At 35.4% G+C, this 69,709-nt stretch overlaps 1 protein-coding gene across 1 annotated transcript; it reads right to left on the bottom strand.

The window, feature by feature from the left end:
- Window positions 1-12,941: 12,941 nt before the first annotated feature.
- Window positions 12,942-40,827, bottom strand: LOC105490888 (cysteine rich secretory protein 1). Its single transcript, XM_011756857.2, has 7 exons — window positions 40,762-40,827; window positions 35,401-35,529; window positions 31,815-31,905; window positions 23,917-24,065; window positions 18,313-18,410; window positions 15,807-15,895; window positions 12,942-13,069 (listed from the first exon to the last, which is right to left on the bottom strand). The coding sequence occupies exons 1-7, from the start codon at window positions 40,825-40,827 to the stop codon at window positions 12,942-12,944; spliced, it is 750 nt and encodes a 249-aa protein (XP_011755159.2).
- Between the last annotated feature and the right edge of the window lie 28,882 nt (window positions 40,828-69,709).

Genomic DNA, 69,709 nt, shown 5'->3' with positions numbered 1-69,709 from the left:
TGATATTAATACATACATTTTATGAAGCAACGGTCTTCATTTTGAAACTACCCATGAACTACCAAGTTTGTATCGTAAAAAATTTCTGTGAAATTTTAGGATTGTTCTTAAAGGTAAAAAAGTGGCAGTGCAATTCTATTTACTCATTATTCAATGCAGAACAGCTTTTTTTTAAATTAAGAGATTCTTATTCTATCACATCGTGGAAAGATAAGTAATGCATACATTTTAACACACCTTCTTTATTATTCTATTGGTTTCTATATCTATTTAGCTACTCTTTAACATATTACTGTTACATAAATATTAAGATAATTTAATTTTGTTTAATTTTTGTTTCTCCAATATGGACATTTGTTGTTTCCTAAGTGACTGCAAAGTGCGTTAGATAATCATGGGGACAAAGTAAAATGGCTAAACCACTCAAATCACAAGGACATATTTTCTGTAGGTACTATGCATACTGAATACCTCCTCATCTCTGTTATTAGTTATTATTTCAGGTAATCACAGAATAGGACAAACCCATGATGTGAGGTCCTACATGGAAATTTTAATTTTATTAAATTGAATTAAATAAGAATCATTACAAAGTAAACAAGGCAAATCATCTTTATCTCAAACTAATCCTAGAAGAGGACTGATATGTTGCTGAAATTCAATTGTGTTTCATATTCCCTTAGAATTCAAATTGTAGCTGAATCACCTTGCATAACAAAAAATTATGTTCTAAGATTTTTTATTTTTCATAAAGTGCTTCAAAAATGATCCTTCAATAGAATTTTAAAATAGCAATTAGGAGATAGAGATTTCAAATCCACAATAACAAAGTTAATTTTCTAACAATACTTCATTACTAAGATTTTCTTAATTTTAGTCTTAGGGAGATTTTTAAAAAATCATTAAATAAAGTAATGAATTTGTTAATAAAAACTGGAATACAACTTCTACATGCCTGCATAATTATCTTCTAATACACACATGCAGGAGTCTCATTTTCCTTTATGAATTTTGGTCACTGCAGAATTTACACCTTCCAAAAGGAAATAGAAGAATGTGACTAAAACAAATTGAGTTTTCATAAAACACACCTTTTTTTAATTAATGACAGTCATGCTATATCCTCTGCAGGTCTGCATAATGTAAAATAGATTTTCTCATTAAATAACTGCACATGATTGAACGATTTTTAATGTCTTTAAAATGTACGCTTTGTAATACATCATGTGATATCTTCCACTGCCATACAGGATACAGGCAGGGGAGGAGAGACTCGTAGTGTGTATAGGGTCTAGCTCCAGCAAAGAAAAGGAAATATAATGTGTGTTTTTAGTTCCAGCATTAAGTAGGGAAACTGAGGAGAGTTACTTAGAGCTAAGGAATATAGAACTGATGAGAATTAAATAGAGATTAGATGAACTATGTAAGCGGACACAGATCATTGATTCTCATAACCTTAATAGAAATATCCCTTAAGAATATACATATTCCAGAAAATGGCCAGACATCACTAATTCCCTTATAAGGTGGAAATTTAAGTAAGACATATTAGTTTTCTGAACTTCCTCTACCCCTAGAGACAACAGAAATTAGACCTGAATTTTAATATAGCCTTTTTCTCAATTATAAAAATTGATGTACCCAAGGATGGTTAATTCTTTTGTTTTCTTGAGGGGCACAAAGAAATAGCCTCATTAGGAGATGTCCAAAGTTCATGGGGAAAAGATAGGTTGCTGTACAGGATTTTTGTTGAACTATCTATCTTGGACTCATCCCTGTTGAGATCAAGCCAGTGATTGAGATTAGGATGGATATAACTGGGGTAGCAGTGGGGAGGGGAATGAACTTTGATGAAAGAAGTGCTGGCCATGTCTGGAATTTAGGTCTAAGAAGTTCAAAAAATACGTCAAACAAAAGGAAACATCAAAAAAATAAAAGGAGGCAAAAGAAACTTGTATCTTGATCATGAGACAGGTATCGTGGAAATAGATTTAGAGCATCTGCTTCTCTCACTTTGGCCATTGTAATTTTAGAACACTGCTGGAGGCAGGCTGAAGTGGGAAGCCAAAAACCTAGAACGACAAATACATTTAAGTCTGGCAGCCTCTATCCCTTGACAATTAAAACAGATGTAGCAGAGAAGGAAGAAATTATGAGTACAGCAGCAGAGAGGTTACCCTGTGAGAAGGAATTGTCCATTTGTGGAAACAGAGGATAGGGAGGAAGAGACCATTAACTGCAACACAAAACATCTCACGTCTTGTGACTTTCTTCAACTCAACCTAACACAGAAAAAAAATAAATAAAGTGAGAAGTCTTTTCTGATGTCTTCAGATATACCAACAAAGCCAACAAATATATCGATTCAAAAATATTTAATCTTATGAGAGGAAGATAACAGTGGAATATCATATACTAAAAGAAACTAAACTACTTAAAAAAATCAATACAAATTGTAAAAAGCACAAAAGTTGCAAAGAAATAAACATAATGGAAATCTAAATGGTGATCAAGCTATTATAAAATATAACTGCTTAGAGATATTGGAAATGAAATAAAAAATAGTTAAAATAAAAACTCAAAAGGATAGGTTGCATAGTTCATCAGTTATATAAATAGGTAAAGAAAGAATGAGTGAGCTGAAGCAAGGGGGTGCAGTGCTTTCAGAATGTATTGAAAAGGGCCAAAGAGAATGATAACAAAGTCAAGATATGTAAAAACTTAAAGAAATTGTCAAGATCCACCAGTGATAGTCATAAAAGGAGAGAAAGTATAAATAAATGTGACAAAATATTTGAGAAAATAATTATGTATCATGAAAAATAACATAAGATCTCACAAAAAAAGAGGATTATGCCAAGAATGGTGGCACACTCCTGTAGTCCTAGCTACTCAGGAGGCTGAGGCAGGAGAAATACTGGAGCCCAGGAGTTCAAGGCTCTAGTGCACTATGATCGTGTCTGTAAGTAGTCACTGCGCTCCGGCCTGGGTAACATAGCAAGACCCTCACCTCTGAAAAATAGAGAAGGGGAGAGAGAGAGGATCATGTGTTATGCAAAACAGCTAAGATTTAAGACACGTACGTAGAAATAGCACAATGAATTTAAACAACACAGCAAGAAGGAGGGATAGCATTTCAAGAGATATACCTAATGTAAACGACAAGTTAACGGGTGCAGCACACTAACATGGCACATGTATACATATGTAACAAACCTGTACGTTGCGCACATGTACCCTAGAACTTAAAGTATAATAATAAAAAAAGAAAATAAACAAATAAATAAAAGAAAAAAAAGAAAATTGTTTAAAGTTTTCAGAAAGGAAAAATAAATCACATATAAGAGATGTCTAGTTTTCAAAATACTCCTGGGTATTTTAAACAACTTTGTCAAGTAATTACAGCCATATTTTATATTTTGAACAACTGCAGTCATGACAGGCATATTATAACGGCTTCTTTATACATAATATATTTTACTTTTCATATTAGTTTAACAGTTCTTTTTATCAGGTTTAATAATTTCACTTCCATTCTTAATGTATTCTGAAATATCAAGAGATTAGTCATATTTAAATTTATTAGCCACTATGAGTGAAGAACACGTTAAAACTCTATTAAACGTATTTTTTTTTTTAATCTGGAAAAATAACTGACACACATGTTCATGGGTGAGATGATTTGGCAATGAAAGAAGAAAATTTTTCTCAAACAATCTATAAATTCATACAAAGACAATCATAATCCATAGGATTTTTAGAGGGTGGACAGATGAACATATCGTAAGTTTTAAATGGGAAAATAAGAACTTTTTTAATAGGGACATTTAAGAAAGATAATAATAGAGCCCCTCGCCCTATCAGATATTAAGACAAATATGAAGCTTAAACATTGAAATCACAGAGAAAAAGGCATAGAATGATTTAAATAGATCAATAGGATAAAAGAGAAAATTTAGGAATAGACCCTGTACATTCAGACACTAGGTTCCATAGATGATTGGATAGAGAAAATGTGGTGCATAAATACAATGGAGAACTATTCAGTCATAAAAAAGAATGAGATTCAGTCATTTGCAAAAACGTGAATGGAACTAGAGATTATTATGTTAAGTGATTTAACCCAGGCACAGAAAGACAAACATCACATTTTCTCACATTTGTGGGATCTAAAAATCATAATCGAACCCATGGACATAGAGAATAGAAGGATGGTTATCAGAAGCTGCATAGGGTAGTGAGGCGTTGCGGGGGAGGTGGGGGTGGTTAATGGGTACAAAAATATTTGGAAAGAATGAATAAGTCCTACTATTTGATAGCACAATAGAGTGACTATAGTCAATAATAACTGTACATTTTAAAATAATTTAAAAGACTGTAATTGGATTGTTTGTTACTCAAAGGATAAATGCTTGAGGAGATGGATACCCCATTCTCTATGATGTGATTATTTCACATTGCATGCCTGTATCAAAACATCTTGTGTACCCCATAAATATAGACACCTACTATGTATACACAAAACATAAAAATCAAATAAATAAATAAATGAAAATAGAAAATAGTTTATATGGTAAGTAATATTTGATAAATTGGCTTACTGACAGGGGAAAAATAGAAAAATAGATCCTCAGCTAACCTAAATTATTTTTTAAAATATTATAATACATGAAATACATTAGGAGAGAATTCAGGAACAAATAAAACTGCAGGTCCAGGAATTTCTGCAAGTACATACTCATGTAAAGGGGTTTATGGAAGAAAAGTAAAGACATTTTTCACAAATGGATGAAAACTACTAAAGGAGGTGAAAACCTGAGAGATGAATATTAATATATAGTTAACAGCAAATGGATAACTTATGACCATATTTTTTAAAAAGTCAAATTATTTGTTCAAAACAATATGGTTTGTGCATTAAACAGATGTTATTAGATATTGCTTGTTGAAAATATTACCATGGTTCAGATTATACTGGAGAAATCCTTTGTTGTTTCTTTGTGGCATCCTTTCATCTTGTAAGTTATCTTTTCCAATAGACTGTGTCCATATTTATATTAGTGGTACCATCAATAATTGCACTACCTTCAGTGTTTTAGAATTTTCTGAAGGCAATTGAAAAGCAGGAGATTGACTTGCCAATGATCACATACTGTAGGAGCTTCTTCTTCATATATTTGCAATTTTTATACAGTATCTATGCTGAGCTGTAACATTCCATATAAGTAGTTTGCAAATGCGCTTGACAGAAAAACAATTTTTTAAAGAAAATGACAAAGATTCATAATAAATAGAAATAGATAATACTAATAAAAGGATCCCTCAGACATTCAGCTCTTTATCGTTCAGTTGAGAGCAACTTCTTGCCAGAAATTTTTCTGTCGAGAGAGTTTACACGTACCGTATGCCATAATGATTTGTCACTTTACAAATACGTTTCATGGCCCTGAACCACAGTGGAGAAGTTCTTACTCAGATTTTAAAGCCCCACCAATTAGAAGAATTGCTTACTCTATATATTGCAGGTCAGGAAACCTCTGTTTTCTTGCATCTGTAGATAATTGACCCCCTACACAGCGACCTTAGGAAAAATCTTCATTCATGCAAAAAAATGCAAGTTCACTTAGTGATAGGGTATTGGCCAAGTTAGAGGAGCCACGTTCTCTCAGATCCTCCTTCTTAAAACTGAGAAACTTGAGCATACACAACAAACAAGTACAGGAAGACTCTAGAAGTGAAACTAAGAAAGCAAACTGCATAAGGACCTTGGACTTGAGTATCATCATAAAAATGACTTCTCTGAGTTTCCTTTTTGCTTCCCATGTATACTAGACAGAGCACTGCAGAAGTCTCAACCCCAGAACTAGTAACAGGATCAGGCAAAAATTAAAACAAACAAACTAAAACAGAATAAGGAAAGCCTGCTCAACTCAGCCAAGGGATTAAGAAGGGTGAAATAATAAAGAAGGAAAAAGAAATTGGCAATAACTGTCTGACTCCAGACAGAAAATGTAAAAACTGTCCACAAAATGCTTGGAATGGCTTCAGTAGAACTCAGCACAGAGGCCATAACACCTTACAAACTTCTGAAAAATTAGAGCTAATGAAAAAATTTAATAGGCAGAGAGGAACAATATATACCTATGGATGAATAACAATTTTAGTGACAGTAGATTTCTCATTTGAAACCACAAAGTTCAGAAGAGAGTGGCACACTTTACAAGTACTTGAAAAATAATGATTAACCCTGAATCCTATATCCAGTGAAGGTATACTTCAGGAATAAAGGGAACATAAAGGCATTCTCACATAAAGAAGGGTCAGATAATTGATTTGTAAGCCTACCCTTAAAGAATGGCTAAAGGATGTTTTCTAAAGAAAAATAAAAAGAAATGATAAGAGAAGTTTTAAAAATTCAGCAAAGAAAGAACGTCAGAATGGATAAAAATAAGGGTTAAATGCAAGAGACTTGTCTCTTCATGATTTTCTTAAAATATTTGTTGGTTGAAGCAAAAATTGTTACACCACACATGGAGATGTTTAGTATATGTAAAGTTAGCACTTAGCATAAATATATTATTAAAGTGGGAGGGAAAAGTACCTAAATAAAAGTGAGGTTTCTACCCTTCACTCTAAGTGACAAAATATCAATACAAGTAGACTGTGATAATTTAAGTAGATATATATATATATATTTATATGTAGAGCAACCACTAGAAGAAGCTATACAAAGTGGTATACTCAAAAACAGTATAAATTTAAGATGGAAATATTAAAAATGTTCAAATAACTCACAGGAAGGCAAGCAAAGAGAAACAGAGGAATAACAAACAGAGAAACAAATAAAAATAAATAATACAAGGCCAACTTAAGCCCACATATACTAATAATTTTTAAAAGCACAAAGAAAGAAAATGGTGGAGAGAGTATCAAGAGGGATCATGACATAGTTCAGTAAACAATTGAATTCAAAGCTTGACCAAAATGAGAATTCTGCTATGACAACATCATTTAATACATTATATTTAGATATGTACGTGGATACAGTTTCAGTGATAGTCATCACAAGACCATCGGGCAAGGGAAATTTCAATGGTATTTGAGTCTTCCTGGATACCTCTGGGAGGCATGATGATGTGGTGGGAATGGTATTAGACTCAGTCCAAAGGAATGGTTAAAATGAGATAAGAACCCCATCGAAGCTCTCACATAGTTTCAGACACAAAGAGAGGTATCAGGGCTCCATACCAGGTCTGTTTGATATGTCTTTTACTAAATAATATTCTCAAGTTTTTGTAATATGATTCATTTATCTGCCTAAAGAAGCTCCAATATTCACAAAATTTTACCAACAAATGTGAAGTTTTTCGTACACTAGAGATATCTACATAAATAATTCCTCGAAAGTGTTATAGGGTGTTGTACAGATTAAGTAAAAGACCGGACATGGTATTTATGGTCCTTTTGTGCCCAAATGTTCCCTTCCAAAAGGGTTGCTAAATGCAGTGTATATTGCTGTGAATGCCATAAATACCACCTCATGGTCTTGTTTTGGAAGTACTTTTCTGGAAGGATTTGCATTTAAGTGGTAGTGAATTCTGAACTTTACATTCCGTGAAGCCGGATAAAAACATTTCTATTCCATTTTTACATGAGGCCATTGGTTTCACAATATGAAATTTTCTATATTGCTTCATGATTTTTCTTCCCATAAAAACATGCAGTAACTACATGCTAATATACGTATAAGGAACATACCACATCCCTACTATGATACAATGGTTTGCCGTATATAATCCCAGAGCTATTCTGGTATCACCATTCCTTTAGCAGTGAGGGAATAGCAGTGCCCTTCCTTGTTAAGGAAAACATAGTGTTTACCATGATGTCCCAACTATTTAGGCTTTGAGCACATTTCGAAAGTCCACTATTACCTTGCATGGCAATTATCAGTCTGGACACTTTGAAAGATTTTATTTTTGTCTCCATACACATCTATACAGAATATAGTATATATTGTAGTATTCTTATAATGAAGAGTCAAGAACGTGCTATCTTTGTTTGAGGCATCATTTAGGCTTTCTTTTCAAGTTACCCAGTAATCTAAATCTATTTTTTGCCACCCTGCCGTCCACTGCTACCTGACAACCTAATCAGATTTTTATTCGGAATGTTGACCTTTTCTACCTTTGCTTCACAGATCATCTTGACTTTCATTCATACACGTAAACACACACACACACACACACACACACACACACACACACACCCAGAGAGAGAGAGAGAGAGAGAGAGACAGAGAGAGAGAGATTCAGAGAGAGAGAGAAACACATACCTGTTTTGGGCTCCTGAGTCTCCGCCCCCGACAGTGACCTTGAAATATATCCTGAGTTTTCATACTATGAGTAAGTGTGCTACTCTGTCCATAGACCCTGTTGATAAGCTATGGGCATGAGGGTGATGTTGAAGACCATTCTGAAAAATTACACCGTTGTTTGCCACACGTTTCCTTGGAGATAGCCTATGAAGCTATTTAAGTCACTTAGCCAATATTCTTCTTATAAGTAAGCATGGTTTCTACTCCCTCTTCCAAGTGATGTGACACATGGTGGATACCCAGGGAACTTTCTTTTGTATCAACTTTCAGGAGAAAACAGCGGATTTTTGGGAAAATAAAACACACTGAAACTAAAAACAAATACCAGGTATTGGGCTTTGCTTGTAGCTACACTATTGGCCATATTTCTTTAGTGTTCAAATTTACTAATGTTTATGTCCTCATTTGAAACAGGCAAAGATTTGTGCTTCTTGATCACTGAATATGTTAATATTTTACAACACTAAGGACTCATTGTTTAATATTTTGTTTTCACTTTCATTCCTCTACTTACTTAAAACGTGTGTCTAAAAAAGTCATCTGCATTTTTTCAAATTGTGTAATTTAATAAAATGCAATCAAAGGATTAGATATTTCAAATAACTCACAGCGGTATAAAGTGTTTCCAGTCATGATGTTAGAAATGTAAAAAATCAAAATGTTTGAGTGAAAGGAGGAATGAGAGCAACAGAGAAGTGGATGGGGGAGGGAAATACTAGATCATGTCATATGTATGTAGATTCTATAATTTTGACTTTTAGAAAACTGCATCTCTCATCACAAGAATATAAAAACTTTAATTGTTTTTCTAACCACGTGCCTAGTATTTCGTATCATGGATCATTCCTAATTTACTTAGCTTTTTATTTCTGCACCTAGGTGTATTTTTATAGCATTTGGTTTTCCTTAATAATAAATAATGCTTAAGTAAAAATCTTTTTATAGAGACATATTTTTGCATGTGAGCATTTCAGTATAATACATTCCTTCACGAGAAACTGACAAAAAAAAAAGCATGTTTTTTTTAATTCACTTGGTATCTTTAAATAGGGGTCTTTCTACAAACTTAGTTCCTACTAATAATGTATAGAAATGGTTGCCTCTTCCACTTCTCTGATGGGTAGATTTTAGCATATAATTAATTTATTCTTAGCTGGACAGAAAGATAATCCTACCTATATTTGAAATACATTTTTATATTATGAAAGAGATAACTTTTCTGTTTAATGGTATGTGTATTTCTGTATCTATTTAGTGGTTTTTCTCTCCTCTTTTTTTCTAATGTAACATTTTTCATTATTACTGATCTATAGATTCATTTTTTATATTTATGTAAACATACATAAGCCACACAAATCAACTATGTATTGACCTTTTAAACTAAAAGATTTAAAAATTAATCTTAACCTTTCACTTGCTCATTTTTTAAAAAGTTTTCCAGTGAAATTACTGTCTTCAAATAAACACTTTCAAGATTTCATGTCATGATTTTGTTCAAATTTCCTGCCCTAGTATTTTAATACTGTTTTCCAAATGTTATCTTTCTCATATGTAAATATCTTTATCAAAACATACATCTTTTAATTTAATTTTAATTTTGGTGATCTCTATCGAATAATTATTTTCTGAATGAATTTAGGATAAACTCTATAAAAGCTCCTCTTGCTATTTCCATTATGATTGTACGGTATTACTAAATAATGCAGTGAAATCAGATATTTCTGCTAAATTGAATGTTTTGTTTAATTAAAGGTAGTTTTATACTATAGATTTCTTGAAAATCCCTTTGTTGTATTAATAAATTACTCCATACTTGTTATGTTATTTGGGTTGGGGAAGAGATTGTTCATTTATTACCATAACACGTGTTCACTGCTGAGTTCACAAAAGGAAGAGTCCAGAGAGTGCCATCAACTATGTCTGAAGGGCAGAGCTCAGGGACTGGAGTTTGAAGAGAATGAATACTAATGCCGGCTAATAGTCATCGAGCACACTTTAAGCACCAGATACCTTTCTAAGGATTTTACATATGAACTCATTCAATCCTTAAAACAAACTTATGAAGTAGGTTCTGTCTCTTACTATAACTTATGGATGAGGACAAAGAAAAATAATCTTTTTCAAAGTCACAGAGCAAGCACATGTTGTGCCCTGAATTCAAACCAGCTGGGTGACATCTCTGCTCATGCTCTTAATCTTTGTATTATACACCTAGACCTTTTTTTTTTTTTTTTTTTTTTTTTTTTTTACTGCTGTGAAAGTACAGACTGCCACTGGATATTGTTTCTGCTTCAAAATTATTTGTTATATTTATTCTATATTCAGTAACGTTTGGAAAGAGGTATAAGACTTTCTGTTTTTTAGAAAGCTGTTGCATAGTAAATAAGAATTCTTTCCACTGTCATCTAAAAATAGCTTTTTAAAATGATTTTCCAAACAATATGTGTGATTCTGAAAGCTTCTGAGATAATAGAAGAATGGTGTACATGAGGTCATCCCCCACCCCCAATCTTCTTCATTACGGGGTACTTTTCACATAGTCAATGTGCTCTGAGATATTTTGGGGGGAAATACTTTTCATATTTAACAAATATAATTTATTGCGAAATAAGCCAGCATATTATTTAAACTTGGGTAATGTAGACAAAGTCAAAGTTTTGTTACTTGCATATTTGATTTTCCTAAGACATAGACTTACCCTTCCTCCTCCTTCCCCAACCCTTGAGAAATATTTGAATATGCTTACTCTTATGCAAAATGGGAATATATGTAGTTGGAATGCAAATTTTGAGAAGTATCATGTTAACTTCTAGAGAGAGCATATTGTAGTGTAAGAACACGGTAACACTGCCTATAGTAGACTGCAGGATTAGTTGGTTATCTAGCATGCAAAATTCAGAACTCAGGGCTCTAATTTGATCACTCTAAAATCTAATGCTACCTTGGTGAGGTAAGAGAAATCATAATACCTGATAATGAAAAAATAAGTAAAGATTTTCTACAGCACATGCATTTAATTTTCTTAGGTAAATTATTATTACTTTGATTTTTGTAATGTATTAAGTATTTCAGCTATAAAGTACCATCCTACTTACAGTGTCACAGGATAAGTTACTGTTCTCCTGATGCTAATATGTCCATGATTATGCTAATGACAATTACTCAAAAGATAGATACAATCAGGTGGGTAGATCTAACGAATGTAGTTTAAATAAAAAGTGAGAAAGGGTCTGAAGGATTTACATGGGAGAAATGCCCATGGATCTAGATGGAAAGACATGGGTCATGTCAAGAGGGCATCATTCTCAAATTGTCCTCTTTTCTTGGAGCCACACAGAATTTTTGTATCTGTGACAAGAACCTCTGTATGATGCAGAATGGGTTTAAGGCATGGTTTTTTTACTTTTGGAAAGTGGGTGATGTCTTTTTATTCTCCAAACACTTTATTAAAATGAGTAAAGAAATATACAAGTAGGTAGAGCTACTTTTTATTAAAATGAGTAAAGAAATATACAAGTAGGTAGAGCTACTTTTTATTAAAATGAGCAAAGAAATATACAAGTAGGGTGTAACTTTGGTATAATGTTAAAATTTGACCAAATATTTCTAGCCTTCCCTTTCTCACGTCAAGCCCTTCAATATTCCCTAATGCTTCAGTGCATTTTACGTTTGTTGGCCTTAACTGTGCTGTTCCATTGTGTTGAAATAATCATAACCTTTGCAATCCTGTTTACTCAGAAGATGTGTCATTCCACCCTTAAGGCTTTCCTGAATCTCCAAACAAAAGCTATTTATGCTCATCTGGCAATAATAATATGTGACCCGTATGTCTTTTGGGACTTATTTATTTCTCATATTATGCTATTTTTATATTTCTTTTATACTGCCTTTGAAATGAAATGAAACTGTATTCTTTCTGTATATATAAACATGCATCTTGCATGCAATCAGTACTGAATACATATTTTGTTAAATTAATGGCGCACGAAGCTTTTTTTATTGTTTCTTGCTTCACAAATGTATATATAAATGTGACAATAAAACAATGAGACATTTAAACTACTTCCAATTAAGTGATATTTACCTTGCAAGATGAGACTGAACTCTGTTTGCTTTGTGGATTCCTTTAATTATTGATTTAAAGTAGAAGTAAAATTTTAAAAGTGAAGAATTATTACTGGATGTTAGTTGTGCAGGGAAGATAATCAGAGTGGCTGAAAATATGGGGAAAGCAGGGGTGGGAGTTCAACCACGTAAGACCTACTTTAGCCCAGGTTACTGTTGAGGGACTCAGTTATACCGTAAGTTGAATTATGCCAACTTAAGAACTATAAATTGCATGATTTAAATTTAAGGCAGGTGTTTGGCTTGGCCTTTTACTCCAGTAATAAGAAAATTGAAAACAGTGTTACTTCAGGATGTATCAGGACAGGAGTTAAGATCTCTAGCATGATTAAAATCAAATAAAATTTAGCAGAAGCTACTGAACTATAGCAAAAGACATGATCCAACAGACATCTCCTCCTCATCGTCACAGCACAGAACTGATGAAAATAACAAAGACCTATTTTATCTCAGTGTCACACAGACAAGTGGCTTTACAGAACATGCGAGGTGTCGAGTGGTTGCATCCAAGAAAACGGACTTCTAAGCTACAGTCGGTGTATTCATCATAGTAGATACAGGGGTTAGCTGAAAGAAAATAGTATGGTTTTACAACACAAACTTTTAAAAATCACATTTGCTGAGGAAAGAGACCATCTTATTAAAGACACAAAGAAATTTTTATTAACAATAGCTAACTCAATTTGATTAGCATAAGCTAACTTATGCTAATCCGAATGCAAAACAGGTGATAAGATCATGTTTGAAAGAAAGAGGTAAAATTTTTGTCTTTGTATAAAACAGGTTTTTTATCACAATTTTTTAAATCCAATATAAACAGATTGGAGAGGAATTATTTTTTAAATTACATTGTCATTTTGAAAGTATTAACTATGCCATTTCAATATAAAATAGTCACACTATTTTGTCTAATTATCTACTGCTGCATTGTTTATTGGTTAAAGGTTTGCTTTGGATTATTAAAAGTGATGTATAGCCAATGGAAAATGGAATTAAAAACCACATATAGGATGGCACCCACCCACCCAGAGGTTATCTCGATTAACATTCTAGTGATTTTTCTCACCTTGCTCTATCCCATGGATGTGCACGCACCTATATTCTGGTACATACAGAGGCAGAAATGCACACAAAATTCTCCAATCACAATGAAGATACCCAACATTTTAAATTTGTGGCAATAGCATCAAAAAGTTTACTAAAATAGTTTTTAACCTGAATTCTCTATCACAAATAACAAATGGATCTATTTGTCTCTCTATAAAGGCAAGAATAACAAGAATTTAATTCCCTCTCTCTTTTAAGATTTTCTGACCTTATCATGCAGTCCTGAATTTGAATCTTGATAATTTGGTGGTCAATTTAAATTTTTCCATTATATTTCTTCTCTTTCAAAGTTCGATCATTGCATGAAATTTGTAACAATCTTATAAATTTTAAATTTACATTTATGTCTTACTGTTTATTATTTTAGTCAATATCTTTCTACGCTGTATACATTTTCCCTTCCTAAATTATTAAACTGATTCACCTTTCAGGAACTTGGAGAATAACTACAGTAGATTTATCAAGGTGCAACAAGGAAATGAAATGTGGATGTTATATTACTCCTGAGCAATTGTATATTTGATAGTGTATCTCTGCTTCTTTTCCCTATAATCAGCAATTTGCCAAAGTCATTACTCCTTTTTGAAAAAAATCAATTACCTATCATTATCCTACTTTATTCTCTTATGTAGTATTCTGGTGAAATATGATTATCAATGGATTTTTTTCCTTTAGAGGTAACATTTTTTTCTTTGAATCTGTAAAATTATCAATGGACTTTTTTCCTTTAGAGGTAACATATTTTTTCTTTGAATCTATAAAGTGTTGTAATCCATTGTTTTCTTTTATCTGTTGTTATTAATTTATATACTTTCCTAATATTATAAGTAAGAATTATTATTTTTATACATTTCATTCGAATTGCATTAAATGATTTACATCTGCATATCTAGGTCTTACATTTTTAGCACTGTTTGTGCCCAATATATTCAATTCTTAAGTTCATATATTTCTTTAATAGCTCTCACTTCCTCAAACACTTACAGGTAAAGAAAGGGCTTATGATATACATCGTCTATGTAATAGAATCAATCTTCTTGAGTAACATTTCTCTTTCCTACTCTTCTTTAACTTCTATTAAATTATTATACCACTACAGACATTGTTTTTCTCACCTAGATTCTAAAAATCTACTAAATTGCCATCCTTTCTCCCCCTAAGGCATAGAAAATTGGTTGATTTTTATTTTTATTTTTATTTTTTTTTGATGAGGAGGAAACTCTCTCCAACTACATTTTTTTTTCCAGAAACGGGGTATAAAAAGTGAAGTGGATACAGAGAAAGAGAGAGGGAGACAGACAGAGAAGTAAATAAATTAAGAGCAAAAGAGAAGAGAAATGAGAGAAAGGTAAAAGGAGGAAGAAGAATCCATTTTCTTTCTTACAGTAAAAGCAAATAGAGTAACCTGATTAGGTGAAGAAAAATAAGTGACCTTTCAAGTTGGAGGTCACAGGATATTTTTCTTAGGTTTATTTTTTCCTCCACAGACTTATTACTAATATAATTTATCTTAATCAATATTATTCCTAGGAATTAAGAAATTATGGTTGCAGGTAGGCTTTAAAAAGTGAAATTTGGCTATCTAAGTAAATAAACAGAAATGGCACCCATTTGGCTACAACTTCACCTTAGGTAAGATTTTTCAAGAAATTGAAAAAAAAAGAGGCTGTAAGGAATGTAAGAAATAATATGAGCATCAGCTAACTTTTTAGGTGGTTCACAGGAACAAAAGAAGAATAAGGATCACTCAGTAAAAATTTCATGCTATAATAGGTGGTCAGGCAACCTGAGTAGTCATGGAGTGGCAAGCAATTGGAGAACATCGGTAAACTGAAAGCAACGAGCCTAAATTATGGGCTGCAATAAGAGGGCCCAAGAACTTTTTAGAGAGCAGAGAAAAATCTACACTTACCTCAATATTTTATCTAGGTTGACCTTAAGTATTTTAATCTATAGGGTGGGAACTCGAGTTGTCAGACCTAGACTTTGTAATTTCCTTTGCCATAGGTTAAATCAACAGTCTTCAGTCACTCTGGCAATTGGGGAGGGGTAAGCAGAAATAATTTGTGTATTTTCTTTGGTATGAATGAGATGAAAGCTGTACAAAAGTGCAATGTTTTTCAATGCTTAATTTAAAGGATGTATCATTCCCAGACCAATGGGTTAACTGTAAACAAACATAATGTAGAAAACTTACTGCAAAGTTTGTCTTCACAGTTATTTGGGCAGGCTTCACATGGGACACCCTTCTTATAAGGTTCATGCTTTGTTTCAGGATCATTTCCCCTTGAATAAAAAAAAGTGATTTCATAAAACTCATCTTTGAAAAATGCATATAAAATCTTACTCACAGTGTACAGCCAACTTTAAAAACAAATTGTGCAAATATTCTTGTAAAGAAGAGTGATAATTTTTAAAATGGGTATAAGATTTCCAGTCTTATAACTATAATTTTTTTTTTTTTGCACATAGAACCAATAAATGTGAGTGACATGAAAATATTTTTCAGGCAATGTGCACATCTCGTTGGACAGTCAAGTCCTAACAGTACTTGGGAACTTTGGGTACCCTCGAGTACAAACAAGAGCACTCATAAGCAAGAGGGCTTTAGAGCCAGTTACAACAGAACACTATTCTTCATTAATACCTATGAGGACTCGGTAAACCATCATTTAAAAGGGCATGATTCTTACCAATGTTAAGAAGAAAGTCTCAAGTGAGGCAAGTTAGAGAGGTTCTAACTCCATCTTGCACTATGTTATAAGAAATTTTTTACATGTTAATGTCTTTTGTTGAAACAGATGGTATATATAAAAGATGAAAGTACATCAGCATGGATAAAACTAAAGTGTTGGGGTGTGGGAAAGAAAGTAGATAAGAAGTTCTAGTTCTGGACTAACTTGAAACTTTTGAAAAGACAGGCAGGGCTCAATGACTTATCTCTGTAATCCCAGCACTTTGGGAGGGCAAGGTGGAAGGATTACTTGAGCCCAAAAGTTTGAGATAAGCCGGGGCAAAAAAAAAAAAAAAAAAAAAAAAAAAAAAAAAAAAAAAAAAAAGCAGCTTCATATCTACCACCAAAAAAAAAAAAAAAATTAGTCAGGCCTGGTGGCGCATGCCAGTAGTTTCAGGTACTTGGAAGACTGAGGTGGGAGGATAGCTGGAGCCCAGAAGGTCAATACTGCACTGAGCTATGTTGACACCTCTGTACTCCAACCTGGGTGACAGAACAAGGCTCTGTCTCAAAAGGAAAAACAAAAAAGAAAAGACAATTCTTACCTGTGTATGTCTAAAAACATACATAGTGTCTAAAAACATAGATAATATCTGCTTCTAAAGTAATACAACTTAAAAAAGTAAATGTTCTGGTTTTAAAAAACCTTTTTTAATCTGGTATTCGTTTATCTGAGCTGCTAAAATTTCACTTTGAAAAGAAGATTATTACTAAATTCAGTAAGAGATTTAGTCAGAGACTTGGACTAATCTTCAACCAAGAAAATTCCCCTATCATAGCTCTCCATGTTTTATACTTTTCTTTTTCGGAGCAGTTGAAGTTCACTGCAGACCACCAACCCTTGAAAATACGTATTGCAAACCATGTGTTGTAGGAGCAAAGAGATTTTATTGTCTTCAGCACAATTTATATATAACTCAGATAGAGTTATTATATGATGATATTACACTCTGAATCAATAGTGATAGTGGAGGCATCACTGCAAATGTGAAGTACGGCAGTGTATTTTCAAATCAGTCATGTTCAGTGATTCATATTGAACATCTAGTATTGTGCTACATACATGGGAGACAGTGGTTGAGCACAATGCATTGAGCTAACATTATGGAGGAAAGACTTATGTGTTAATCTAAGAAATACATGTAGCTGAAGGAAATGCATAATGGCGACACTGACTTTTATCAGCAGAAGTGATATTGAACTGGCATTTGTAGTCAAATATCAGGCAGTTCTATTCAACTCTGAACAATCTTCTCTTTTCTGATAACCATCACTGGAGCCACACAGATGGGCCCTGCAGTCATCTTTGTCTTACTTGATCTTGTGTCATAATCACAGTTGATAGGAGAAGAAGGTGCAGCAGACCCTTACTGAAACAATCGGATTAAGTTTTCTAGGAATTGCGACTAGTATCTGTGATAGAATCTATAACATGTGAATTTCATTTTTAAAGAGAAGACATACATCAACTTTTTGACTAGATAGCTAAGTACAGAGAAAGATACTTGGCTCTTTCCATTTGTTTCCTTGTTAAGACACCACTGCATGCCTGTCCTTTTGGTCTAACAATACTCTTGTTTCATTGAAGTAAATGCCCTCATTTCTTTGCTTAACCAAATTTGTTTCTCTTATATAATAATTACCTGAAGAATCAATGACACATAGGAAGACTGCTGGTAAATTGCTCTGAAAATATATTGGAGTTTTTTTTAAAATAAGAGAAAATACAGTCAAAGGAATAAAATAATATGTAACTAAATATGTGTTTTCACATAAATAGGAAGTAGCCAAGACTCAAACTACAGATTGTATAACCATTCATCTTTGAAGGACACCTCGGTTATTTCTAGCTCTTGTCTATTATGAATACAGTTGCTATAAACATTTGTGCACACACAAAAACAAAGTTCGAAAAACTAGATTAGGTTACTTTAGGGGGTTATATATTTTAAAAACTAATAATACATACTCATGACAATAGTGACAAACGTAGAAATATCGAGGTGATCCTTTGTGGCGGCATGGTGCAATGGCACAGCCAATCAGGTAAGATGTGGCCCAAACAATCTGCAATGATAAAGAGTTGTTTTACTGCAGATTAGATATTTTACTAAATGACTATAATATCAATATAGTCATCCATGATTAAAAGTTAACATGTTGCTTTTAGGTTTACTTTGGGTATGGCTTAACAAGAAGTCATAGAAACAAAAGGACTCCTACATGTCTAGATACCATACACGCATGTACACACACATACCTGCACACAATGCAAACCAGGTGGAGAAAATCAACTGACAGGGGAGGGTGACTTGATGGTTGGCATTGTCTCTATTTATTGTCAGTTTTTCTTTCTGAAAATAAGTGGGGCTTCTAGATGTAATTTCTAATTTTAAAGAATCCCAATGTTCATTTTCTCTGAGATAGGAGAGATGGGTAGAGAGAAGGTAAAGGTACAAAAGGTAGTGTTGATCATTTTGTTATGAACAGGCTGATGTTCAAAGGAGACTTGAGTGTTGCCTTTCTGGACATGCGCTGTACATGGCTGTGCATAGGACTAATTTCTCTGATCGTATCCAGTGTACTCACGGCTGTTCAAAACTCTGTGTCGACTCTCCATGACTCATTCTTATTGGAACGAAACATGAGAGGCTGTCTTCAATGCTGGCTCATTCTCCCCTTCTCATCAAACTTATGTGGATGAGATAACTTATCAGTTTACATAATGAAGGCTGCTTGGTGATTATATAAAAATCAAAGCTTGGAAGAAACTTTTCTTATCGGTCAGTGAACAGGCATACTGTAGAGTACTGAGTTTGTTTTTGAGGAATAGTGAGCCAGGTTTAAATTCCATCATTTACTTCTTGGGTAGGTTGTACTTAGAAGTTTGTTTTATGCCTCTGAGTTTCATTTTCTCAGCTGTAAAATGGGATACAACAATGTTGTCCTCTACACCATCAGTGAAAGGTAGGATTAAACATTCAAATATTTAATAATATTTAAGTGGTTCAAAAGGAGATGTTTTCAGTAAGTGCGATTGTTCCCACTTGCCACTGCCCCACATGAGCCTGGGTAGCTTTCTTACAGTCCTAGAGACTTTCCTCACATTTCTGTTCATGTTCTTGATTACAGAACATGTCTGCTATGACTCTTTTAGATAAAATATTGTTTTCTCTTTACAAAGAGAGTCATGCATGAGTGCCAATCTCTCCACACCATATGGCTTTTAATTTTCTGCTGCTAACCTAGGCTTTTACTAAAACTATTGCTCTACCTGGGCATAAAAATTTTTATAGTGTAGATTCTTTGTTTGCAGGTTCTTGCTAACATTTTCTACCAATGAGTATTTTCCATAAGAGACCCTGTCGAATTCAGACTCTAATGGAGCACATAACCTGAAACATGATTTTAATAAAAATGCAGCTGAACATCTATTTTGCTATGTTCCCTCTATATGTTAATTGGTAATAAGATTATTGAACTTAATTTATTCATTTATTCCTTTAATTCATAGCAAAGAAAAATTGAAAATGAAACTTTTTTCATTAGATCTTCAGACACAAATGACTTTAGGAAAAGAGCTTTTATCTTACAAAATTTTTCATGAACATACTAATGTATTTATACAAGGTTACAGAAAATGTCGGAAAATGTCTGGAAAAGACTTGTGGTATATTCCCCCACTGGGCCTGCTGTCATGGGCTTACTCACCTTCACATTAACATTCTTGTTGTTCAGTTGATTCTGCTTGGAACCCTATATTCTGTTCCTTGCCCTTCCCTGCCCTCAGTTGCTTCTGATTTTTAGAACATTAGGTGAAATGAAGTTCCCATCTCTCCAGTGCATATGAAAGATTAAGAGCTGTGTAAAGACCACTGGACTAGGATTCAGATCTGGGTTCTAGTCCTCACTCCTCCATTTGCTAGCCATGAAAAAAATCCATAACTGGTGGAATGTAAAATGTTTCTATATTCTACTGTATTAAATTTTAAGCAAATGAAAGCAAATTTCTTTGATTTCATTGTCTTCATTCCTTGGCAACAGGAAATGAGAGAAATCATTTTGATAAAACGTGTTCTATTTTGAAAGTGACAATGATTCACTTTGAAGGAGACAAATCAAGATTATCTGAAGGTGATGGAATTCAGTTAATATACCACAACGATGAGATAATGCTTTTGCGATAAAATTAGTGTGCTAGTTGACTTATATAGGAAATAGAAGGTTTGAATCAAGGCCACAAATTTGTTAGATTTTTAGCTTTCTAGATGTTCATTGTATTTTTATCTTCTAATCCTTTGATAAGGTAAATTATATGATTAAGTAGTTTAATGTTAAGATACTCCCAGATTCCTGCCACATACCCTTTGTGTCTAAGTGTATCAATCTTAAAAGAAAATGCTATTTACTAGTGTTTTATTTAGGATTTCTGCATTAATTTCTGTGATTATGCTTCTTTTTAAATATGCTGTATCTTCATTGACTTTTAACATCAAATTTAAGTAGGCTTTATTTCAAGTGGATTTTATTTTATGAAACTTACCAATGGGCACATGTGAGAATATAGTGAAAGGAAGCAATCTTTAAGCCAGAAGGAGAATCCTCTCAAGAAACTAACCATGCTGGCACTCTGATCTTGGACTTTCAGGCTTTGTGAATTCAAGAAAATAAATTTCTGTTGTTTAAGTCATTCAGCAATGTGATGTTTTGTTACGGTAGGCTGAGAACACTAAAACAGATTTTGGTATCAAGAACTGAGATGCTGCTTCAACAAATACCTAAAAATGTGGAAGCAGCCTTGGAATTGGGTAATGGGTAGAGACTGGAAGTTTTAAGTGCATGCTATAAAAAGTGTAGATTGCTTGGAAGGGACTGGTGATAGAAATAAGAGCATTAAAGTATATTTTGTTGTGGTCTCAGATATAAATAAGGGACATGTTCTTGGAAATTGGAAGAAAGGTAATCTTTATTATAAAGTAGCAAACAAAATGGCTGCTGCCTTGTCTTCCAGTGTTTGTGGAAGGCAAAAGTTGTGAACAACAAACATGGAAATTTAGCTGAGGAGATTTCAGAGCAAAGGGTTGAAGGAGTGGTTTGGTTTCTCCTCACCACTTACAGTAAACTACAAGAGGAGAGAAAGAAATTGAAGAAATATTTATGCAAGGACAAACCAGAACTTGAAGATTTACACGATCATTAGCCCATCTATATTACAGAAAATGAGAAAGTATTTTCCAAAGAGAACCCTAATGTCACTGAACAACCATTAGATAAAGATACCATGGATATGATTTATGGATTCAATCATACATCTCAGCAGAAATAGACGTGTGATTATACAGTGGAGGTACTGCCAGTTTGAACTAAAGTGGACAGAGAAAACAGACCCAAGTGATGGAAGGCTGTCAGACTTCTTAGACTCTTCAGAAAGACATGATGGAGATATTTCATTGTAAACATGCATTATCCTTCAAGAAAAGGGAAGAATGACTCCCCAAATATTTCAGAGATCATGATGGCTGCCATTCCCATTACAGGTCCATGGTGCAAGGCTGCTTCCTGCATAGCTTCAAAGAGTATTGTCCCTTCAGGTGATCTCTGAAAGCAGCCATGTTAGCAGGGCCTCTTCAGAGAGTCATTTGATGAGGCTGCCTCACTGAGCTAAAGGGAAAAGGCTGCCCACAGAGCCATGGGTGATGCTGCCTCCAAGTTGGCCAAGAGTGCGGAGCATCAAACCAAAGAGAATTATTCTCAAGCCTTACTATCACATGAAATGTCTTTTGCAAGGTTTTGGGTTTGCCTGGATCCCATTACTGCTTCCTTTTCTATTTCTTTTTTGAAATGAGAATATCTATCTTATGCCTGTGTGTCTATTGTACTATGGAAGCATATAACTTTTCTTGTTTCATGGGTTCACTGCTGGCGAGAAATGTTACCTCTGGATGAATCACACCTTGAATCTCATGCATTTAGATAATATTCAGATAATATTTAGATGAGACTTTGGGCCTTAGATTTTAGAGTTGATGCTGGAATAAATTAAAAATTTGAGGGCTCTTGGGATAGAATGAATCTATTTTGCATGTGAGGAGAAAATAAATTTGTTGGGGAGGGGCAATGGTACAATGTTATGAGCTGAATTGGTCCCCCAAAATTCATATTCTGTACCCCTAACTTCCATCCAGTGTAGCTGTATTTGAAAATAGAGATTCTAAGGAAATAATTAAGATTAAATAAAGTCATATGACTTGGGCCCTGTTCCAGTAGGATGTGTCCTTATACGAACAGATGCTAGACAGCTTGCTCTTATGGTCTCTCTTGTCTCTGTCTCTATCCTTGATTCTCTCTGGCTCCACTTTTGCACTGGGAAAAAGCCGTGTTAGGACATTATGACAAGGTGTCAGGCAGAAAGCTTTCACTAGAAACTGACTATGCTCTATTAAGACCATAGACTTCTAGGATCCAGAATGTGGGAAAATAAATTTCTGTTGTTTAATCCACCTAGCTGTAGTATTTTGTTATGGCATCCTAAGCAGACTGATAGAGCAAAGATGTGAAGAAATTGCAAATTTTGTAAATTGCTGGTGGGAATATAAAATGGTGCAGCTGCAACAGAAAATATAATAGTACTCCAGTTTTTCAAATAATAAACATAATATTCACATATGATCCAGTAATTCCTCTCCTTGGCATATGCCCAAAACAATTGAAAGCAAGCACTCAAACAGATATTTTCACACCAATGTTTAAAGCAGTACTATTCACAATAGCCAAAAAAATGGAAACAACTCAAATGCCCATCAGAACAGACAAGCAAAAGGTGATATACACATACAGTGAAATACTATTTAGCCTTTAAAAAAGAATACAATTCTGACACACGCTACAACATGGATGAGCATAGATTTAATATATTATGCTAAGTGAAATAAAGCAGACACAAAAGGACAAATATCATATAATTCCAAAGTTATGAGGTACTTTGAGTAGTGAAATTGTTCACAGAGACAGAAAGTAGAGTGGTGGTTGCCAGAGGTTTGGGGGAGGAATGGAAGGTATTGTTTAATGAGTACAGAGTTTCGGTTTGGGAAAATGACAAGATTCTGATGATGGGGTTGCACAACCATCTGAGTGGACTTATTGCCACTGAACATTCATGCCACATTAATGCTGAACATGAAACCGTTTAAAATGGTTAAAATGATAATTTTTAAAATGTATTTTTTACCACAATAAAACTAAAGTTAGAAATCAGGGGTTTCCCTGTATTTTAAGATACCATTATTTTCACTTTTACAAATACTACCGATATCAAATTAGATTGACATCTCATGATTTTGTGAGTTTCTGGAAAATCTAGTGAGTAAAGAAGGAAACTGAGAAGTTAGGCATCTTCTCTAAGCCATATTTTGAACAGAACAATTCCTTCTATTCCAAATTATAAGAGGAACTCAGTAAATTCAGTAAAGATTGCCATAAGAAGGTAGAATTATTTTCGGTTGTTTCTCACCTACGTTTCCACACACATGCTTATCTCTTAAACAATGTGCATGTTTGCCAGCACACAGGTTACCTGAGTGTACCGGTCAGTACTTATGTCATCATCCGTTGATGGCCATAGTCCATATTTGAAATATTTAGACTCACTGTACCAGACTCCAATTACACTGGACCATGATACAGGATAAGATGTCATATTCCTATTTTCTCCGCAAAAGGTATCTGAAATGAGAAAACGGGCTGGGTCATACTCTGAACAAATGGGAAATAGTATACAAGGAGACTTTCCTCATTTTTATTTTGTGAATGGTTCACTAATCATCTTGACAACATCTTCTGAGAGGAAGTAAAATCTGTTGTATCCCTGCTGAAAGCCTTCTTTCTCATTGATGAATGAGCATGTGGTACTCAAGTTTAGTGAAAAGTTGATAGTAGGTGATGAACACATTTTGAAATCAAATCAATCAACATTTCAGTCTCTGCTGCTTCCAAGCTGCTTTAGATAGGTGAAACCAAATCAGAGAAGCCTAAGAGTTTTAACAGGGTCTATGGCTTAAAAGAAGCTACACACAGGTGTTCACAATACAAAGATGTTGAATAATCATTTGTATATTTAGCCATTCATGTATGTTGTGGGCTTTTGGTTGAACATGGTATTCAGGAGTATCTGCCTTTTCTTAAGGCAGTCAGGAACCACTTTGCTATTTCACTGCTCAAAAGCATTGGACTAAGATTCCAAATATTCTGTAGATATAAATGTGAGTTAGCATTTTTAAAACATCTTAATTTTAAAAAGATTCTCATGTTAAAATATAATGTGTATTCCTGAGTGAAGGTGATATAGTTTGGATGTCCCCTCCAAATCTCATGTTGAGATGTAATCCCAGTGTTGAAGGTGGGGCCTGGCTGGAGATGTTTACCTCATGGTAGCGGATTCCTCAAATAACTCAGTGCTGTCTTCATAATGGCGAGTGGGTTCTCAAGAGATCTGGTTGTTTAAAAGTGTGTGGCACCCCCCAACTCTCTCTCTCTCTCTCCCTCTCTCACCATGTAAGACACTTGCTCGCCCTTCACCTTCTGCCATGATTGTAAACTTCCTAAGGTCTCACCAAAAGCCAGGTAGATGTGGGTGCCATGCTTCCTGTACAGCCCACAGAGTTATGAGCTAATTAAATCTCTTTTTAATAAATTACCCAGGCTCAGGTATTTCTTTATAGCAACACAAAAATAGTGTAACACAGAAGTAATAATTTTTTTTAAATTTATTTCCTGGAAACTAGCAGTAAGTTACCTAATCTATATGCTTTAAGATGGGCTCGGGAGGGCGGAGCAAGATGGCCGAAGAGGAACAGCTCCAGTCTTCAGCTCCCAGTGTGAGCGACACAGAAGATGGGTGATTTCTGCATTTTCAACTGAGGTACCAGGTTCATCTCACTGGGGAGTGCCAGACAATCAGTGCTGGTCAGCTGGAGCAGACCGACCAGCCAGAGCTGAAGCAGGGCGAGGCATCACCTCACCTGGGAAGTGCAAAGGGGAAGGAAATCCCTTTTCCTAGCCAAGGGAAACTGAGACACACAATACCTGGAAAATAGGGTAACTCCCACCCTAATACTGCACTTTACCAAGGGTCTTAGCAAACGGCACACCAGGAGATTTTATCCCACACCTGGCCGGGAGGGTCCCATGCCCAGGGAGCCTCCCTCATTGCTAGCACAGCAGTCTGAGATCTAACTGCATGGAAGCAGTGAGACTGGGGGAGGGGCGCCCACCATTGCTGAGGCTTAAGTAGGTAAATGAAGCCGAAGCCACTGGGAAGCTCGAACTGGGTGGAGCCCACAGCAGCTCAAGGAGGCCTGCCTGTCTCTGTAGACTCCACCTCTGGGGACAGGGCACAGCTGAAAAAAAGAAGCAGAAACCTGTGCAGATGTAAATGATCCTGTCTGACAGCTTTGAAGAGAGCAGTGGATCTCACAACACAGTGGTTGAGATCTGAGAAAGGACAGACTGCCTGCTCAAGTGGGTCCCTGACCCCTGAGTAGCCTAATTGGGAGACATCCCCCACGAGGTGCAGACCAACACCCCACACCTCGCACGACGGGGTACACCCCTGAGATGAAGCTTCCAGAGCAAGAATCAGACAGGAACACTCGCTGTACAGCAAAATTCTATCTTCTGCAGCCTCCGCTGCTGACACCTAGGCAAACAGGGTCTGGAGTGGACCTCAAGCAATCTCCAACAGACCTACAGCTGAGGGTCCTGACTGTTAGGAGGAAAACTAACAAACAGAAAGGACACCCACACCAAAACCCCATCAGCACGTCACCAACATCAAAGACCAAAGGCAGATAAAACCACAAATATGGGGAAAAAGCAGGCCAGAAAAGCTGGAAATTCAAAAAATAAGAGCATATCTCCCCCTCCAAAGGAATGCAGTTCATCACCAGCAACGGATCAAAGCTGGGTGGAGAATGACTTTGTCAAGTTGAGAGAAGAAGGCTTCAGTCGACAAACTTCTCAGAGCTAAAGGAGGAACTACATAACCAGCGCAAAGAAACTAAAAATCTTGAAAAAAGAATGGAAGAATGGATAACTAGAATAATCAATGCAGGGAAGGCCATAAACGAACTGACAGAGATAAAAACTATGACATGAGAAATACGTGACAAACGCACAAGCTTCAGTAACTGACTTGATCAAATGGAAGAAAGTGTATCAATGATTGAAGATCAAATGAATGAAATGAACTGAGAAAAGAAGTCTAGAGAAAAAAGAGGAAAAAGAAATGAACAAAGCCTTCAAGAAGTATGGAATTATGTGAAAATACCAAATCTACGTCTGATTGGGGTGCCTGAAAGTGAGGGGGAAAATGGAACCAAGTTGGAAAACACTCTTCAGGATATCATCCAGAACTTCCCCAACCTAGTAAGGCAGGCCAACATTCAAATTCAGGAACTACGGAGAACACCACAAAGATACCCCTCGAGAAGAGCAACTCCAAGACACATAATTGTCAGATTCACCAAAGTTGAAATGAAGGAAAAAATGTTAAGGACAGCCAGAGAGAAAGGTCGGGTTACCCACAAAGGGAAGCCCATCAAACTAACAGCAGATCTCTCAGTAGAAACTCTCCAAGCCAGAAGAGAGTGGAGGCCAATATTCAACATTCTTAAAGAAAAGAATTTTCAACCCAGAATTTCATATTCAGCCAAACTAAGTTTCATAAGTGAAGGAGAAATAAAATCCTTTAGAGACAAGCAAATGCTTAGAGATTTTGTCACCACCAGGCCTACCCTACAAGAGATCCTGAAGGAAGCACTAAACATGGAAAGGAGCAACCAGTACCAGCCATTGCAAAAACATGCCAAAATGTAAAGACCATCGATGCTAGGAAGAAATTGCATCAACTAACGAGCAAAATAACCAGCTAACTTCATAATGACAGGATCAAATTCACACATAACAATATTAACCTTAAACATAAATGGGCTAAATGGTCCAATTAAAAGACACAGACTGGAAAATTGGATAAAGAGTCAAGACCCATCAGTTTGCTGCATTCAGGAGACGCATCTCACATGCAGAGACACACATAGGCTCCAAATAAAGGGATGGAGGAACATCTACCAAGCAAATGGAGAACAAAAAAAAGCAGGGGTTGCAATACTAGTCTCTGATAAAACAGACTTTAAACCAAAAAAGATCAAAAGAGACAAAGAAGGCCATTACATAATGGTAAAGGGATCAATTCAACAGGAAGAGCTAACTATCCTAACTGTATATGCACCCAATACAGGAGCACCCAGATTCATAAAGCAAGTCCTTAGAGACTTACAAAGAGACTTAGATTCCCATACAATAATAATGGGAGACTTCAACACCCCACTGTCAACATTAGACAGATCAACGAGACAGAAAGTTAACAAGGATATCCAGGAATTGAACTCATCTCTGCACCAAGTCGACCTAATAGACATCAACAGAACTCTCCACCCCAAATCAACAGAGTATACATTCGTGTCAGCACCACATCACACTTATTCCAAAATTGACCGCATAGTTGGAAGTAAAGCACTCCTCAGCAAATGTAAAAGAACAGAAATCATAACAAATTGTCTCTCAGACCACAGTGCAATCAAACTAGAACTCAGGATTAAGAAACTCAGCCAAAACCACGCAACTACATGGAAACTGAACAACCTGTTCCTGAATGACTACTGGGTACATAATGAAATGAAGGCAGAAATAAAGATGTTCTTTGAAACCAATGAGAACAAAGATACAACATACCAGAATCTCTGGAACACATTTGAAGCAGTGTGTAGAGGGAAATTGATAGCACTAAATGCCCACAAGAGAAATCTGGAAAGATTTAAAATTGACACTCTAACATCACAATTAAAAGAACTAGAGAAGCAAGAGCAAACACATTCAAAAGCTAGCAGAAGGGAAGAAATAACAAGAAATAACTAAGATCGGAGCAGAACTGAAGGAGATAGAGACACAAAAAACCCTCCAAAAAATCAATGAATCCAGGAGCTGGTTTTTTGAAAGATCAACAAAATTGACAGACCGCTAGCAAGACTAATAAAGAAGAAAAGAGAGAAGAAACAAATAGATGCAATAAAAAATGATAAAGGGGATATCACCATCGACCCCACAGAAATACAAACTACCATCAGAGAATACTATAAACACCTCTACGCAAATGAACTAGAAAACCTAGAAGAAATTGATAATTTCCTGGACACTTACACTCTCCCAAGACTAAACCAGGAAGAAGTTGAATCCCTGAATAGACCAATAGCAGGCTCTGAAATTGAGGCAATAATTAATAGCCTACCAACCAAAAAAAGTCCAGGACCAGATGGATTCACAGCCAAATTCGACCACAGGTACAAGGAGGAGCTGGTACCATTCCTTCTGAAACTATTCCAATCAATAGAAAAAGAGGGAATCCTCCCTAACTCATTTTATGAGGCCAACATCATCCTGATACCAAAGCCTGGCAGAGACACAACAAAAAAAGGGAATTTTAGACCAATATCCCTGATGAACATCGATGCAAAAATCCTCAATAAAATACTGGCAAACCAAATCCAGCAGCACATCAAAAAGCTTATCCACCATGATCAAGTGGGCTTCATCCCTGGGATGCAAGGCTGGTTCAACATACACAAATCAATAAATGTAACCCATCACATAAACAGAAGCAAAGACAAAAACCACATGATTATCTCAATAGATGCAGAAAAGGCCTTCGACAACATTCAACAGCCCTTCATACTAAAAACTCTCTATAAATTTGGTATTGATGGAACATATCTCAAAATAATAAGAGCTATTTATGACAGACCCACAGCCAATATCATACTGAATGGGCAAAAACTGGAAGCATTCCCTTTGAAAACTGGCACAAGACAGGGATGCCCTCTCTCACCACTCCTATTCCACATAGTGTTGGAAGTTCTGGCTAGGGCAATAGGCAAGAGAAAGAAATCAAGGGTATTCAGTTAGGAAAAGAAGAAGTCAAATTGTCCCTCTTTGCAGATGACATGATTGTATATTTAGAAAACCCCATTGTCTCAGACCAAAATCTCCTTAAGCTGATAAGCAACTTCAGCAAAGTCTCAGGATACAAAATTAAGGTGCAAAAATCACAAGCAATCTTATACAGCAGTAACAGACAAACAGAGAGTCAAATCATGAATGAACTTCCATTCACAATTGCTTCAAAGAGAATAAAATACCTAGGAATCCAACTTACAAGGGATGTCAAGGACCTCTTCAAGGAGAACTACAAACCACTGCTCAGTGAAATCAAAGAGGACACAAACAAATGGAAGAACATAACATGCTCATAGATAGGAAGAATCAATATCGTGAAAATGGCCATACTGCCCAAGGTAATTTATAGATTCAATGCCATCCCCATCAAGCTACCAATGAGTTTCTTCACAGAATTGGAAAAAAACTGCTTTAAAGTTTGTATGGAACCAAAACAGAGCTCACATTGCCAAGACAATCCTAAGCGAAAAGAACAAAGCTGGAGGCATCATGCTACCTGACTTCAAACTATACTACAAGGCTACAGTAACCAAAACAGCATGGTACTGGTACCAAAACAGAGATATAGACCAATGGAACAGAACAGAGTCCTCAGAAATAATACCACACATCTACAGCCATCTGATCTTTGACAAACCTGAGAGAAACAAGAAATGGGGAAAGGATTCCCTATTTAATAAATGGTGCTGGGAAAATTGGCTAGCCATAAGTAGAAAGCTGAAACTGGATCCTTTCCTTACTCCTTATATGAAAATTAATTCAAGGTGGATTAAAGACTTAAATGTTAGACTTAAAACCATAAAAACTCTAGAAGAAAACTTAGGTAATACCATTCAGGACATAGGCATGGGCAAAGACTTCATGTCTAAAACACCAAAAGCAACGGCAACAGAAGCCAAAATTGACAAATGGGATCTAATTAAACTAAAGAGCTTCTGCACAGCAAAAGAAACTACCATGAGAGTGAACAGGCAACCTACAGAATGGGAGAAAATTTTTGCGATCTACTCATCTGACAAAGGGCTAATATCCAGAACCTACAAAGAACTCAAACAAATTTACAAGAAAAAAACAAACAACCCCATCAAAAAGTGGGCAAAGGATATGAACAGATATTCCTCAAAAGAAGACGTTCATATAGCCAACAGACACATGAAAACATACTCATCATCACTGGCCATCAGAGAAATGCAAATCAAAACAACAATGAGATATCATCTCATACCAGTTAGAATGGCAATCATTCAAAAATCAGGAAACAACAGGTGCTGGAGAGGCCATGGAGAAATAGGAACACTTTTACACTGTTGGTGGGATTGTAAACTAGTTCAACCATTATGGAAAACAGTATGGCGATTCCTCAAGGACCTAGAACTAGAAATACCATATGACCCAGCCATCCTATTACTGGGTATATACCCTAAGGATTATAAATCATGCTGCTATAAAGACACATGCACACGTATGTTTATTGCAGCACTATTCACAATAGCAAAGACTTGGAATCAACCCAAATGTCCATCAGTGACAGACTGGATTAAGGAAATGTGGCACATATACACCATGGAATACTATGCAGCCATAAAAAAGGACGAGTTTGTGTCCTTTGTAGGGACATAGATGCAGCTGGAAACCATCATTCTCAGCAAACTATTGCAAGAACAGAAAACCAAACACTGCATGTTCTCACTCATAGGTGGGAATTGAACAATGAGATCACTTGCACTTGGGTAGGGGAACATCACACACCGGGACCTATTATGGGGAGGAGGGAGGGGAGAGGGATGGCATTGGGAGTTATACCTGATGTAAATGGCAAGTTGATGGGTGCTGACAAGTTGATGGGTGCAGCACACCAACATGGCACAAGGATACATATGTTATAAGCCTGCACGTTGTGCGCATGTACCCTAGAACTTAAAGTATTAAAAAAAAAAAAAAAAGATGGGCTCATTTTTGAGCACCTAAAATTATCTTATGGGCAGCTGCGCAGGGCTGCATATAACTTATTTCTCAACTGCATTACCGTTCCAAAGCTAAGAAGATCCCCTGGTGTTATTGTTCAGTAGCTAAAGTAACTACACAGAATGGAGACCTAGGTCTCTAGCTGCTCACTCCACTCTTCTGCAATACTGAGAGTTTTGATTCATTTCTCCTGATGGTCAGAGCTTGGAATCTGAAAACTTCAGAACTTGGAATCTGAAAACTTAAAGATATAAACCTTAAAAATTAATGAGTTAAAAACAGTGTAATAGTCCACAACTCACTGCCATGTATGACCCAGTGCAAACAAGGAAATCTAGATGACTTAATTTACTTTCATCAGGGTACATAACAATGCCTGTTTTACTTTTTTTTTTTTTTTTCTTTTTAGTCCAAAGGCGGGTCATAGAGACACACACTTACTTGGAAGTCTCCTCTCAAGGGGGTTGCTCTCTGTCATATCACAATAGCGTGAAAAAATTCTGGCATTTTGTGCAGCCTCTTCACTCCAACTCTGTAGTGGAAAGAAAAAAAAAAAAACAAGCACATGGTCCAATTAATATTTTCATAAGATTCTAATTTATTGTTTCTAATCATCCATGAGATATAATATCTTCCATTGTATCAACTAGAAATATAAATAAGGAGATTACTATTAAACGTTCTAGTAGAAAGAGAAAGACAACAATTTCAATGTATTATGTTGGCCCTTGAATTCACAAATTCAAAATTTGGTAATTACATTCAGAGATAGATTCTCTCACAGATGTAGTAGAGAATTTAAGTAAATGCTTCCAGGGAAACAGACCAGAGTTACCTAGTAATTTATTTGTAGTTTAAACTCAGACATGTTATTTTATCTCTTGGAATCTCAGTTTATCCGTCTGGAAACTGTTAGCTGTAATTTATGCCCAAAGGTTTGTTCAAATGTGATAATCCAAGGAATACAACTCAGATGTGATAAATCTTATGTATTGAATAAATGATGGCTGTGATTAGAAGCAAGGACACAGTCACATTTATATCTAAAATTATGAATAACAAAAATGGAAGCTAACTCCACATGGCAGAATCTGTCACCAATTTTGTGTGTATCTTCTCTCACTTTAACCTCAGAGCAAGTCTACAAAAGAGATAATATTATATCCATTTGTAAATAAGATAACTAAGGCACAGAGATGTTAAGTAACTTTTAGGGGGTCACACTACAAATAATTGACAAAATAAGAATTTGAATCCACTTAGGATGGCTTTAGAGTATGTGTTCTTGAATCTCAGTGTGCATCAACTATGCTGAGTTGAAGCATTTGGTCAGGTATGAGTAAGTAACAGCTATTCTCCCAATGCAGAAAGCGAGAAATTCTGCATCTGTAAGCATGACACTCCGCGGTAAACGATCTCCCTAACATTCTTCTACCATTGTGGTGTATATGAAACTGCCCAATTTTTACAAAGAACTGAGCCTATGAACATTTGTCTTATCTGAGTTCCTTTGTCAGGAAACCCACCATCAGGCCCCTAAGGTGGTAGCAGGGAACTGAGGCTTTCCTGATCACCACACCTGGGCAAGGAGACACAGCTACTACCTGTCGACCAGCTCCTCTTTCTTGTCCCTCCTGTTTTCCGTCCCTCCTATATAAACCTGTAACTTTGGTTGGTTAGGGAGAGGGAAGGATTTGACAGGCTGACATCACCCACAACAAAGTCTTTCTTCTCAGGCAATGGACAATACTCATCTAGTGACTGGCTTTCTGTGCTGCAAGCAACTATACCTTGGCTGAACGCCTGGTGTTCAGCAGCATATACATCCATTTAAAAGAATATCCTTATATGTGCATATAACACATTGCCAACAGAAGGTGTAGAGTTTGTTTTTACTATAAGTTTTTATGTAAATCATTCAGCTACTCTTTAGACTGTTTGGAGGACATTCATTTTCAGTATCGTCCTGAGCATGTAAAGTTTAATTATTATATGTATTTGCTGCCATCTTGTGGTCAACTTTTTGAATTACCTTTGGGGTTGAATGAGACGAATTAAATAACTCATTAGCTTAGCACTGGGTAAAACCATGGTTTTGCAGGTTTTGATCGTTTCAAGAAAAAAAATTATTTTAGTTATGGCTATGTCTAACTTTTGAGCAGAAATGACACAACACATCTACCAGTGTATAGGCTCTCTGGGCTGGGGGAATACCATGGCATTCACTAGCAAAGAAAACTTATGGGAACTGGAACTTATCTGGTTAAAATACAGCAGGACGTTTGCACTTTGAAGAAGCTGTATAGGACATTACCTCTGATTAATGTTGGTGAGATACTCCTTTTCTGAGACATATTCACAATTAAAATTGAAGTTTGTACTATGATCATACCAAAGCTCGGAATTTCAGCTTTAACAAGTGACTCTGCTTTGGTTCTAATATTGTGTTCAGAAACTATTTTTTTTAACAAAATCTCTGCCTGGTAATTGCGGTTAACTCTTCAGTCCTATTGTTCCTTAAATTTGCTGTTGCTACTTCTAATCCTATATATGTCCTATGCATTGTTTGTGGAGCAGCTGAACCCTCCTATTTCTTTTGAAATATTTCTCCGTTTTACTGGTACACTTACTTTTATCATCTTGTTGACATTTCATACCTTTGTACCTTAGCGCTTGAATATATGCATTCTTATATTGTTTCCAGTTTTTCTTCTGTATTTGCCTTTCATCTCCAATCTCAAATCAGAGGCTATATTTTTCACATTTCTTTAACCTTGTTTGTACCTCCTAGGTAAACTTATTTGCTCATCTGGCAACCAAGAAATTTGGACTCTACTTCTCCAGCTCCTTGGATCTGGCCCACTTGCATTTTAATCTGGGCCCCAGTTCTTAAGATTTTGAATAAGCTCCTCAATTTTCCTTAGGTTCAGTGTCATAATATGTAAAATGAAGAAAATTGTATTGGAAGAATGCAATGAGCTAATGTAACAAGGTATTTGAAAAATGCCTGTAAATAATAAACACAACATGTATGTTTGCTACAACACCATGTAGGAATGCCTATGAAAGTTATTGATTTTTATCTTTAGTTCAAATACCTCTTTGGATTTTAAAGCGATTAAGAGATAAATCTCAAAATCATTTATCTATTTCCTTGTTTCATCCTCTTCATCATTTGTAAGAGAAAGGTGTTCCTTAGAATCACCCTCCACAGCCTGCACTGTTTCTAACCCTTGTTGCTATAGGCTGGTCCAGGGTTCAAGGAAGCAGGCTGAGGGTGCTCATGAAACTGAGTGATACTGCTGGATAACAAATGTGAGAGTAATCACCTAAACACCTGAGACTTCCCTAAATTTTTCTTGTAGCAGAGAATAGCAGGTTTATAATGAAAGAATTTCTCTTCCTCTTTATGGGATGCAATGTTGGTGAGATACCAACATTGGTATGCAATGTTGCAATGAAACTGGGGGATAAATTTATGGGTGCAATGAAACTGGGGGATAAATTTGCCAATATTTATTTACCTGGCCACATCAACTAACTAGATATCTGGACATTTTAACTCTAGGAAGAGTGTCTTAGCCTCTGGACTACTGCCCAATGAAGACAGCTATGAAATGCATGGATAACTTGTTGATCAATATTTGTCGTATATACTGGCAGCATCAGCATCAGCTGGGAGCTTGTGGCGGTCTCCAGGTCAGACTTCCTGAATCAGGATATCAGACACCAAGAAAGTGTGCTTTACTAAGTTCTTCAGGTAATTCTTGAGTACATGAAAGGCTGAGAAGCACTGTCTTAGAGTATTGAGGAATGAAGCTAGGCTGGCTGAGCTCTGTCCTTGACTAACCATACAATCATCAGAAAGTTACTTACCTTCTCTGGGTCTCTCTTTCTTCTGCTACGTAAAATATTTGTTGTGAAGATAAAACTTTTAGCACTTTGAAAGTGCGTAGAACTTAATAAAAACTCAGTAAACACCACTACGATTATTGCCATCATGGTTGTTGCTATTGTTCGATCTTACCATCTTCAGCATGTTGCTGGCTGGTGGAACTACTCCTCTTCTGAGAGTGTTGTGTATATCAACGATCTCTTGTTGTACATTTGGCAAGTCAGTGACGAGCTTATTAAATAGTTTTTTAGCTGATTTCCTCTGTTACCAGAAAAATATTAATTAGTGTTACTTCTTTTAAGTGGAATTTGTCATATATATTTTGCAGACCTATAGGCAATGCAAATTAAGTTTATATTAAACAGTGATTTATAGCATTTTCAAATTTATAGTGTCTCATTATATTGGATTCCGTTTCCCCAGTACTAGTTTTGAGGATTTCTGAACATCAGGATGACATTACATTAGTCTTCGGAATAATGCACTGGTTATCCTGTGATTAGGATTTTTCCAGGTTCATACTTTGGACCATGATGAAGCACTTTTTATTGGGCAATAAGATCCACAAAGGAAGATATCTTCAAAGCACGCCTGTTACTTACTTCTCTGGCTTATTCTCCACACACCTCCCACCCTGCAACAACTGTACTCTCTGCTTCCCAAATAAACTACTTCCACTTGAACCCTTGTCTAGTGGTGTGTGTCTGGGAGAACCCAAACTAAGAAATTCATTACTGAGGACAAAGCCACAAGTGCTGTCAACACAAATTCTGTGTCTTCTTTCTGTTCGTATGAGAAAACATCAATACTCTCAAGTGTATGTGTGAGAGAGTATAACATAGAATTCAAATTCAGCCTACAATCTTGAATTCGTGACTGTTCTTTTCATTTATTTATTTTTTATTCTGAAACTCACTAAGAAGAAAAATACATGACCAAAGTATTTAGTTTAGCATTAATCGCTATAAAGAGCATTATTGTGTGTGTGTGTGTGTGTGTGTGTGTGCGCGCGTGAGATATCACATGTACTTCATACCTTTTTTAAAAAATGTAGCAGAACTAATGTACTATAATGTGAGGGGTGTCTGTTGCTTCCTTAATACCACAAGACCATCAGCACAATTTATGAATGCATAAGATCTAGCACCATAACTTACACAAATACAGAAGTATTCACTGTCATTTATATCAACAGTTCAGGGTATGGGGAGAAAACTTAAATATGGAATTCAGAAGACTCCTCTAGAGACTGTCTCTATGGACATACTCACATGGTGTTATTTTTTTCTCACATTGCAAGTCACTCTGATTTGGACTAGAGGAAAGGCTGAGGACCTACATGATTCCACATACCATTTCCAGATTACAACTCTCCTTGCTCCTCTGAAAACCTTTGCCGTATGGAAACTCATGACATTTGCCTCTCACACCTCATTCTTGAACATTTATTTAACATCTTATCATGGTTTTTTTCCTACTTCCTCTCTTTCCTGGAAATCGTGTTTCCTAAAACGAATTCATCTTTTCCACTCAGATTTCTGAAGTCAACTCAAAGGACTTTAATATCCACATGGATGAATCCAACCCTTCGATGTCTCAGGCCCTTAAAATCTTCCTCCTCTAGACTTCTCCTTCAATCATCTTTATCCTCACTTTAATGGTCACCAACTGTATCTCACTACATCCCAAAACATCATACCTCTCAAATCACCTGGTCAAGCATTTCCCTGCCTGATCAGAATTTCCTGTTCTTCCAAGTTGCCACGATCAGACATTCTGACTGTTCTTCAATATAATTGAGCCTGCTAACTCATTCTTCGTTTTCTCTGCTAGCCCTCTCTTGTCTTTCCTTTCATCTCTATCTGTGTTCTCTAATTTCACAACTCTCATTTTGCAATATTTAATCTTTTGTCTGCACACCATCATCTAGAAATGCCTAACTAAAACGCCCCAACTTTGGATGAGACTGACAATTCTCCTGCCTGTTCTATCAGCTGAGCATTGCCAGAAAAAATATCTCAAAAAACAACACAACACATATCTGCATGACCCCAAATCAGTAAGATTGACCTCAAATAGTTCCTTAATTCTGCTAATCAATTCTAATGAATTGTTTGGTTAACTCACTCTGTCACTCTCCACTTTACTGTAGAACTTTTGCACTCTCCTCTATTCACAACTACCTTCTCTCAACAGATTGTGAAACATCCTTCTTCCCTCAGTAAAGAGAAGCAATCAGAGGGCAGCTGCTTCAACTGTCTTACCCAGTCTGTCAATCTACCTGTATCTGTCCCCTTTCTTTCCTCTTCTTCTGTGGTACAAGTGAATGGGTCATTCTTTCTAATCTTTCTAAGGCTCAACTCTCCAACAGTGTTATTTAGTCCATTCTCTTCTACCTTTTCCCCAAATCTTACATTATTTTTCATTTTGTTTGCTGTCAACCACTCTTTTTTTTTTTTTTTTGCCCTTCCCAGTCCTGTTTACTTATGATTATGCAGCTTATATCTTTTTTTGAGAAGAAGTCCTGCTCTGTTGCTTGGAGTGGAGTGCAGTAGCATGATCTTGGTTCACTGCAGCCTCTACCTCCCAGGCTCAAGTGATTCTCCTGCCTCAACCTCCCAAGTAGCTAGGATTATGGGCATGCACCACCATGCCTGGCTGCATGCTGCTTATATCTTAAAACAAATAAACAAGCAAACATCTCTTCGTTTACCTCACTTTCCCATTCAACTATTGTTCTCTGTCTCTGCTCTCTTTCCCTATCTATATTCTGGAAAATATTGCCAACTCTGGCTGTGTACAATTGCCCAAGTAATAGAGCCTTGCATTTACCTTCCCCCATTTTTTCAATAATATGTTCTCTATCCTAGGCGATCCACCTCCCCTGCTGCTTAGGCATTAGGCAATGTCTGGAGAAATTTGAAGTTGTCATGATGGGCATGATAGGGGGAGATAAGATTGCCATCTTAGAATAGAGAGCAAGGATGCTGCTGCTAAATTCCTGCAAGGCCCAGGACAGCCCTCCCTGAAACAAATAATTATCTCATACAAAATGGCAATGAGGTTTAAGTTGAGAAATGCCTCCATTAAAAATATTCCTATTAAGGTCTCTGACAAGCTCAATTTGCATATGCAATATTGTTTTAATGACTTTATTCTACTTCGTTTATTGGCAGCTGACTCCTCTCACTAAGCTTTCAGTGTAGAAATAGTCTTTCTTTTGGTGTGAGGAACAAAACACTCTCTTTATTTTTCTCTTTCCTTTCAGACTTCTCTGTTTCTTTCACCTGGACTGATTGTGGCTACTGTCTAGCTTTCCACTGGCCTTCCTGAATCCACTAATGCTTTACTACATCTACATTCTCTGTCCCACTCCTTGATCCATCATTCTTCCATAATCCAGTCTCCAGTCGTCATTCAGAGCAAAAATTTTAAAACATAGACACAATGGAGTCACTTTACTGTTAAAAGTCTTCACCAGTTTACCATTCATAGAAAGAGAAACTCAAATCTTTAACAAGGCCTTTGAATATTCTGTTTATTCTCAGCCTCTATCTAGGATATGTGTCCTTATCTCTGCTGTAGTCACATTAATTTTTTTTTTTTTTTTAGTTATCTGAATGTGCCAGTTTCCTTCCTGCCATAGAATATTTGCCCATGCCTGTATCTTTGATGGTACATCTTGTTAGTTTGCAAGGCCAACTTATTCTTCAGATCCCAGGTATACCATGTGCTCAGAGAAGTCTCTCATTAACTCAGAGAAGATTCAGCCTGCCTGTTATCTGATCATAACTCTCTATAGTTTTCCTTAAGAAAACTATTTGTGTAACATCTACCAGATTGTCGTGGAAAACTACCTATATAAAAAGTAAAAACAATTTCTGTTAAATTAGATGCTTAATATCCCAGCAAACACTGCCACTTGTGGAAGTTTAAAATACAATTCAGGTCTGGTGGTTAGTCCATTTGATTTCTACCTGGAATCTGAAAAAAATAAAGCATAATACTATTTTTGTTGGCAAATTGGAGCACATTATTTACTTTAACTGAGACTCATGTTTAAAGTTTATGTAATAAATTTGTGTTGGGGGCTTAATTTATCTTCTTGTTTAAATTTAAAATTCTTAAGCCTTTATTTTATGACCAAACTGTCTACAAAATTGTATGAAAATATTCTAATAGATCTCTGTTATAAAGCATAAACATATTGTTTTATCAATGCCTTCTACTTTTTCTTTTGTATTCTTGGTCAAAAGCGGATTGGGTATGGTTTCCCTTGGATGGGTGGAGTTTTACTTATCTACTCTTTGCTCTGGACTTTTAACTAGCGATGCTAATTTCATCTTTCACATGACAATCTGGGTTAGGCTGTTTCCCAGAATTTGGCCTAAGTGGTCTAGACAGCCTAGTACTAGGTCTTGATGGCAAACATAGGTTTCTGACTGTTTGCCCTTTTCCCATGCCTCTGGAATGGTGGCTACACTTCAGATTAGCTTTTTCCTTATGAAGCATGAAGATCACTCTTCCACACTGGGGAAGTAAAATGGTCAGAGAATCAGAGGGAAGGAAGAAGTCTTATTCAGGACTCTAATTCAGGACACTAATTCCAACTTACTGGAGGATTACTGGGCATTAAACAGGAGCTCCACCTAGTCTCTCTTTGGGGAAGAGGAGTGAGTAATAGGATTCAAATACCAAACCAACACCCTAATAGCCTACTGCATATGGATTTTCCTTCCACAATAAAACTAAGTGCCTTTTATTTCTTACTTCTCTACCTGGCCTATGAAAATATTTTCTATACCAAGGTTTTCTATACCATGGTTTTTTCTATACCACTCATTTTCTATACCAAGGTTATTTACTTCAGTTTGTCATAAAATTTTGGGTAAATTAAAATATATTTTATTTTCTTTATATCATTGAAGTTATTTAAAGGTGAATATTATTGGCTGATCATAGAATATTATGTCATTGTGTGTTCTACTTCTGTTTTGTGACTGTTGAAGTTATTGTTTTTAATTATTAGTGAGATTAAGGTAGCCTATGGAATTCAAACTGCTAATCAGCTCCTCATGTCGCTCTTTGTGCTGTTGGCACCTTTCCATTTTATATTTAATTTTGATGCTTTAAATTATTATTATAGTAAAAAATTATATAGCTCATCTGCATTCTCAGCTTTTTTCCTGTATTATCCAGAGGGGCCACAATGAAATAGATATGGACCCATGGAGCTAACTGATTAAGTATAATTTCAGGCCCTGCCATGTCTTATTCCTCAGATATTGGCCATATGACTCAACTTTCCTATTCTTTGGTTCTCTCTTTTATAAAATGGTATTAAGGTGAGTACTTGCCTCACAGGGCTATTGTGAAAACAAAGTGAGTAATGGGTGTAGCAGTCTCACAACAGTGCCTCTGACATGAATTCTATTAAAGTGTTAGCTCTTATCTTTATTTAGAAAGTAATTATGAAACCCAACCCTCACATACTTTCATGGACAACATAGGCAGTAAGCAAGCAGCAGCAACCAAAAACAAGAGGTGTTTAATTTCCATCCCTGAAAAGAAAAATAACATAATTTTAGATTATTCTCAATTCATGGGATTACATCTTGTAATAAACTTTATTTAAACCACTTTTACATGTGTTTGCAATATTTTCCCTAAAAGAAACCTTTAGGATCCAACCAAGACTTAATGTATTAGTCATTAGGACCCAGATAGGAAGGCAGGACTGTTGTTTGAAGGATAGTAGACTCTCAAAAATATAAATTGTTTTAAACCCTGGACCTTTGAATATGTTATATTGTGTGACATAAGGGAATTAAGGTGGCAGATGGAATTCAAACTGCTAAATAGCTAACATTAAAGTAGGGAGATTTTCCTGGAATATCTGGGTGGACCCAATGTAATCACAAGCGTATTTAATGTTGAAGAGGAAGTCAAAAGAGTCAGTGTCAGTGATGAGCATGAGACAGACTTGACCAGTCATGCTGAATTTGAAGACAGAGGAAGATACTGCAAGCTAAAGAATATGGATAGCCTCTGGAAGCAGGAAAAGGTAAGGAAACAGATTCTCCCCATAAAGTTTCCCTGTTGACATCCTGATTTTAGCCCAGGAAGACCTATCTGAATTTCTGACCTCCAGAACAGTAGGATAATAAACCTATATTTATTTTAGAACATTCAATTTATGATAACTTGTTATAGTAGCAAGCGGAAAGTAATATAAGAAACGGAAAGATTATATTTAAACTCTCCATCAGCTACAAAGAAGAGGAGTAATTTGGTACTACTAATTTATGTAAGTGACTTAGAGATATTCCATAATATCTGATCACCTTGCTAAGCATGGTTGTCATTGAGTCAAACAAATCAGAGCTAATGTACCCTCTCCTTTCTTTTTAGTTAATATAAATAGTTAACTCTAGGATATTAATAAGTATAGATTATTGAATTTGGTTGGCACCTTCTTTTCACCATCTGCGAAGTTTATTTCTGAATTAATCCTGCTGTGTGAGAAGTAAAAAAGGCTAACAGTTTGGTTCTCATTTTACAAAAGCAAGCACTTTTAAAGAACAAGTTACCAGATTTATGCAGAATAATACAGGGCAGACAATTACTCGTGCTTTTCCCCCCAATGATGTAGTTTACCACTGCTCTCACGCTTCCCATGCTGACTGCCAGACATGCTCAATATGAGAGAGAACTCTCTAAATCAATTCTTTCAGAGAATACACACATGTAAACAATCTCACCTTTATTATTCTTTTTTATCTATTTCCTTGCCTTTCTCTCTCCCTCCAAATGTTCACATAGCCTCACATTTCAAGATTTATCGTAATGTGGTGACACAGATGATGAAATATCCCTTTTTCTTACTAATCCTAAAAAAATCTAGTAAAGCAGGCAATATTAACCCTGAGGTAACTGAAAAAAAAGTAAAATAAAAGGGAGATTCTGAGGGGAGGGGCTTCAGGAGAGATAGCTGACTAAGCATCTGGCACTTGCCTTCTCCACAAAGAAGAACCAAAATAAGGAGTAGATAATTAAACTCCAAATAGACCATCTAGTATTCAACAGATAAGTGACATGAAGCACCTAAAGCAAGGAAGGAGAGAAAAACAAGGCAGTCTGCTCAGTTGAGATTGGCTGGGAGCCTGGAAAGACTCCTTAATGTATGGAAAGGATAAGAGAGTGACCCCCACTAATGCATATTTTCATCATGGACTTCTGCATCCTAGCCATTGGGATGCCTCTAGACCCTCACAGACCACCAGCCCCCATCCCCCTGAGGCTACCAAAGCGTTGCCTGGAGACTACCCAAAGGCACAGTTCTAGAGGAGAGTTCATGGTGGGTCCCACGGGTTTCACACACCCTTGAGTGCTAGGCAGCTACAGAAGGGTCCTTTATTGAGACCCTATTCCCAACCAGGCTGCATTCTGCACAGGGTCCCAATAGCCCTTGCATATCCACATCTCTGGAGCCACATTGACATTTCCCACCTGAAGCGTCTGCTGCACCTAGCTGCTGCTGCCAGAGACGATATATTTAACAAGTGCTGAAAGAAAAAAAAAAAAAAAAAAAAGAAACTTCCACCTATGGATACTATAACCAAGAAAGTTATCCTTCATAAATGAAAGATTTAAAAAACGTATATTCCAGACAAGCAAAAGCTAAGGGAATTTGCTACCATTAGACTGGCCCTACTGGTAATGCTTAAAGGAGTCCTACACATGGAAGTGAAAAGATATCTACCATCATGAAAACACACAAAAGTATTAAACCCACTGGTAGAGCAAACACAAATAAGGAAGAGAGAAAACTCAAATGTTATGACTATGTAAAACCAGCTGACCACAATGATAAACAATAAGAGAAAAAGGAAACAAAAAATATACAAAACAACCAGAAATTAACTAACAAAATGACATATCAATGATAACATTGAACATAAATGGATTAAATTTTACACTTAAAAAATATAGAGTGGCTAAGTGGATTAAAATATAACCCAACTATATTCTATCTTTAAGAAACTCATCTCACCTATAAAGACAGATATAGAATGAAAGTAAAGGGATATCAAAAGATATTCCATGCAAATGGAAACCAAAACCAAGCAGAAATAGCTACAGTTATATAAGATAAAAGAGACTTTAAGTTCAAAATAGCAAAAGCAGACAAAGAATGTCATTACGTAATGAAAAAAGGAATCAATTCAGCAAGAGAAAGTAACAATTCTAAATGTATACACCCAACAATGGAGCACCCAGATATATAAAGCAAATATTATTATATCTAAAGGAGAGATAAACTCCAATACGATAATAGTGGGGAGTCCAACACCCTACTCTCAGCATTAGACAGCTCATATAGGTAGAAATTAACAAATAAACATTGGATTTAAATTGTATATTAAACCAAAGGAACCTAACAGACATTTATATAACATTTTATCCAACAGCTACAAAGTGCACATTCCTCTCATCAGCACATGAAACATTCTCTAGGATGGACCATATGTTAGAAAACAAAACAAGTCTCAATGAATTTTTAAACATTGAAATGATGTCAAGTATCTTCTCTTACTACAATGAAATAAAACTAGAAATCAATAACAAGAGGAACTTTGGAAACTGTAAAAAATGTGGAAATTAAACAGCAGACTCCTGAATGACCATTGGGGCAAGGAAGGAATTAAGGAGTAAATCAAACATTTTTTTAAACAAATAAAAATGGAAATACAGCATACCAAAACCTATGGGGATACAGCAAAAGCAGTGCTAAAAGGCAAATTTATAGTGACAAACAACTACCTCAAACAAAAGAAAGATTTTAAATAAACAATCTAACAATGCACCTCAAGAATGAAAAAAGAATAAGGGCAAATCAAACCCAAACCTGGTAGAAGAAATCACAACGTTCAGAGCAGAACTGGACAAAATAGAGACTTTAAAAAATAATACAAAGGATTAAAAAAGTTGAACTTTTGAAAATATAAACAAGACTGATAAACCAGTAGGCCAAGTAACCAAGATAAAAAAGAGGAGACCCAAATAAATAAAATCAGAAAAAAAGAAGATATTACAAATGTCACTAGAGAAATACAGAAGACCACAAGACAATCATGGATAACTGTATCCTAACAACTGAAAATTGTAGAGAAAATAAATGAACTCCTGGAGACATACAACCTACCAAGATTGAACCAGAAAGAAATAGAAACCAGAGCTGACCAATAATGAGTAATGACATTGAATTGTAATAAAAACTCTACCAATAAGAAAAGTCCAGGATCAGATGATTTCACTGCTGAATTCTACCGAGTTTTCAAAGATGAACTAACACCTATTCTTCTCAAACTATTCCAAAATATTACAAGAAAAGTAAAGTTGCCCTAATTCATTCTAAGAGGCTGGCATTACTCTGATACCAAAACCAGACAAGGATGCAACAAAGAAGAAATCTATAGGCCAATATCCCTGATGAACATAAATTCAAAGTTCCTTAACAAAATACTAACAAACCAAATCCAACAGCACATGTAAAATGTAATGGACAATGACCACGTGGGATTTATAGCAGGGATGCAAGGATGGTTCGACATATGCAAATCAATAAATGTGACATATCACATTAACAAAATAAGGGAAAAGAACCATATGGTAATCTCAATAGACTCCTTAAAAGCATTTGATAAACTTTAACATCTCCTCCTAACAAAAAACTCTCAACAAACTAAGCATTGAAAGAATCTAACTTGGCCAGGCACAGTAGCTCACACCTGTAATTCCAGCACTTTGGGAGGCTGAAGTGGGCAGATCACTTGAGGTCATGAGTTTAAGACCAGCCTGGGCAACACGGTGACACCTCGTCTCTACTAAAAATACAAAACATCAGCAAGGCGTGGTGGCACATACCTGTAGTCCTAGCTACTCAGGAGGCTGAGGTGGGAGAATTAGTTGAACCTAGGAGGTGGAGGTTGCAGTTAGCCAAGATCATGCCATTGCACTCCAGCCTGGGCGACAGAGAAAGACTCCATAAAAAAAAAAAAAAAAAAAAAAAAGAACATAATGCAACATAATAAAGGCCATATATGACAAATCCACATCTAGCATCACACTAAATGGGCAAAAGCTGAATGTCTTTCCTCTAAGACCCAAAACAAGACAACATTGCCCATGTTCAGCACTCTTATTTAATATAGTGCTGGGAAGTTCTAGCAAGAGAAATCATGCAAGAGGAAGAAATAAAAGGCGTTCAAATTGGGAGAGAGAAAGTCAAATTGTCACTCTTTGCAGATGATATGATATTATATCTAGAAAACCTAAAGACTCCACCAAATTCTTAGATCTGATAAGTAAGTTAAATAACTTTGCAAGATACAAAATCAACATGCAAAAATCAGTAGTGTTTCAAATAAAATACCTAAAGATAAATTTTACCAAAGAGGCGAAAAAATTCTACAAGGAAAATTGCAAAAGTCTTATGAAAGAAATTGAAAAGGACACAAATAACTAAAAGTAATCCCATGCTCATGAATTAGAAAAATTAATTTTGTTAATATAACCATAATGTCTAAAGCGATCTACAGATTCACACAATTCTCATCAAAATACCAGTGTCATTTTCCATAGAAATAGAAAAAAAGTCCTACAATTAAATGGAACCAAATATAGCTTAGATAGCCAAAGCCATTCTGAGCAAATAGAATAAAACCAGAGTCATGATACTACCTGAGTTCAAAGTATATTACAAGTGTCTAGTAAATAAAAATCGAGGTATTGCTATAAAAATAGATACATAGAAGAGAGAACCAATAAAATGGAAGAGAGAACCAAGAAATAAACCCACATACATACAGCCAACTGACTTTTGATAAAGACACCAAGAGCATTCATTAGAAAAAGGATATCCTCTTCATTAATGGTGCTAAAAAATTGGATGCTCATATGCATAAGAATGAAAGTGAACCCTTATTTTTCACCAAATGTAAAAATAAACTTAAAATAGATTAAAGACTTAAACACAAATCTTGGAACTATAAGATTATTAGAAAAAATCATAGGAAAACTTCAGGACATTGATCTAGACAAAGCTTTTATTATTGAGACCTCAAAAGCACAGACAACAAGAACAAGAATAGGCAAATGGGACTGTTAAACTAAAAACTTCTTCACAGCAAAGAAAACAATCAACAGAGTGAATGGCAATGTGTTTAATGGAAGTAAATATTTGCAAATATTCTTGACTAATATCCAGAATATGTAAGAAACTCAAACAACTCAACAGTGAAAAAACAAATTATCCTATTAAAAAGTGTGAAAGGACTTTTGATGAATAGATATTTCACAAAAGAGGACATAAGAATGGCCAAAGAATATATGAAAAAATATTCAACATCACTAATCATCAGGGAAATGCAAATTAAAACAACAATGAGATATTATCTTGCTCCAGTTAGAATGACTATTACTAAAAGACAAACAATTACAGATGCTAGTTATGGATGCTAGTGAAAAAAGAGCTCTTATATGCTGTTGGTGAGAGTATAAATTAGTATAGCCACTACTGAAAACATTATGGAGATTGAAAACATGTAAGTAGAAGTACCATTCAATCTAGTAATTCTACTGAGTATTTATCCAAAAGAAAATAAATGAGTATATCAGAGGAATACCCATACTCCCATGTTTATTTCAGCACTATTTGCAATAATCAAGATAAGGAATTAATCTAAGTGCTCATTAATGGATGAGTGGATTAAGAAAATGTGGCATATATACACAACAGAATGCTATCAGCCATAAAGAGTAATGAAATTATTCATTTGCAGCAACATGGATAGAACTGGAGGTCCTTAGATTAGGTGAATATGCTAGGCACAGGAAGACAAATATTGTATGTTGTCACTCATATACAAAAGCTGAAAAAAAGTTGATCTCATGGAGACAGAGAGTAGAATGATAGATATTGGATACTGGGAAGGGTGTGTGTGTAGGTTGAGGCACGTGGGAGTGGATAAAGAGAGGTTGGTTAATGGGTGCAAACATACAGCTAGATAGAAGGAATAAATTCCAATGCTTAATAGCACAGTAGGTTGACTATAGTTAACAACAACTTATTGTATATTTCCAAATAGTTAGCAGAGAGGACTTGAAATGTTCTCAAAACATGGAAATGATACTCCAGGTGAGGGATGACCCAAATAGTCAGGCTTGAATATTACACAGTCTTTGGATGTAACAAAATATCACATGTGCCCCATTAATACATACACATACTATGTTTCAATAGAAAAGGAGGTTCTGACACAAAGTAGATTAACGTATAGTCACACATTTATATATATACTATACACACACAAGTATATATATACTTTACAAATTTATCTCTACATTATATTGCATACATGTGTAAACACATATATATACAGAAAACATATATATATACCTATACTCTGACATTTTATTATTCATATTAGTCCTCATTATGAGGCTATCTATACTGCTGTTTTTACATTTTCTGAGGGACATTTTTTGGGGTGATGTGTGCTTATTATCTTGATTGTTATGATGCTTTCGTGATTGTACACTTACATGTACCTTAACTGTACCTCAAAAAAGCTGTTATGAAAAGCTCAAGAACTACCCTCCCAAATGTATTTGTTTTCCACCAGATAAAAATTGGTACTGATAATTTAGATTTTGTCTTTCAAGTCTTCTTTTTTCTTATATACAAATCCAGTACTTAGTAGAATTTACACGTAAAAACATAATTTATGTAAAATATTATCTTGCTTTTCTCAGAATTTCCATTTTATTTTGAAAATATGATTAATTTGTAATTTACCTGTGATTTTGATATAACACTAAATCTAGGTAAATTAATCCCAGAACTTATTTTCTGTGCAAGTACTAAAAGCATCCAGAAGAAAACTCATTATGATCTCTTGAGAATGATAATGGGATAATCGGTGTCACCTGGGATTATGGTTACTTAGCATGTTGGCATATCCAATGAATTCTGATTGATCAAAGTTTAGGGCAACTATGCTAAGGGAAACTGCTAAGAAAGGACCTTAGATTTTTCAGCCCATGTTTTGGCTTGAGGGCAATGAATAGGTGAAACGCATATACTCGAAGTTACACCTTGTCAGAGAAAAGGCTGCAAACAAACAAACAAACAAACAAACAAAAAACAGGAGGGCCATTATTTTTGTTTGCTTGAGGTCTAAATAGTGGGTGACTGAGTCACAATATGAAGGTAAAAGTTAATAATTCAACATCAGCAGTAAATTAAGCATTTTAGAATAAGGATTGAATACAGGAAATTATGAAGGTATCTCTGTTGCCCCGGAATTATAATAGTACAGATTTTGGGCCCTGGGATAATTCCTGGAGGTATGGATCGAAATTGGGTAGGGCTGAAGGGATGGAAAACTGCAGGAAATAGAGCATTTGGCAAATAGCAAATCTTGCTGATGTAAGAAAGATGTAGACATAAAGATTAGAATTGTAGAGCATAGCTCAGAGCTGGAACAGAGGTTGTGAGGGTGGAAATATAAATGGGTCCAGGATAAAAGACCCTGTAGATCCAGACTGAGATACTAAGCCCTAGTCCAACCTCTGGGACTTATCTTATCTCAGTGTTCCAATGGAATAAATTATTCTCTACTGCCTGGAGGATTGCAAATCTAGGAACTAAGTAGGCCATTTCAGCCAAGGAATTACATAGCTGCTTGAACTCAGGTAAAGGTAGCTCTTCTGAACAGAAGTATTACAGAAGAAGAAGCATTACTTCATTGGCTTTAGCATAATTCCTTCTTAAGACAATTATTTTATACACAAATGGCAATCTTAAGCCAATACTCTTAAAATATTTTTAGATAATAATACCAGCAACTTGATACATTATTTAAATGTATTTCTTTACCCTTTAGTTTCAGGTTGTGTTTCTTGTTGACAAATTTGTAGATCATAAACAACTGAAAGTTAATATTTTGTGAGAGGAAAGATCCAAGATGAGAGAAAAGACTGAGGACAGCTGGGTACTGCCCTATGGCATGCCCTGGGGAATGCACTTTCATAGATTCAATTGTTAGACCATGACCTTCTCAGCACTTACATGAAGAACAGTCCCTTCCTTGCCTTAACCAAAGAAAATACATCTTCTTTTTAATTTTCCCCACCTCAGTGAATCTGTTATTTGTTTAAAAAAGTTACTGAGGTGTAACTTACATATAACATAGCATGCAAGTCTTAAGTGTATAGTTTGATTCGTTTACAACTATATATATACTAGTGTAACTACGACCAAAATCAATATATAGATGATTTCCAATACCCAAGAAGGTCCCGTGCACCCCTTTCAGTCTGAAGACCCCAAAAGTAAAACCTATCTTGATATAACTAGGATTAGTTTCATCAGTTTTTAAACTTTGAATAAGTGAAATATATATTTTCAATATCTAACCTCTTTCACCACTCATTATTATGCTTATGAGATTCATCCATGTTGCATGTGAAGAAGTTTGTATTTGTTAATAACTGCAGAGTATTCTACTGTATACACACAGTACAATTAATTTAATCATTCTATTCATTATAAGAATTTTGATTATTTTCAGTTTGGAACCATTATAAGTAAAACTATGAACATTTTCTCTGTACCTCTTTTAGTAAACACTGTTGTTATTCACTCTGTGTGTGTGTGTGTGTGTGTGTGTGTGTGTGTGTTTGGATATATACCCCAGAGTGGGATTATTGGGCTGTATGGTACACACATGTTTTCCTTTAGTAGATATTGTCCAATATTTTTCCAAATGAGTTTTATCAAATCATACTCCCGTCAGCTTCATATCCTCACCTATTATTTGTATTCTCAATTTTTTTTCAATTTTATCTATTATGTTTATGTAATGATATTTCATTGCAGTTTTTAATTTATATTTGTTTAATAACAAGATATTGAGCTTATTTGCACGTGTTTATCAGCCACTTTGATCCCATCTTTTGCATAATCTCCATCGAATGTTTTTTCCATTGTTGTAATTAGGTTGACTGTTTTTTTCCTTTTTCGCTTATATGAATTCTCTACATCTTCTTGATAAGGCAATTGTCAAATGCTTTACAAATATCTTCCCTTAGTCTGTGGCTTATGATTTGAACTATCTTAGTTGTAGCTTTTGTTAAACAAAAGTTTCTAATTCAAATAAATCTAACTAATCTTTATTTTCTTATGTTAGTGCTTATGCATGTGTTGGCATGTGTGTGTTCTATTTAAGAAATTTTGGCCCAAAGTTAATGAGTCATAAAGACATTTAGCATTGAAAAATATTGGAGAACAAAGCTGTAGGATTTACAGTACCAAGTATTAAAACTCACTATAATGCTGAAGTCATTAAGACAGCGTACTAGTAACACAAGTACAGATACATGGACCAATGGCATATTATGTAATTCAGAAACAAGTTCACATACATAGTCACTTGATTTATGACAGTCTCAAATGCAATTGAATGGGGAAAGGTTGATCATTTTTATAAAAGACAGGAGGTCAATGGAATATCTAATAGAGAAAAGATAAGTATTCTGATCACCACCTTCCACTAAAAACAAAAATTATTTTCCCTTGAGTTATAGATTTAAATGTGAGTACCATCTTATTTTTACAAATCTAAATGTGCAAACTATCGTATCTGTAAGACATAAATTCCAGCTATTTGATAATTATCTGATATTATTTGAAGTGTGCAGTCACATTTCTTCCAAATTCTCTTGTCTAGTGATTTTCTCTCATTATAGTCAATTTGATCCATTGCATTATATGTAAAAGGTCTTCGTGAAAACAAAAGGAAGGCACTTAGTGGAGGCTTTGGAATATATTACTAAACGTAAGATTTCCATAAGCGGTTTTGGGGAGAATAATTCAGAGAGCACGAAGCATTAATGGGATTGAGATAGAAACTGGAAAGGGAGTGAGGGAGCAGGAAGGGCACAAAGGGAAGTTGTTGAGAAAGGCCGAGGTCAGGTGGGGCACAAAAGTTGTGTAATTTATGAATCCAAGACCTAGCATGAAGACCCTGGAGACTTGAAGCAAGAGTGGAGACTGGCAGATGGAAACACTGCAGAAAGGAGTTTGGACAGCTTAAAATCCTGCCCGCTGGGGCCCACCACTGAATTCTCAATTTCTCCTTCATGCTGTCTTGGTTCTGATAGAGGCTGCCTTACAGTCTTTGTAAAACAAATCTTTTATCGCCATTATCCACTAAATGTCTAGCAACTCTCCAAAATAAAATGTCAAGTTATAAAAGAAACAGAGGAACACTAGCTGTTTGACAATGGCCCCTTAATACTGGCTAACTCTTTTGGCAGCATTTTCAATATTTCATGAAACAAAAGATGCCTACCTTGTCATTTTCAGATCTATATAACCACATGGTAATTGTCCCTACATGAAAAAATGTTTCTTCTAAGTCCTCCCCAAGAAGTTCATGAGAATGAACTCAACATGTAATATTACTTTGCATTTATATAGTATATTTTAGCTTGTAAACTCCTTTATTAAAAGCATGGAGATAACTAAACATTTACTTTTAGATCACAATAGTATTAGAATAAAACATTGCATGTAATCTCATTTAACATTATAGCAGTTTTATTTGGTAGTCACTTATGAATCTTATTTTCAAATAAAGAAACTGACAAAGATATAATATAACTTACCCAAGTCCACACAGCTTGTAAATTTGTGTCCTAATAAGAACCCAGCCTTTCACTATGTAGGGTACTCGGGCTTTTAAATGACAGTACACGGGGGAGATTTGTTCAATGAGGCAGTCAGTACAAGGTACGCACCTCTAACAGATCAAGGGATTTACAGTGGACATTGGACATGAATACATGATAATCAGAACAAATCTAGAGTCTGTGAAGATTACAAATCATGATTGTGAGGACATTTCTAGTTTGTAACCCAGGCAACATCATCAATGAACCTCACCAATTTTAAACTTTTACCTTGGGAACAAACTGCAAAGATTAGTTGCATGATTCGGCAGAGCCACAATCAGATAACAAAGGTCACTGTAAGGGAAAATGACTTGCTGGTCCAGAAAAGGGTAACAACTTCTCAGCTTTATTAAATTCATTCAGTAATTATTTTTTGAGGTCTTAAGATGATTTATGCTCTCTTCTAGATGCTGAAGATACGTAGAATAACCAAACATATAAACTACACAATCTTACGGAGTTTGATAACTGTACTATAATGTGTCACATACTTGGAGAGGTTCTGGGAATGAAAAGATACTCAATTTTCCTAAGAACTTCCTGGTTAAAAGGAAAACTACCTGCAGTTTGGGAGAATTCTAATAGATATTTGTCCAGAAACAATGTGGAAGCAACTAACTACGTTGAAAGGTATAGAAATACTGAACACTAAATTGTAAAACACTAAAAATTCCAGATATCGTTTGAGTCACATGATGAGAAATAAACAGGACATTTAGAACAAAGAAAGAAATATCACACAGACAGAAATCACATATGAGAATAGAAAATTTACTCTGAAACTAGGTGTAATCAGATGTTGTTGAATTGTCTTATTATTCTGAAAACTTGGGAAATATTTGTATATGTGAGTGCATGGCCATTTATATTGAAGTCTCTACATAGCTTGTTGGCATCTTTTTAAAATTATGAATTAAGTTTTTGTTCTTTGTAAGAAAGAATATATTATAATTTAATAAAAAATATTTTTCTTATGTCTTGCTTAAGAAAGGGTAATTGAATATCTAAAAGGAAAGAGTAAAAATAAGGAAAGAAGTGTATAGTCATAAGTTATTTTGTGTTAGTTCTGGGGTGATGATTAGGAAATAAAAATTAAAAGAAAGATCAGAGGCTCTTAAGATAGAACTTTCTGGTCTTGCTAAAGTATATAATGAATGTCCAGAAAACTATCTGCAGGAAAGGAGAAGTAAACATCACTAAAAATTGCTCACCTACAGCCAGAAGAATTTTTTTTTTTTTGGTTGAGGCAGATGGTGTTAATTTAAAAACATACCAAAGCTTATCTGTAAAGTCTTTCATGGATAAGATGAATTATCTTTAGCTTAACTTTAATTGACTTTAAATAATTTTACATGATCTTGAAATCAACACTTACAAATTATTGAGCAACTTTCTCCAACAAACTACATTGTAAAAAGAAAGCTGGAAAAGAATGCTGTTACTTCACCACACCAGCATGGTGTATATACTGGAAATGTATAATTGTCATTTATTTCTTGCTAAACTGCTGTTTATAAAGGAGAGTGTTGATTCAACATCAAGTGAAGTGTTTATGGAAACTTAATTGCTTTGGTTTTATCTGTTGGTCCTGTCAATTCCTGGCATTGCTCTACCCAACACAATGCTGTCTGTATTTATAGCACTGATGTCTTCATATAGAGTTGTTATCCAGCTTCAAATATGGTTTTAAAAGAATTTAGGAAGTGTTGGAAAGCAAAGAATAACTTGATTTGCATGTGAGTCCCAAACATGGGTGCCAGTTGGCTGTTTCTCTTCATAAATTTCCTATTTTCATAGATTGTTCTCTTTCTGTTTAAGCTTTTTAGCATAGTAGGAAATTATCTACAGTAACTTTTTTTCCCCTAAAACAAAAATTTGACACATTTATCTAGCATATAACAACATGATAGAATATTTCTACTTGAATTATCCCAGAACACTCTTGAGAGATAAAGGCTAATTTGCTTACAATCACATCTTGTTTGTCTGAATATATCCATTTTAAAAAGAACCTTTACATCAATCATTTATTCAGAGATTGGCTAACAAAAATTTTAGAAACCACATATAAATAATACATATTGAAGGAAGCATTCATGTGTTAAATGTGATTTTAAAATCGTATTTGTAAAATAATTGTTGCATATATTCTAGCTATGGCTTTATTCTAATTATCCACTGGACACAGACATCCTCTCCCTTCACTTTCTCCATGACTGAACTCTTACCTACAACAATCTCATTTGTGTCTGATTGCTTCTTCACGCCACTCAGTAAAATTGTGCTTATGCTTCAAAGTCCTCTGTTGCAAGAGCTCAATGACTCCAGACTTGCTCAGAATCTCAGGCCAAAAAGTACTCTAGACTTTAACAAATTCAAACTTACATTGCACATAAAATAAAGCCAGAGTCAGTTTTTGAATTTGAATTTTAAGAACCCTGGGAGATTAGTGGCCCTTTGAAAATTTCCTCCTCTTATTCTACAATTTGCAGCCTCTCCTGTGTTCTTGTATCATTTGCTCAGGAGTAGATAACTGCCAAGTTATAAAGATAATCAGAAGCCCTGTGGAAAGGCCAATCTGGAGAGCAACTAGGGCCTCCCACCAACCAACAGTACCAACTTGCGAGTCACATAAGTAAATCAATTTGGAAGCAGGAAAGTCATCAGAGACATAAATGTCTGCAGTCTCAACTGACAACTGATTGCAATCAATGAGGCACCATAAACTAAATGTTTTCAGTCAAGCCATCCTTGAATTACTGGTTCCCAGTCCAAGAGACAACATTTGTTACTTTAAATCATTGAGCCTTGGGATTATTTATTATGAGAAGTAGATAGGTAAAACAAAGTTGAATAGAAAGATAAATGTATATTGACTTTCATTCTGATTATGAAAGCTATAAATTGCAGAGTCATTGAGCCCTTGCAACATAGAGGACTTTGAAGCATAAGCAGATCTCAGGATATATTGCTTAATTTTAAAAAATAAATGCAATTTAATTTGATTAATGATCAAATACTATGAATCAATATTTAGTCTTCATAAATTTTTAGTTTACACTTTGGCAGTCAGTCCCTGACATAAAGCAACCAACCTAAAATTACCTTATGTGTCCTCATGTTAGGCTATTTTTCCTACCTAGAGAATATAACACTTGAAATCGTTTCTCACTATGCACACTCAAACTTAATTTTGATAATTAAGAATGAAATTTTCATTATTCATCAACAAAATGGAGCCAAAGGAACAGAGTTCTTTATAGAACTGGTCATATTAAACGTGAAAGAATGTTATTTCTTTCAAGATTATGTATTGCTTATATTACTGGTGGCAACAGTTCTACCTTTAGTGAAATTATTAGCAGTAGGAGATAAAATATTTAAAGTTGTTTTTAAAGCTCAGTACCTACACTTAACAAAAATATAAACTTGACAACCCATTTGACCTCCAGATTTTATTTCCTAGTTTCATTTCAGTGAATCAGAACCATAAAGGTGAGCTACTAATATATTTTAAGGAGTGTTAAACTGATAGACACAAGCAAATATCTGTGTATAACTGAAAATTCCTAATTAGTTGATTGGTTTAAATACATTCTTCAACCCACAGATATTTCAATTTTCTTATTTTAAAATATAGAAATTAGGATATATGCTCTCCAAGTATTCCTCCTGAATTAATATACCATGTTGAACTTTAGTTTTCTCTGTTCTTCCAAAGTTAGAAAAAATAAATAAACAAATGAGGAGGGAGACATTTTCAGTCAATAAGAGAACCTTAGCAAGCTGAAACCTAATGTAGTTATTACTATTAATGATAGATCATCCTTCAGTAGTTATTGAATAATAAACATGGTAATTCTGAATAATATTAGAACTAAAACAGTTATATAGTTTCTTAAGGCGAGTACTGACACCTAATGCTATAAAACATTTAGAAAAATAGACCCAATTGATTTCAGATAACTAAAAACACTCAGAAAAATCGTGATGTTTTCCCTTCATGTTCTTCCAGAGTAGTTCAAATCATAACTGATAATGTGCAAAGAGTAATGACATTTGATTTTGAATGTAAATGTTAGAAATAACTTTCTTCTTGGGGTAGGGAAAACCACCATTTTTAAGGGTTGGTTAACTCAGCCCTTTCAGCCTGCCTTCAGGATATTATTTTATGAGGCCAGCATCATCCTGATACCAAATTTGGTAGAGATACAACAACAACAACAACAAAAACTTCAGGCCAATATCCTTGATGAACATTAATTCAAAAATCCTCAATAAAATACTGGCAAACCAAATCCAGCAGTGCAGCAAAAAACTTATCCACCATGATCAAGTTGCCTTCATCTCCAGGATGCAAGGTTGGTCCAACATACACAAATCAATAAATGTGATTCATCACATAAGCAGAACTAAAAACAAAAACCACATGACTATCTCAATAGAATGCAGGAAAGGCCTTTGTTAAAAAACCACATCCCATTCATGTTAAAAACTCTCAATAAATTAGGTATTGAAGAAACAAAACTCAAAATAATAAGAGCCATGTATAACAAACCCACAGCAAACATAATACCAAATGGGCAAAAGCTGGAAGCATTTTCCTTGAAAACCAACACAAGACGAGGATGCCCTTTCTCAACACTCCTATTCAACATATTATTGGAAATTATGGCCTGGGCAATCAGGCAAGAGAAGAAAATAAAGGGTATTCAAATAGGAAGAGAGGAAGTCAAACTCTCTTTGTTTGTAGATGACATGATCCTACATACAGAAAACCCCATTGTCTCAGCCCAGAAGCTTCTTAAGCTAATAAACAACTTCAACTTCAGCAAAGTCTCAGAATACAAAATCAGTGTGCAAAAATCTATAACATTCCTATGCACCAACAAGAGGCAAGCAGAAGGCCAAATCATGAGTGAACTCCTAATTAGGTTCACAATTGCTTCCTAGGAGTATAGCTAATAAGGGAAGTGAAGGACTTCATCTAGGAGAGCTACAAACTACTGCTCAAACAAATCAAAGAGGACACAAACAAATGGAAAAATATTCCATGCTCATGGATTGGAAGAATCAATATCGTGAAAATGGCCATACTGCCCAAAGTAATTTATAGATTCAATGCTATTCCCATTGAACTATCACTGGCATTCTTCACAGAATTAGAAAATTTTATTTTAAAATTTATGTAGAACCAAAGAAGACCCCAAATAGCCAAGAAAATTCTAAGCATAAAGAACAAAACTGGAGGCATCACTCTACCAAACTTCAAACTATACTACAAGGCTACAGTTATCAAAACAGCATGGTACTGGTATAGGAAAAGACACATAGACCAGTGGAACAGAATAGAACACTCAGAAATAAGACTGCTCACCTACAACCATCTGATCTTTGACAAGCCTGACAAAAACAAGCAATGGGTAAGGATTCCTATTGAATAAATGGTGCTGGGAGAGCTGGCTAGCCATACACAGGAAAATGAACTGAATCTTTTCCTTACACCTTATACAAAAATTAACTCAAGATAGATTAAAGACTTAAATGTAAAACCCCAAACTACAAAAACCCGTAAAAAATCTAGGCAATACCATTCTAGACATAGGCATGGGCAGAGATGTCAAGATGAAAATGCCAAAAGCAATTTCAACAAAGCAAAAATTGACAATGGGATCTAATTAAAGAGCTTCTGCACAGCAAAAGAAACTATCATCAGAGTGAACAGAGAACCTACAGAATGGGAGGAAATTTTTAGTCATTCACCTGACAAAGGTCTAATATCCAGAGAGTACAAGGAACTTAAACAAATTCACAAGAAAAAACAAACAACACCATTAAAAGATGGGCAAAGGACACGAACAGATACTTCTCAAAAGAAGACATTCATGCAGCCAACAACATATGAAAAGAAGCTGAACATCACTGATCATTAGAGAAATGCAAATCAAAACCACAATGAGACACTATCTCACTCCAGTCAGAATGGTTACTATTAAAAGTCAAAAGGAACAAATGCTGATGAGGTTGCAGAGAAAAAGGAATGCTTTTACACTGTTGGTGGGAGTGTAAATTAGTTCAACCATTGTGGAAGACAGTGTGAAAATTCCTCAAAGACCTAAAGGCAGAAATACTACTTGATCCAACAATTTCATTACTGGGTATATACTCAAAGGAATATAAATATTCTATTATAAAGATACATGCACATGTGTGTTCACTGCAGCACTATTCTTAAAAGCAAAGACATAAAATCAACCTAAATGCCCATGAATTATAGGCTGGATAAAGAAAATGTGATATGTATACACCATGGAACACTATGCAGCCATAAAAAGGAACACAGTTATGTCCTTTGCAGTGACATGGAAGGGGTTGGAAACCATTATCCTTAACATACTAACAGGAACAGAAAACCAAAAACTATATAGTCTCACTTATAAGTGGGTGCTGAATGATGAGAACACACGGACACATGACGGGGAACAACACCCACTAGGGCCTGTCAGAAGGGAAGATACGGGGAGGGAGAGTATCAGTAAGAATAGCTAATGGATGCTGGGCTTAATACCTAGGTTATGCAATGATCTGTGCAGCAAACCACCATGGCACATATTCACCTATGTAACTTATCTGCACATGTACCACTGAACTTAGAAGTTGAAGAAAAAAAGTATTATCTCACCAAGCTCTGTCCAGGTGGCTGCAAAGAAACTGCACTATGAATGCATAAAGCTCACACACACAGACACACACACACACAGAGTATAATTTTCCAATTAATTTTTTTTGTACTTTAAGGAAATTTGAGCCCTTTAAAGCTTAGCTCTTGCCTTTAGGCTTTCACAGATTTAAGATAAAGTTAATATAGTCCTACTCTCATGGTATGAACATGATAACCTACTACAGGCAATATGTTCAATGATTCTTTCTGGTCCAGAAATTTCAAGCAGGTCAGAAAGAGAGGGAGCAAATGGGTAGGAGTGAATCATGACATTGGATTTATAGTAGTACCACAAATTACTCTCACAAAGTACTCTTTCTATTAGAATGGAATGTTTATTGACAATATAGATGAAAAGTCATGGCCTTATATAAATTTGGGAGCCATTTTTAAAAATTCAGACCACCAGTGGAAAGACAATGTTTCATGTGATATTACTTTAAAATCACTTCCATCAGCATGACCTGGGGAAAACCTCAACAGTCAAACCAATAGTCAAAAATCTCTGATCTAGTAATCACATTGCACAAATAAATAAAATGATACATATAACCATCTACCAGAGTATGCTGTATATTATCCAAGTATTTTTCAAAAACAAGCGAAAACAAGGATGCTACCTCAGCCTCTCACAAAGGCATATGTTTAATTGTACCTATTCTATGTTCTGCTCCTTTACCTCTCACTTTGTCTGCTAAGGGGATGTTTTTCTCCACTAATATAAGAAGAGGAAGAATTTTCTTAATCCATTTACAATTCTTCCTTAATGCAGTTAGGAAAATGACAATATTCTTGTGTAATAGAAGATATTATCATTGCTGTCTTATGTATGAATGGAGTATGGTTCTGAGAAGCAACTTAAAATCTCAGAACTATGAGAATCCAGGCCCTATAGCTTTGAGTCTAGATTTTTAAATAATACTCTCTTCTGCTTCACAACATTTTAAAACAGATAAGTTAAATGAAACAAAATTAAAAATGTCCTTTCTCTCTTGCATAGTTTTAATGAGGGTGATATTTCTACTAATTCATAAATTGGTCACCAAGAACAAACAATGGGGTCAATCTTCAGCAAACTAGGAAGACAATTTGCACAGAGATATAATTTTGTGGTGAAAACTCAGATGAAATAATCTGAACACAATTCAGTGTTCAATGTGTTTGATGTGGATATGTTAATGAAATATAGGTTGAATATCTCTTATCCAAAATGCTTGGGACCAGAAACGTTTGGGATTTCAATTTTTTAAAATATTTGCATATACATAATGAGATATCCTGGGGATGGGACCCAAGTCTAAACACAAACTTATTCACATTTCATATATACTTTACACACAGCCTGAAGGTAATTTTATACAATATTTTAAAATAATTTTGTGCATGAACCAAGGTTTGTGTACATTGAACCATCAGAAAGCAAAGGTGTTACTATCTCAGCCACCCACTTAGACAATCTGTGGTTGCTTGGCATTGCCATTATTCCTGACTCTAAATACATATGCAATCTATAAACAATCATTTTCTTACACTTATTCACACATAAGTACTTAACAGAAAACAATTATGATATACCATTAATATAGTGAAAAATCATGTGTTTTTAGGCTAACTAAGCAATAGAGTAGCATCACCAGAATACCTGTATCTGCTGTTAAACAGCAACAACAAACAATAGCAAGTTTTTAGTCTCCACTTATAATGTGGTGTTTTGATTAAAAGTTTACTACACACTGTATTTTTGTAACTTCTTCTGTGTTTTCTTCCTCCCATGTTTTTTATCCTTTTCTTTACTTTTATTTTTGTTTTTTTTTTTGGTACAGAGTGAGCATATATATTTATGGGGTACATGAGATATTTTGATACAGGCATACAGTGCATAATAATCACATCAGGGCAAATGAAGTATCCATTAGCCCAATTATTTATCATTTGTTTGTGTTAAAAAATCGAATTCTTTTATTTTAGTAATTTTTAAACATGTGATAAACTAATGTTGACTCTCATCACCCTGTTGTGCTATCAAATACTAGATCTTATTTATTCTATCTAAGTATATTTTCTCTATCCCTTAACCAACCCCACTTCCCAACCTGCCCCACCCAACAACCTTTTCCAGCCTTTGGTAACCATCATTCTACTCTCTATCTCCATGGGTTCATTTATTCTAATTTTCAGATTCCACAAATGAATAAGAATACGCAAAGTTTGTCTTTCTGTGCCTGGCTTATTTCACTTAACAAAATGTCCTACAGTTCCATCCATCTTGTTGCAAATGACAGTATCTCATTCTTTTTTATAGCTGCATAGGACTCCATTGTATACATATGGAGTATATACCACAGTTTCTTTATTTATTTGTCTATTGATAGGCACTTAGGTTGCTTCCAAATCATGACTACCATGAATAGTGCTGCAATAAACAAGAGAGTGGAGGTATTTCTTTGATATGCTGATTTCCTTTCTTTTGGCTATATACTTAGCAATGGAATTGCTAGGATCATATAATAGTTCTATTTTTAGTTTTTTGAGAAACCTCCAAACTGTTTTCCACAGTGGTTGTACTAATTTACATTCCCACTAACAGTGTATGAGAGTTCTCTTTTCTTCACATTCTCGCCAGCATTTATTATTGCCTGTCTTCTGGTAAAAGTCATTTTAACTGGGCTAGGATAATATGTCATTGTAGTTTTGATTTGCACTTCTCTGGTCAATGGTGTTGAGCACCTTTTGGTATACTCACTTGCCATTTGTTTGTCTTCTATTGAGAAATGTGTATTCAGATTTTTGCCTACTTAAAAATCAGATTATTAGAATTTTTTCTTTACAGTTGTTTCACCTACTTACATATTCTGGTTATTAAACTTCTGTCAGAAAGATAGTTTGCACATCTTTTCTCCTATTATTTAGTTTATGTTGTCACTTCATTGATTGTTTCCTTTATGGTGCAGAAGCTTTTAACTTGATATGATCCTAGTTGTCAATTTTTGCTTTGGTTTCCTGTACTTGTGGGGTACTATTCAAAAAATCTTTGGCCAGTCCAATGTCCTGGAGAATTTCCCCAATGTTTTCTGGCAGTATTTTCATAGTTGGAGGTCTTTGATTTAAGTCTTCAATCCATTTTGATTCGATTTTTGTATATGGCAAGACATAGGGTCTAGTTTCATTCTTCTGAATATAGATATCCAGTTTTCCCAGCATCATTTATTGAAGAGAATGTCCTTTCCTCAATGTATGTTATTGATGCCTCTGTTGTAAATAAATTCACTGTAGATGTATCCATTTGTTTCTAGGTTCTGCATTCTGTTCCATTGGTCTATGAGTCTGTTTTTATGCTAATACCAGGCAGTTTTGGTTACTATAGCTCTGTAGTATAATTTGAAGTCAGGTAATGTGATTACTCCAGTTTTATTCTTTTTGCTCAGAATAGTTTTTGCTATTCTAGGTATTTTGTGGTTTCATATAAATTTCAGGACTATTTTTTCTGTTTATGTGAAGAATGTCATTGATATTTTGATGGTGATTGCATTAAATCTGTAGATTCCTTTGGGAAGTATGTACATTTTAATACTATTGATTCTTCCAATCCATGAACTATGGAATTTTTTTCCATTTTTGTGTGTGTGTATGTGTGTGTGTGTTCTCGTCAGTTTCCTTCCTCAGTGTTTTATGGTTTTCATTATAAAAATCTTTCACTTTTTCTGGTTAAGTTAAATTTTATGTGTGGCTATTGTAAATGGGATAACTATTTAAATTTCTTTTTCACATTGTTCACTGTTGGCATGTAGAAATGCTACTAATTTTGTATATTGATTTTTGTATCCTGTAACTTTACTGATTTTTTTTATCAGTTCTAATAGTTTTTTTCTGTGTGTGTGTGTAGAGTCCTTAGGTTTTTCCAAATATAAGATCATATTATCTGCAAATAAGGATAATTTGACTCTTCCTTTCTAATTTGGATACCTTTTATTTCTTTCTCTTGTCTGATTTCTCTATCTAGAACTGCCAGCATTATGTTAAATAGCAGTGGTAAAAGCTGGCATTCTTGTTATTATCTGGATCTTAGAGGAAAGGCTTTCAATTTTTCGCCATTCAGTATGATATTAGCTGTGTGTGTGTTATATATGGCTTTTATTGTATTGAGGTATATTTCTTCTATTACTGGTTTTTTTTAGGGCTTTTATTATGAAGAGATGTTGAATTTTATTGAATGCTTTTTCAGCATCAATTGAAATGATCATATAGTTTTGTCTTTCATTCTGTTGTTACAATGTATCACATTGATTTGCTTAGGTTGAGCCATCCTTATATCCTGCAATAAATCCCACTTGGTCATGATGAATAGTATATTTAATGTTTTGTTGGATTCATTTTGCTAATAGTTTGTTGAGGATTTTTGCATTAATGTTTATCAAGGATATTGGCCTGTAGTTTTCTTTTTTTGATGTGTCTTTTTCTGGTTTTGATATCAGGTTAATTCTGGCCTCGAGGAATGAGCTTGGATGCATTCATTCTTCCTTTATTTTTTGTAATAGTTTGAGTAACATTAGTTCTTTAAATGTTTAGTAAAATTCAGCAGTGGACATTGGGTCCTAGGCGTACCTGTTACTGGTCAGGTTTTCCGTTTCTTTTATGGTTCTATCCTGGTAGGTTGTATGTGTCTAGGAATTTATTCATTTCTTCTAGGTTTTCCAATTTATTGGCATATAGTTGCTCAGACTAGCCACCAATGAACCTTTGAATCTCTGTGGTATTGGCTGTAATATATTTTTCATCTCTGAGTTTATTTGAGTATTCCCTTTTCTATAGTCAGGTTAAAGGTTTGCCAATTTTGTTTACCTTTTCTAAAAACAAGCTTTTTATTTCATTCATCTTTTATATTGTTTTCTTTGTTTTAATTTCATTTATTTCTTCTCTGATCATATTTCTTTTCTTCTACTAATTTTGAGTTTGGTTTGCTTTTTCTTTTCTAGTTCTTTAAGATGCATTGTTAGGATGCTTATTTGAAGTTTTTCTACTTTTGTGATGTAGGCACTTATGGCTATAAATTTTCCTTTTAGTACTGTTTTCACTGTATCCCGTATGTTTTGGTATATTGTGTTTTCACTTTATTTTGTTTCTAAAAATTTCAGAATTTTTTTCTTAATTTCTTCATTGACCCACTGGCCATTCAAGAGCATATTGCTTAATCTCTGTGTGTTTGTAAAGTTTCCATAATTCCTGTGGTTATTGATTTCTTTATTTTTTAACTTTTACTTTAAGTCCGGGGCACATGTGCAAGTTTGTTATATTGGTAAGCTTGTGTTACAGAGGTTTGTTGAACTGATTATTTCATCACTCAGGTATCAAGCCCAGTACCCAATAGTCATTTTTACTGATCCTCTTCCTCCTCCCACCTTCCACCAACCAGTCGGCCTCCGTGTCTGTTGTTCCCCTCTATGTGTCCATATGTTCTCATTATTTAGCTCCTACTTATAAGTGAGAACATGCAATATTTGTTTTTGTTTTTGTTTTTTGCTCCTGTGTTAGTTTGCTAAGGACAATGGCCTTTAACTGCCATCCATGTCCCTGTAAAGAACATGATATTTTTCTTTTTTATGGCTGCATGGTATTCCGTGGTGTATATGTACCACATTTTCTTTCTAGTTTTATTCCATTGTGGTCAGATTAGATACTTGATATTATTTTAGATTTTGTTAAATTTTTGGCTTTTTTTGTGAGTTAATGTATAGTTTATGCTTGAGAATGACCCATTCACTGAGGAGGAGAATGCCTATTCTGTAGCCATATGATGAAATGTTATCTTAACATCTATTAAGTCCATTTGGTCTATAGTGCAGATTAAGGTCAATGTTTCTTTGTTGATTTTCTGTTTGGATGATATGTCGTATGCTGAAAGTAGAGTGTTGAAGTCTCCAGCTATTATTATATTGGTGCCTATTCTCTCTTTATCTCTAATAATATTTGCTTTATATATCTGTGTCCTCCAGTGTTGAGTGCATATATATTTACAATTGTATCCTCTTGCTCTATTTACCCTTTGTCATTACATAAGAACTTCTTGTCTCTCTTTATAGTTTTTGTCTTGAAATCTATTTTATTTGATGTTAGTATAGCTACCCCTGCTTTTTTTGGGTTTCCATTTCCATTACATATACTTTTCTACCCCTTCATTTTTAGTCTGTGTGTGTGTCTATATCGGTGAAGTATGTTTCTTGTAGGCAACAAATCATTGGTTGCGTTTTTTTCTTTTTATTTTTTGTCTATTCAGCCACTATACATCTTTTGATTGGAGAGTTTAATTTATTTATATTAATGTTACTAATGATAAGTAAGAACTTAATCCTACCATATTGTTACTTGTTTTGTGGTTGTTTTGTTGTCTTCTCTTTCCTCTTTCCCTCCCTCTGGTCTTCCTTTTGTTGAAGGTGACTTTTGCTGGTGATAAGTTTTACTTTTTTGCTTTTTCTTTGTACCTGTTATAGATTGTTTGATTTGAGGTTACTATAAGGCTTGCAAATAATACCTTATAATCTATGAATTTAAACTGATGACAACTTAGCACTGATTGCAGAAATAAGCACCCAAAGAGAAAACTAATAAAAACTATACACTTTAACTTCATTCCCCCATTTTTAGCTTCTTATTGTTTCTAATTATATCTCATATAATGTATAATAAGATGTCTATGTCTTGAAAATTTGTTATAGTTTTTATTTTTGATGAGTTCATCTTTTAGTCTTTCTATCCAAGTTATGAGTAGTTTACATACCACAACTACAGTGTTATAATATTGTGTATTTTTCTGTGTACTGTTTTAAATGAGGTTTGTTCCTTCAGATAATTTATATTTACCATTAACCTCCTTTTAATCCAGATTGAAGAACTCCCCTTAGCGTTTTTTTTTGTTTTTCTTTCTTTTTTTTTTTTTTTTTTTTGACAGAGGCTTGCTCTGTTGCCCAGGCTAGAGTACAGCGGTGCGATCTCGGCTCACTGCAAACTCTGCCCCCGAGGTTCACGCCATTCTTCTGCCTCAGCCTCCCGAGTAGCTGAGACTACAGGTGCCCGCCACCACACCTAGCTAATTTTTTGTTATTTTTAGTAGAGACAGGGTTTCACCGTGTTAGCCAGGATGGTCTCAATCTCCTGACCTCATGATCCACCCACCTCGTCCTCCCAAAGTCCCCTTAGAATTTCTTGTACTAGTCTTGTGTTGATGAAATACTTCACTTTTTGTTAGTCTGAAAAGTCTTTATTTCTCCTTCATGTTTAAAGGATATTTTCCCGGCCGGGCGCGGTGGCTCAAGCCTGTAATCCCAGCACTTTGGGAGGCCGAGACGGGCGGATCACGAGGTCAGGAGATCGAGACCATCCTGGCTGACACTGTGAAACCCCGTCTCTACTAAAAACTACAAAAAACTAGCCGGGCGAGGTGGCGGGCGCCTGTAGTCCCAGCTACTCGGGAGGCTGAGGCAGGAGAATGGCGTGAACCCGGGAGGCGGAGCTTGCAGTGAGCTGAGATCCGGCCACTGCACTCCAGCCTGGGTGGCAGAGCGAGACTCCGTCTCAAAAAAAAAAAAAAAAAAAAAAAAAAGGATATTTTCCCTTGATATGCTATTCTAGGAAAAGAGTTGTTTTTCTTCAGTACTTTAAACATATCATGCAATTCTCTCTTGGCCTGCAAGGAGAAGAGAAGTCTCCTCTGAGGTTTCCACTGAGAAGGCTAATGCCAGATATATTGAAGCTCCTTTGTATATTATTTGTTTGTTTTCTCTTACTGCTTTTAGGATTCTTTCTTTATCCTTGGCCTTTGAGAGTCTGATTGTTAAATGCCTTGGTGTAGGTATATTTGGGTTATATCTGCTTGGTGTTCTATAATCTTCTTGTTCTTAAATGTTGGTATCTTTCTCAAGGTTTAGGAAGTTCTCTGTTATTATCCCTTTGAATAGATTTTCTTACCCCAGTCTCTCTTTGTACCTCCTCTTTAAGGCTCATAAATCTTAAATTTGCCCCTTTGAGGCTATTTTCTAGATCTTGTAGGCATGCTTCACTGTTTTATTTTTATTTTTATTTTTGGTCTCCTCTGCCTGTGTATTTTCAAATAGTCTGACTTTAATCTCACTAATTATTTCTTCTACTTGATTAATTCTGCTGTTAAGAGACTCTAATACATTCTCCAGTATATCAATTGCATTCTTCAGCTCCAGAGTTTCTGCTTAATTCTTTTTTAATTATTTATTTTTTTTTCTCTCTCTCATTTTCTTTTTATTTATTTATTTATTTATTATTATTATACTTTAAGTTGTAGGGTAAATGTGCATAACGTGCAGGTTTGTTACATATGTATACTTGTGCCATGTTGGTGTGCTGCACCCATCAACTCGTCATTTACATCAGGTATAACTCCCAATGCAATCCCTCCCCCCTCCCCCCTCCATGATAGGCCCCGGTGTGTGATGTTCCCCTTCCTGAGTCCAAGTGATCTCATTGTTCAGTTCCCACCTATGAGTGAGAACATGCGGTGTTTGGTTTTCTGTTCTTGTGATAGTTTGCTAAGAATGATGGTTTCCAGCTGCATCCATGTCCCTACAAAGGACACAAACTCATCCTTTTTTATGGCTGCATAGTATTCCATGGTGTATATGTGCCACAATTATTTCAATCTCTTTGCTGAATTTATCTAGTAGAATTCTTAATTTCTCCTCTATGTTATCTTACATTTTATTGAGCTTCCTCAAAATAGCTATTTTGAATTATCTGTCTGAAAAGTCACATGTCTCTGTCTCTCCAGAATGGGTCACTGGTGCCTTATTTCATTTATTTCATTTGTTTGGTGAGATCATGTTTTTCTGGATGGTCTTGATGCTCGTGGATGTTCACCATTGTCTGGGCAATGAAAAATTAGGTATTTATTGTAATCTTCACAATCTGGGCTTATTTGTATCCATTCTTCTTTGGAAGGGTTTCCAGGTATTCAAAGAGACATGGGTATCGTGATCTAAGTCTTTGGTGTCATGGAGGTCTTGAGTTAGATCTGGGAGAATTCCCTGAATTGCAAGGCAGAGACTCTTGTTCTCTTCCTTTACTTTTCCCCAAACAAACAGAGTCTGTCTCTGGGTTGAGCTCCTGGGAGCTGGGGAGGGATGACACAATTATACTTGTGCCCACTACCACTGGGACTGTGCTGGGTAAGACCTATTATTATTGGCACAGCACAACATTGGGTCACACCCAAGGCCCTCAGTGACCACTGCCTAGCTACCACCTATGTTCACTCAAGGCCCAAGGGGCTCTACAATCAGCAGATGATTATCCAGCTAGGTTTGCTTTCTTCTCTTAAGGGTGATGAGTTCTCTTAGCCCTGAAAGATACTGTCTGGGAGCCAGGGCCTGGAGGAGGGAAACTTAAGAATCTACCTGGTGCTCCATTCTATTGTGGCCGGGCTGGCACCCAAGCTGCAAGACAAAGTCTTCCCCATGCTTTCTTTCCCTTCCCTAAAGCAGAGGAGTTTCTCCCTGTGTCCACTAGTGCCCCAGGCCCACAGCAAGTGTTGCCTGGCTACTGCCGATGTTCATTTAGCGCCCATGGGCTCTTCAGTCAGCTTGTGGTGAATGTTTCCAGACTGGGGTCTCTTCCTTCAGGGCAAGTGACTCCATTCTGGTCCAGGACCAGCAGCCAAGGCCTGGAATCAGGAATATCAGGAGCCTGCTTGTTGCTCTACCCAACTGTGGCCCAAGATGTAAGAGAAAGTCCCTTTTACTCTTTCCTCTCCTTTCCTCCCTTGGCTACCCTGGCTGGTGTCTCGCTATGTCACATGTACACCAAGTCCACTGGCTCCAAGTTCAGCACAGCACCACAGTTTGCCCAGGATTTGCAGTCCTTGTGGCCTAGACTTCTTTTCAAGTTTATTTAGAACCCCAGAGTCCTTTAGCCCATGGTGGCAGAGCTTTCCAGAATTTTCCTCTGTAGGCACTGACTGAGTTCATCCGGGTTTTGCTTTCTGTTGTGCCAGGGCAGCACTGAGTTCTAATTCAAATTCCCGTGATCAATGCTTTCTCTCTCCCGAAAGCACACAGATTATCTCTGCACCACACAGTCACTGCTGAGGGATGGGACAGGATGGTGTCAGCAATTCAGGATTTCATTTTCTGTCCTTTTCAGTGCCTCTTTTAGTGATATGAAATTAAAACCAGGTACTATAATTGCTCACCTGATTTTTTGGAGCTTATAAAAAAAAAGGTGCTTTTTTTGTATGAATACTTGTTGAATTTGTTGTTTCCACAGAAGGGACAATTACTGGAGAGTTCTATTCGGCAATCTTGCTCTGCTTCCTCAATCTGTACTCTGTGTGTGTGTGTGTGTGTGTGTGTGTGTGTAATATATATATATTATATATAGTATATGTATAGTACAGGTTGCATGTTATATATATGTATATATAGTATATGTATAATACAGATTGCATGTTATTATATATGATTATATGTATGTATATATATGTGTGTGTGTGTGTGTATATATATATGCATCAGATTTTCATTGGCCATGACCTTGGAAAATACATCAAATAATTTCTCCACTGCTTTAAGATCAGCATACACACACACACACACACACACACACACACACACACACACACACACAAAAGATCAGAAGCAGTTGGAGGGACAAAAAAGTTGGTCCTCCATGGGTAAGAAGAAACTTTGTGTGATGGTTTTTTAAAATGTCTTCTCTAGAGTCATCTGCCTCATTAACGATGGTTTTTCTCTTTGAAGTCTCTCTTTGATTTTATAAACTGAAAATGATTTCTTCTGTTATAAATGCATGGTTCTCTAGTACTTTAATAAAACAATCACACATTTTCACTATGTTGTCTATACATATTTTTCTGCAGTGTTAACATTGTCGTCTTCATCATCA

The sequence above is a fragment of the Macaca nemestrina genome, chromosome 5 (genome assembly GCF_043159975.1).
Source record: "Macaca nemestrina isolate mMacNem1 chromosome 5, mMacNem.hap1, whole genome shotgun sequence".
Lineage (NCBI taxonomy): Eukaryota > Metazoa > Chordata > Mammalia > Primates > Cercopithecidae > Macaca > Macaca nemestrina.
This window is presented reverse-complemented; position numbering and strand designations above follow the sequence as displayed.

What these genes read in the sequence shown, in the direction of transcription:
- LOC105490888 (XM_011756857.2), bottom strand. Translation starts at nt 40,827, where the DNA reads ATGGAAATTAAACACCTCTTGTTTTTGGTTGCTGCTGCTTGCTTACTG. An exon ending in CCTTGAGAGGAGACTTCCAA is followed by an intron (nt 24,066 to 31,814) that starts GTAAGTGTGTGT and finishes TTCTCATTTCAG; the next exon opens with ATACCTTTTGCGGAGAAAAT. An exon ending in CTGTGAAGACAAACTTTGCA is followed by an intron (nt 13,070 to 15,806) that starts GTAAGTTTTCTA and finishes ATTTTCTTTCAG; the next exon opens with CTAACCCCTGTATCTACTAT.